Below are 65,234 nucleotides of genomic sequence, written 5' to 3'. Positions count from 1 at the left end.
GCTAAAGATCCAGATTTTTCCCTACTGAATTGGTGGAGGCCATAAACAGAGCTGAAAAACAGAGTGAACACTGGATTTACACTCATCAGATGGACACGAACACTGATATGTGAATGATAGTGTTGCTCTTTACCTACTGGATGTGTAAATATGCAACTGTTTGCTAACAAGTTCACCGTAACAGCTTGAGAGGTGGTGATGTCGGAGGTTCCTTCCTGTTAAAGGGGAGTTTTTCCTCACCAGTGTCTCCTGGTTCTTACTCACGTGGGGATTAGGAAAACCTACATTTTGAACTTTTGAATCGCTGAGTCTCTCTTGAATTGTTTGGTCTTGAATTGATTGATTGATTGATTGATATCTCAATGTCAGGTTCACAGCTTGATTCTGCTGCCTCCAGGTGGCCAAAAAAAATCAGATCTTGTAGGTCCCAGCAAAGGGTCTGAATGCTTCTCAGTTAATGTTGTATACAACATTGTGAGTGTTATGTGTTGTATACTGTATCATAGAGTAAAGGCCTATAGTACTCCATTTTAATGCAGTGTTTTATTTCTGCTACTGGGGTTTCACCTAGCCATGCCATTATTGTTTCTGTTTTTTGTACATTGTTTTTGTATTTTATGTTGGAGTCTATGGTAAAATGTTACTCAGGGGCTGTTCCATTTCATAGCATCATACCAGCTGCTCTTAGTTTTGGTTGAGGATGCTACTAGAAATTGAGCCCTGGATTTCTCGCTAGCCTTATCCTCTGACATTTAAGCTGGGATAGTGACAATGCATTTCAATAGCCCATTGTTCTCAACCACTATCATCAGAAAAGCCCAGGACCTGGGAGCTGTGCTTTTTCACCAAAAAGCAGAAAATGATCACCCATAATCAGACATCATACACCAAGATATCTTGAACAGGAGCATTTCCAGCCATTAGGTGTAATTACACTCCTGTATCTGCCTTTATATACCACTGTATTCATATCAAATAAGCCTCTCTGCACATGCTAAGACCATAGTCCTGTCTGTCCTTTATGCAGGACAACAGTAGTTGTAGCAGCATTTAAGAAAAACACCCACAAAAAGATAAGCTTGGCAGAACCGACACTGAGGATAAGTAGTTTACGTCTATTAGAGGTTTTGTAGCTGATATGCGTTTGTTATTGATTTGTGCTAAGGCCTCTGAACAGGAGACTCTATCAAATGTTATCTCCGTTCACCACTTTTATCACTATCACTCTTTCTGCATTTGAACATGCAGATTCATGGTTTGTAATTTTCTTCTTTTCTGGAATTGAATTTATTCTACTGTTGAGATTAGACGCCAAAATTCTTTACAATCTTTCAAAGTCATATGCCTTTATTCTAAACATATACCATACTTTCTGCAGGAGTCATTCCTTCTGATTTCTTTTTTGTATCATACTGTGGATCCAACTATTTTTTGCCAGGTGGCAGAAACTCGATGGTGCGCTGATTCTTTTTGACGGCAGGACATAGAGCCTTGTTCTAAAAGCATGCATTTGTGTGATATGACAAAATCCTCTGCCTTCGATACAATCTGCATGCACATCTGGTTATAATCACATTTTAAACATTGGTTATGCAATAATCTGTCTTTAATGTCTGTGTCCTGCTGGCACAACCTTCTATTGAATAGACAACTGAGCCGCCACAGAGATAAGGAGATTTGTAGGCAACTAGCAGGTACACAAACTGTTTAAAACTGTGATAAAAACACCCACATGGGTGCGGGGGATATATCAAAACATTTGAAACTGTGTTTGTGAGGATTTTGGTGGAACTTATATTATCATATAAAGTACTTTTCATCCTCCACATGTACTACTGCACAGTCAGTAGAGTATGTCATGTGTGAGTGTAGCAGCAACTGGACTTGTCACATTTGAGCTTCACTCCATTTTTTGTGAAGTGAACAGATGTTTTTTTCACCCTGAACCCTGTATGAAATGAAATGTATTTAGACTATTTTAAATGATTTGATTACTAATATCTGGGTCAAGAATATGTCATTCGATGAATTGCAATAAAATGCAGTGTTTTGTTACCTCACAGTCAGCTCTGCACTGATGAAATACTGACTGGCTGTACTGACCCAACCACTACTGTACATTTCTGCACAACACATCATGCCGCAGTTATTTTCATTCATTAGGACTATTGATAGTCAACTACAGACCCACCTGCTATTTAATGGAGCCCTGCTTAATGACCAGAGTGGTCAGCACCTGGTTCCCTTGCAGACATTTATTATATATATTACATAAAATAACCCACCACGGGCAGGATAGTGATGGTATCGGTCTGAAAGCATGGCTCCCTGCCAGCAGCGTGCTTTGTGCCTGTTAAGCACATGTTTGCTCCAATCCTGTCCATTACTCTTCGCTTTGATTTGAAGGTTATCATTTTGTCCGTATTAGGGCCGTGAAGGAATGGTCACTTAATATTTCCAGAGTTGACTGGTTAGGAGGTGGTGCATGTTTTGATCTGATCCTCGTAACCTGGTACAAGTGCAGCGTAGGTTGCCATGGTGACCAACGTGAAGCAGCAAATAAACTGAGACCAGGACATTGCCATTTCAATATAGTTGATAGAAAAAATACAAAAACCTCACATAAGATTCAGTAACCACTGTGGGACACAAAACAAGTGATAAAAATATTAATAATGCTGATAATGATTATAAATGTTTCCGCATGGGGATATTATCAATACCACAAATCCTGTATGATGAATAGCATTTTATACATACTGTGACAGTGTGTTATAGACAGGAATAATAACAACAAATTAATGATCCTGTCCTTTTTTCTGTAGTCTAATGATGTAGCAGGGGAGGGCAGCTCCTGACCTATGACTTTTGATGCAGTTTGTCCCATTTTGTCCACAAGTTTCCTGTCTTTGGCTGAGCTGTTTCCAGACCGCACAGTTAATATTATCTGAAGGTGAGTATGTCCTCAATACCAGCATGAAAAATTGCATCACACCGTCCTGGGATGTAGATAATTTTTTTCAGATGACACAAAAAGTAAGTCTTTGCTGTGGTGACCTCCAAGAATTGGAGAATTTGTCGTTCTCCACTTTTTGAATTTCCTAACCATTTATGACCAGGGGTAGATGACCGCTTTGGCAGCAAAAAGCACCTCTGTGGGATCTCAGTGTTAATAACCAGAGACTTTGGGAACGTTGAAGAAGTCTGTAGGACTGTGTTAAACACTGAGCTATAGTCGACAAACAGAAGCCCTGCGTAAATGCTAGATGCTGCAAGGTGTTGAAAAACTGAATGCAAACATAATGGCACTGCCCTATATGCAAACTGTTATGGTTCAATAGCAACATGGTGAAAGTGAAAACTAGAAGCTCTAAGACCTTCATTATAAACTGTTATGTTGACAAGTTGTAACAAAGGTTTTATTTTTTTAGGCAAAGAAACAATATCAGCAGACTTAAAAGATGCTGGGATCCTCTTCTCTGAAAGAGATTCCTTAAAGATCTGAGTTGAAATAGAGGTGAGCCCAACTGGACAGCATTTATTTCAGAATCATGTCTCAGATTATGTCAGGGCCTGTCATTCTCGTCATCGAATATAAAAAAAAACAAACTAAAATGTATGAGTGAAATATTTCTCTCACAGATAGAATATGTGGAGCAACTTAAAGAAAAATGTGACAATATGTCATATTGTATATGATCATGTAAAACCCATTTTGAAAACAAATAATATTTCCATTTTTGTTTTGAAGGGTATGAATATATTTAGAACATAAAGAATGTACTGCTTCAGTAAAGGAAAATAGATCCAATGAGCTGTTTCGCATCATTTGGTCACAAACTAAAAACTTTGGTTTAGTCTGGCTCTTTTGCTCATATCAAATATATTTAAGAAAGAACGAACAAACACATGCACTTAAACACAAATACAATGCATGAAATAATCAGGAGCTCTGCAGATTGGGCTGTGGGCTCCCCCACTCCTATTCATTTAACCAGTAAGTGGTCCTCACTATTCCCTCTCTTATCTCTGAATAAAGCGAATCAGTGTGGCTGGCTGAGCAGTCAAAGCAGAGAGCCAGGGAAGCACCTGGCCTTACACGGCTATCTGATTAGAGGAGGTTGCAGGCCAGGCTGAACCAGACCAGGCCAAACAGTGGCAGCAGCAGGGCAGATCTGGAGTAAAATGAACTAAACCAGGCTAATTCTATTGCACCATGACCTCCCTTAGAGGCTTAGAGCAGCAGGTTCAAATCAAAGCAATGCTATAGCACAGACCAACCTTATCAAAACGGGGGTGAGGAATGAGGACTGCAGTAGAAAAACTATAGCTTCACTGGCTCAGAACAGCTGATTGGTGTTCTCTGAAGCATGCATTTAATGATTAAGCTGTTATTATCTATGTCCCCAAGCTCCCAAATTGGCTTACAAAAGAGTCCTCTGACATATTTTATCTCAGTTGAAAATAGCATGAATGTTGAGAGGGACACAGTAGAGTGAAGGCATTAGTGAAAGGGTTCTGCACGCACAAAAAAAATAAAGATTATAAAAGTATGTGAATTTGTTCGGCTTTTATCTGCTTACATTTTTTTGGAAAAAGATGCAGATGGCAATATCCAAACAGGAAGTACATATGCATATATACATATACTGCACGTACAGCTTAACATTGCTCCTCCATGACAGTGAAAATGCATAAATTCAGGCTGAAATTTAGGTGTCTATGTTCAGATGCATGATGCATTTTGATGCACATATTGTTTAATGCTCAGGTCTTTGCTAAGGTCGATATGCTTTGATGCCGACGCGCTTGGAAGCAGCAACTGAACCGAGGTGAAGATTGTATCCCAGCGCACCAGGAAAAATAGATAGAATATGAAAATCAAATCAGAGGATAAACATTTGCAGCGTGAAGTTAAGAGACTGGAAAATACTATATTATAATACTTCATACTGTATTGGTTGTCACTGGAAAGCATCCCATGTCTTGACCTGTTGTTGGGCGCATCATTAGCTACTGAAAGTAAGAGATAATATCAAATTGGTACAGAGGCTCCTGAAAACTGCGGCTTGTTGTATAGACAGAAAGTGTTGCTGCGAGGTTGTTTCACGACAGGGTCAGTTCCATTAGCCCAATTTTTGTCCAGTTTTGGGGGGGGGGGAAGACCATTTGTGGTCAAAGTGTATACACAGTGCAGTGAAAGTGCAGTAGGGTTCACTTTAACATCAGTGGGAGAGAGGGGGGCATGACAGTAACCAAGATGATGTCTGCAACCACATCTTATTTACCATTTACCATGCATATACAGCTATTTTTATTTTTTATTTAATTTGTTCCCTTCTTTTCTAATTGTTAACAAGGTATTACTGGGAAATGTCTTACATCACATGTTGCTGTCTGGATAACATTCAGTGGATGTTTGGCCTTTACGTTCTGTGTAAGATACAGCCTACATCAATAAAGGTCCTTTGGTCAGTCCTTCCAAGCTCAGATTACCATCTAGACAAAGTGGGTGGGCCATCTTTTTATAATTTTATTTTACTTTTTTAAAAACATGCATTACTAGAGCACAGTATCAGCTGACACGATAAAGGCTTTAAATTAGGCTAAATTGTTCACCTGATCTTGAGGTCCTATTTCAAAGGAGCCCCTGTGTGAAAATCTAGTTTCAAGGTTAGGTAGTTTATTACGGTTACAAAGGTTAATTGGGCCATAAATCTTTCAAATCCAACCCCTGAACTGTGACACAGTGAGGTTATCCACCCAACTGTGTGCTCTATGGTGTGCTCAATACCCTAAAACAGGAAAAGATTAATTACCCAACATGAATTTTACTGTTGTTCGATGTCATCATCAAACTAATTTGCATACAAATATGCTTGCAGTTCAAAATAACTGGTTCACTCACAGTTAATGAATGCTTCCTACAAAAAAAAAGCTCAACAGTAGATGCTTGACTCATACAAAATGATCTTAAAATGAAAACATGAAGACAAGACTGAGGCAAAACTTCTTTTCTTCTTCTTTCAGGTGACACAGTGTCTGTTTAGTTGAAGTGCTGACGTAAAAAGGGGTTACAGGGGTGTGTGTATTTACAGAGGTGTGGACCTTAACCAGCTGTCTCTAATAAGTGGAACATGCATTTGAACATGTGACTCTCACTCTGTCTCATTCACTTGCTCATTCCCTGCTGACACATTTATCTGTCTTGTCTCATTTGTCACCTATACAGCTTATACCGCTGCGCTGCTCATGTGGCCACACCCTGTTACACAACAGCTGTGCGGTAACGGTGTCGTCGCAGGGTGGGCTTGGAGGGTTTTGACGTACACAGTTTGGTGGTTTTCCTCCTCCGCCACAGGTATGATGAAATACAACTACAGCACAGAGAACGAAGGGATAAAAACAACAGGAATTCATATATCCATAATCTAACTAATCATTTGGCTCAGTAACCTACAAAATGCAGTCTTCACTGGGCCCGCTGACACTGAAGACTTCTCATATGGAAGTGTTTTCTGAATTATAACACAAGTGATGAGAGATCTCAGGATTGTTTTTAACGTGTAGCTCTCAAACACTGTTGGCTGATGTTAGATCTAAGCTCCCGGAGTTACATATTGCTGCATTTATATTTTGGGAAAAAAAAAAAAACACGGGTTTCTCATCACAAATGTCCCAGATACTGCTGCCTTTTGACGACTGATAATTAGTTATTGAGGGAACAGCCAACACCGAGGTCAATAGAGAAAGTGATATGAGGCCACTGCTGTAGTTCATTTTCAACAGGCAGTAAAAAATGCATTAAAAGACAGTCCTCTATAGAGAACATTTAAATCATACTCCTCCCCGTGTTTCTCTCTCGGCTAAACGTGCACAGACAGGTGTTAAAAGGTGTTGATGGATGTGCTCAGAGGGGCAGTCGTTCATCTTTATAGATCCTTTTCTTTTGAAGGATTGGTGTCAAAACACCGGCTTCTAATGGATGGCTTGTTCAGACAGGACCGCGACCGTGTCTTTGACTGGGTCTATAACTGTTTGAACTCGCACTTGTAAATGTCTCCAACTCAGCCTTTATGAAAATCCAATCACAAAGCAGGCCTGTGAACATAGTGTCTCTTATACCTTTTTGCAATGGTTTGTAACAATATGTATAGCAATGTATATATACATAAGTTTGATGAGTGTAACTTCCTTTTGTTTAAAGTAACACATAAACTAGAATTAGTTAGCCATTAATTCATATCATGGTACTTGGTAAATGTGTTGACGAGGGAAAAATACATAAAATAATACATTGCAAAGAATTTAAAATCTGTTTATGCTGTTTGACTGCAAATACCCAGTTGGAGGCCATAGTAGGATTTGGCTGATGATTGCAGCTTCACAAAGTTTCTTCACACCCGACCTGCATGAAGGCAACATCCCCCCTCCTCTCTCCTGTTTGAATTTGGCCTGTCTTGTGAAGTCAGCTGCTGCCTTTAAGTCCTGTAGGAAATATCACAGCCTTGAACTAAGCAAAAATGAACATAGAGAGTGCGACTTGAGGACACCACAGTGTTTGATGTATTTTGTGAATTATCATGCTATGTTCTCATTTTAGCGATATGAAAAAACACAGAGATTTAAACATCAGTCACACACCACCAGGTGTCTAATCTAACTATGCTGTGTTCAAGTCATATATATATATTTTTAAGTGATGATTATGGCTGAGGATCAAATAATCTCACTTCACTGTATATGTCAGAGTTGGCATGACATAAAAAAACAAGAGTGTCTGTGTAGCAAACAAACATGAATACCCCGTGTCAGTCCGCCATTCAATTAAAGTTAAAAGGACACAGTTTTTCATACAACTGTAGCTTTACGGTAGCTCACTTGTGAAATCATGGAAATATTTCCGGTCACAACCACCATCTTGTACAATGCAAATGTGTGAATACATTCATAAATTCATAATTTTATGAATTTGAAAATATGATCATGACATTTTCGTGGTCTGCTGCCAATAAGGTCATATTCTCTGTCCTCTTTGTCTGTTTGTTGCAAGAAAAACACGTGAAATTCATGTAGATGTCAAGTCAAAAACGTTGTGTCTATATGTGAATTCATCACATACAATAAAACGTACAATGAACATGTTATTCCAGACATTACTTTATAAATCTTAGCATATTCATATGTACCCCTCACTGTTTGTTCTGTTTATTGTACAAGCTCATCACTTTACTGCTTTTTGAGCCTCTGGTTTATTGTTAAACTGCAATTCAGAGGTCTTGCAATTTGTGCAATGACATACATTCATTGTCTATGCCGCTCATCCTTAAGAGTCGAGGGGGGGAATCTGGAATCTGGCTGGAGCCAATCCCAGCTGACGTTGGGTGAAAGGCTGAGTACGCCAGTCAGTCACAGACAACAATTCACATTCACATTCAGAAAATAACCTAACCTGCATGTCTTTGGATTGTAGGAGGAAGCTGGAGTACCTGGAATGGACCAACGCAAGCATGACGACAACATGCAAACTCCATACAGAAACACCCCAGTCAGTTTGAACCTGAAACCTGTAAGGGAACAGTGCTAACCACCACCGTGATGCCCTTTGCAATTTATTTCATTTCATTTGATTATGTGATAGGAACAATGCATGTTAATGAACGCCTGTATAAAAGCACTAGATGTCAACATGCCAGAGTTAGCAAGAATGTTAATTTACATCTGTAGTCTCTTGGCAGGTAACAAAAGACAGAAATATTACAAGTGACACTATATATTAATGTAAAGATACATTACAAAAAGGATGTAAGTATGTAAGGTTAAGAGTGCTCGCAGGTCTGACGTGCCTTAAGCCATAGTTTAAGATGGGTCTTAAAATATGTGTGACACTCCCTCATTGAAATAGGTCATTCCAATATTTGCTTCCCTTTACTGACAGCACAGTTTGCCAAAATGTGGTGCACCTTAGTGGCAGCTCACAGCCCTCTCTAGTGATTACCCTGGTGTCACTGTCAGCTTTCTGTTTAATAAAATCATTTAAAGGTGGAACAAGACCACGTCAAACCTTGTACAGAAAACAGGCATATTTGAATTCATTTCAAGTTCTGAAAGCTCAATAGATCACATCTATTATTAAATGTCACACTGGTGAAATGGAAGTTTTTTTTTTCAAAAACTTTTCTGGCTTTCTTGAAAGGTAGTTCTATTAGTTTAAGGTGTTGTCGCATCTGTAAGTGACCAGCTCATAACACAGCGCTCAATATTTGCACATTAATGTTGAAATTAATCTAATTAAGTAAATTAATCACATTTCACATGTGAAAATGTGTTTTTTTGTTAGGGGTAGTTTGCAGGATATCTCAAAATCTGACAATCACAGACTCCACAATAAAACTTGGAGGAATGTTGGGTGAGTAGCTTTGAAACAAATAGATCCAGCTGTGACATTTTTTTTTATTATTATTATCTAATTTATCATTATCTTTATATCTATATTTAAAACACTGGCGCTAGGCTAGTGTTTGGTATCCATGCGGGTTGACTTGCTCTGCGTTGATGAGTGCTGGGTCGGCGCTCGGAGCTGTAAAGTCCGAGTCTGTCCGCGTCCGTGAAGGCGCCGTTTCCCGGGATGTTTTGTACCCTCCCTGCCCCCTCCGCTGCTGCCGCTGCTGCCCCCTCCGTTGCTGCTGCTGCTGCTGCTGCTGCCCCCTCCGCTGCCTGCTGCCTGCTGCCCAGGCTGGCTGCCGGGGCTCGGGATGACGCCACCTCTCGCTCCGCCCCGGCGCAAACTCGCTCTTTGCGTTCATTTCATTCCTCCTCTCATTCCGAGCATTCTTCGCATCTCTGTCAGTGTGCGAAGCGATTCACCTACACCTTCCTGGCTGGCCCAGAAACACCAGCATAACTTGACATAGTATTAAAAATACCCCGTAACATCCCATTACCAAAAGAAAGGGACATTTTTATATGAGATATCAATAACAAGGTAAGTTTCAATGGTAGTTGCAGGTATCCAAACTGGTTGTAGACTTCTGCTCGCGGGGTTTTAGTTGACGTCTTTCGAAATTATTGGGTAATTTATTAAAAATGTAAGCTTATTGGGGTGTTTTCTGTTTTATCCCATGGCGTGAAGTGGCGTTAGGTCGTCTGTTTGCACCGCTGAGATAGTCAGATAGACAGATAGAGAGATAGATGGCCGATTCTGGTCGCTGTTGCAACAGGGTGCTTCACTTTGAGCACTCACTGTTGTAGCCGATGGCTTTGACATAGCAGCGAAAACCTTTGACATTTTTCACATTTTTTGAAAAGAAGCCCGACTATACGCCCCTGCTAAAGCCCCAGATGGTGCCCCCCCCCTCCACCTCATCCTCTGTGTTAGCTCCTCAGAAAGTCCCTGAAGGATTTTTTGGGGGGGTGAAATGAAAATATACCGCACGAATAACAATTTTTTGGACAAGATGACGGCTGAAAAACGCTGCTGTTTTCTTCTCCGTAGTTGGCTCAGCCGGGAGTTGTTGGAGATTTCACCGGAGCATTTTCGGACCACCTCGAAGAAAACACAAGAGGGGAGAGTTGCTGCTTCAACACGTTTTGACGGTGTTTTTTTTAATCGCCATCGAAGTTTTGTGTAAGTAAACGTGTGTGTGTGTGTGTGTGTGTGTTTTAATGCTTGTTGCTTCCCTGCCCAGTGTGTGCTGCTCTCCATGTTGTTACTGTAACTCTAACGAAAGGGAAAGCACAAACTCCCTCATTGTTTCATGTTGCGATGTGGATGAAAGCTCCTCTCTGTCCCCCTTTTATGTGCAAGAAAACACCAGTTTGACGAAAATAATGTAGTTAAATGCATTATTTCTGGGCTCTTGTCCTACTTTGGTGGTTTATAGTGTTATTAAAAGGGCCGAGTGGGACTATCTAAGGTGAAGTCTATGGTAAAGTTAGCTGATTTTTGATGTTTATGTGGCTCTTATTTGGGGTTTCCTTCATTGTTTTCCTTTTCCTTCCTCTACTTTGGGAAATGCCTGCTCAGCTAAAACTGCCCCCTCCTCCCCAAACTGCAGGCCAGCTGTGTGTATGTGTGTCCCAAAGCTTTGCTCCTCACCATGATTTCATCTCCATAACTTTTTTTTTGTGGACTCTGAGAAAATGACACAGGCTGTTATGCAAAAGGGAGGGATGAGAATAAGGCCAGCAGCTCTCATTAGCAACAGTGAAGTTGGCTTAAAAAGTGGGTGTTCACCAAACAACTAGAGATCCCCCATTTGTGCCAGACTTTGGTCAGTCTCCACTCCACTCCCCCCCCACCCCGCCTGACACTTAACCGAATATATGCTGCTTTAAATGGTCAGATCTGGTTTGCTTTAAAAAGGAAAAAGAAGAAATAAAGAGCTCAGCCAGGCCATAGTTTACACAGCTCAGATATGCTGCTGTGATTCAATCAACGTGCCTTTATACGTCATTAATTTAGCAGAGGATTATAAGATAAATCTTGATGTAACCTCATTCATTCTCTCGTGAGATCTCCGGTTGTGCTTTTTAGTGTCTCAGTCAGCTGTCTAGTCACACTGATCTTGACACCTCATTGACTCGTTTGGGTTTTATAATCCGTTTGAGGACAAATAACTAATTGCCTCCCTCAAAAAAAGCTAATTTTGTAAAAGATGCTGTTTTGTAATGTAATAAGTTTAGTAGAAGAATTGACAAAATTGAGCAATGGGGTGAAAAAAATGCCTGCACAAGCTTCAAAAGAGAAATATGTTTTCATTCCTCGCTGTCACTGCTACAAGTTTTTGTCTACAACACCTTCAGCCACCCACCTTAACTTTTCTTTTTAACATGAAAACAGCTGCTTATGTGAACAAGTTTTCTGCTTTGATAATCTAAAAGATGCTTTTTGTTCTTACAGTTAACTGCCGTTAAACATTTGATGTAATGCCTTTAATGTAAAGTTTTAGAAAGTAAAGAGGCAGAAACAATAAAACATGGAAGACAAGCAGCATTTTTCATTTAATTAATGTGAAAGTGCTTCCAGGAAACAGTTTGAAAGCAGTCAGGCGTAACACCAGACAAGTCACAGTGTAAATCTGTGTGCTTGGAGGAAAAAAAAAAAAATTAGGGGTAGAAATAGATGCTTTGTTTTCAGCTTATGCAACCAGTGGACCTGTTGGACAGAAGCCTGCATAACATTTGTGCAAGAATAGGATGTTGTCTTTGACTGAATGAGACTTTACCTCCGAAACAAGGAGTTTACAAACTCCCTCCGCTTTGTTTTATGATGCATAATGCAGCACATTAAGCAGTTTGTTAAAGAGACTGAAACACTGACATGTTCACAGCTTTGATGACACCTTCTTTGACTGGTCTGTATTGTAAAATAATTTGGAATTGGTCATGAGCAACACAAGTTTTTACGTGAATAGACGATGACGTTAGTTTTTCAAATTATGTCACAGTGTTATGATCTACACGAGTGAGATTAAAACAGATGCCGATAAATGTCTGAATGAGAAAAAGGCTTGATCCTGTTGCGGATGCGTTGCTTCAAAGGCTACGTGAGCGATGTGTAACTTTGGTGCATTGTTCGTTCAGGTTTTGTTCCGTTACGCGTCCTTGTTGAGGTCTGAGAGCAGGACCACGGAGAGTGTAGTCTATCTGTTGTGAAGTGTGGGCAGAATAATGTGCTTTTGTGAGGCACAGAATGGACTGTGTTGCTTGTTGGAGCAAAATTAGACTCTTATTTTGTCTTCGCATGTCCATACTAAATATTGTTCAGAGGTTTCCTGCTTCCGGAAAAGCCATTTTTTGGTTTGTCAAATGTCATCTTGTGCTTTATGATGAATCGTAAATCATCATCTCACGTCTTTCTTTTGTTTTTACAAAACGTAGATTTAATTTCTCCTTCAAGTGACTGGGTCTTGTGAGCCTGACTCATATCAGCCTGATGTATATCAGTCTCCTTACCATATGAATTTCCACGTATTAAAATTCCTTAACGCCCTTGTTGTGTTTGTGCAGTGACATAGAGTCATACAAGTATTTTGTCATACAATAATGACAAAACATGACCATGTTTGCTCCTGACTCTTGGAGATATCCTTAATATAGTGTATGGATGAAGCCTGAAGGTTTACACCGAGACTCTCAGTGAGGCTCTAATCTCAGAATGACGACTCTTTTTAGCAAACTGTCCCTTTAGCCACTCTTATTTTCATCATTGGCTTAAATTTGAGAGTAACCACGAATGGTTCTTGACCGTTTTGATTAACACACAAGGGATACAGTCTGTGTATGAGAGTCATATCTGACTGCTGGAGAGAAGCTCCTGTGTGGTCGGCTCCATGCAACAGGTGCCATCATGGAGCAGCAATTTATTTTCTCAGGATTGCATTTTAATTCCACTAGTATTGGTTTAGGATTGATTCCTTTGGGTCCCGCTGGAGTTCAGATGTAAACAGATCAAATCATACATTTGGACAAAAGGTTTAGGTTAATATAGATTTTATCCAAAAATCTTAAAATTGTCATTTGAGGGGATGGCTGTTGGGTAAATTAAAGATATCAATGAACTTGAGACACTATAGTGTTCAGCTGCCTAAATTCTTCACCTGAAAGTAGGTATGACTTGTAGCAATTGTTTGTGTTTACTAAGGTTTATGTGCACAGATGAAGAGATGTTGTATGCAGATTTAAAAGGGAAAAATATGTCTTTATTTCTCTGTCTTTGTTTGTGGTTTTTGTGATGCAATTTTGTGAGCAGTTAGATTAGTTGTGAGGTCTTTGATGTGGCGTTTTCATGGCTCGGATTATATTATTGTGTAAAAAAACACAATAATATAGAACGCCGCATACCGTCAAGAGTTTAAAGCTACCAGTTTTAACATTGTTTTTGGACAGCGATCCTTACCATAGCGGTATAAACAGGAATTTCATGTGAAAGTAAAGGCTTTACAATTGTACGTGCAGCAAGGCGTGTTTTCTATTTGTAGCAAGACCCTGTGAAATTCCTCATGGGAATGCGAACACATTACGTGTCCCACATTTTAATTGAAATGATAATACACAATATTATTTTTTGTAATGAAAATCCCAGCTAGAAAAAGATCTGTGATCTGTAATTGAATGTGGACACGGAGTCATTAATTGTGTAATTAGATGTGATGTGTGGCAGGAGGAGAATCACATCAAAACATCAGTGTTCCCTCGGTCCACGCTTTTAAAAAGAGGACACTCCTGCAGGCTTCCAGACTGTGTGTGCCCTGAGGTAAACCCTCGTCTAGAAAGGGAATTTTAGAGTATGCGCTGCTGCTCAGCAGTTTGAGCAGGGCCCACTGAGGCCAGCGGAGAGTGCCACCAAAAAGGAAAAGCTGGCTCAAAGCCACTGACGTCATCTAAGTAAATCTGCTTCAGTACTGCAGCCATAAAATGACTGCCAGCTACTGAATGCACTTTGGCCCTGTCAACCACCTTAGTAAGTGCAACGCTGTTTTTTTCTTCTTGTGCATACTTATGGAAGACAGGCTGTGTTCAAGTCTACTCCCATTTCACTCGAGTAGTAGCAGCAGACTTTTCCTGCTCATTCAAGAGCAACAAGTCACGTTTGAGACTTTCTAGTTTTATATAAAGCACCAAATGATTGAACTGCTGTGACCCTTTGAAGTCACACCACTTGAATATTACAGCCTTATAATATTTACCATATGGCGCTCTCAGTCATTTGTGCTGGAAAAAAGGCATTTAATGCCTCAACCACTCTTTATTAACATGCAGTGCCACAGAAGTTATTAAGGCACTGGGACATGCACTTTTTCCTCTTGTTCTTATTTGAATAAAAGGACATATAAATGAGCTGCCTCATGATCACACACAAATGAAAAGTAATATGTACTTCATGAATCATTAGATGAGTCAGTTTCTGAAACCACTATAAACATTTTGAGTTCTCAACCACAATGAAAGCAGGAAATCTTGGCTTCAACAACTTCCTTTCTCAGAGCTGGCTATAGTAGCGTTAGTGAAAGGAAACCCACAGAACAAAGGCACACAGTCACTTCATTTACTGAAACTGTGTATAATTTGTGGCCTGTATTCAAATGTTGGTTATTCAGTCTCTCTGGCACCGTATTCGTTGCTTGTAATAAATTCCCACAAGACCTTTCATCAATGGTCGCTGTATTGTTATCATGGCTGACACAGATCAGGCAGGCTCTCTCTGCCCTGAAGGTGCCCTGGATTCAGTGGAGGCACAGATAGACTGGAGGGTAAGCTCCCAACATTAATATGCAGGCTGTGCCCGGTAAATTAGTTTGGAATCTGAGCCGGGACACAGCAACCGAGAGCTGTATTGTCCAAACTGTTTTTTTTTCTCTGTTTAGGCGGTTTAATAGACCCAAATAGTGACATTTTCAACACAGGTCTTGTTGGCCATGCTGTCAAAAAACATAATCCTCCATAATCCTAACATAATCTTTTCATAATCCCATTTTTACAGCGTATTTAGTAGGAATGTAATGATACTAAAAACTCACAGTACAATATTACTACAATAAAAAGGCCATGATATGATATTTATCATTTTATTAAAAAGAAACTGAACCAGAAAAGTGCCCTCAGTAGAGCTCCGATTTCCGCCAGGCGATTTCTACTACAACTAACCATAAACTAACATAAACCTATAATTACTGTATGTATACGTTTATTTAACTTTTTTTTAGTACAACCTTTGTTCCTCGTGATGCATTTGTAATTGTAGATTTAAGTTGTACGCACTTCATGAGATAACTGTTTTGGTAAAGTTGTTTTTAAAAGATAACAGAAACGGGGATATATGAGCACTGACAAAACTTTTCCAGGTGAAACTTGTGCGGTGGATTTACTATCCCATGTAATATGACATATTACGGTTGTTTTCACTGTCCTGTGACGACATCCAGACATTTTTTAATTGCAATCTTGGAAACTTCAGTATGTCGTTACATCCTAGTATTTAGTTTCTGTCAAAGTTTGCTCATATTCTATATTTTTCTTATTGCTAACAAAAAGTGTGAAAGGACCAAACCAATGGTGTGTTTCTGTCAGAGTTTTTGACCTCCCGTCTGTGGCACTTAGCTCCAAGTCCTTTTGCTGCTACCAAAGATGTAAATCCTTTTTTTCCGCTAACGTTGCTTTAGCAGAAGTAAGAAAAGCATTTCTTGGGAACTATTTTCAGCTGCGGTATTAATACACATTACGTGATACAAAATCACAGTGCCTGTGTTGATAGTAATACTGGAACCAGTGCAACAGTGTATTTTTTTCTTCTAACAGCAGTGGAGGTCTATGGCACAGAGGAGTTTGATATATCAGGCTATGGCTATACAGTCAATACTCACCAGTATCATTAATGGTGTCTTCATTTTACAGTTTTAAGCTAGATTTTTTTTTAACAAATCAAGGTGATTGACATTATTTTTTTAGCAGTTCTTGATTCCCGATTAACAAAAAAAAAAAAAAAAAAGAAAACCTGGATTAAGTTCGGTTTTCAGGGTTGGCTACACTGAAGGCTGCACATAGCATCTTTATAGTCTCTTACTTAATAACGACCTGCTCAGTGTATTACAAAAAATGTCAGCCTTAAATCCTTATTTCTCATGACTCTCCAAATGCCTCAATGATTCCAGTAACACTAGGCTATATTGGTAAGATGACTTTACTTTTTAAGTTCACTGATCGCAAAATTTATTCAGTGTAGAAGAGAACATAAAAATAACCATTGGTGTGTTTTTGCTGTTGTTGAATCCTTGAATCCTCTTATCTGTGTGTCCTGCTCACACATGTAGAGCCTGCGTCGTCACACTGCCGTTGGATCATGTCAAATAAGAATTTGGCATGATGTCTTTTTTTTTTCAATGTTAAACAAATATTTTTGTTCTTTGTAATCATGCTAATACCTTAGCGTGGTGTAGTGTAGCAGCTTTAATTTGAGTAAACCGCAGGGTTTTGATTATCTCTTACATGGCTGACATGATCGTCTTTCAATGCCCAACTATTGACAGAAAAATCCAACTATTTAAAAACTCTGCATGGCCGATAATATAAAAAGCCAAAAATACCATAATTATAGTGTTTTAGTACAGAATTGTGACACTGTGTGCAGACTTTTTCTTAATTTCCTCAGGATTTTGTGTTCTCTTTATCAGTTATTAGTAATATTTCCCATGGCTATTCTAAATCAATACTGTTGTTAAAAAGTTAAGATGGTCCATTTAGGAGGATTTATGATGTTTATTATGTGTTGTGACTTAAGCTCTACTGTCTTCACTAGATCACTGAAGAATGTTCAACTTTCCAACAACTTTATAACTTTCTTGTCCAGTCTGCCCTTTAGGTACAAGTAAATGACGAACATAAACTGCTAGACAATATATTGATATCTCATCAAATGAACAGAAAAACGCCTTTAGCTGACGTTTATGATATCTACACTATTAATGATGGTATCTTAAAAAATACCTTATGTCTAAATATATTCCTAACGCATCCACAAAATAAAGTCACATTATACATGAATGACAAGTTGTTAAAAAAAAAAAAAAAATCACATTTGATTTTCACCTGGCTGCGCAGCACCTCTCAGCAGGCTGTTTTATTTATAACAGAGGGGCGATATGCAGGAGTTGCCGAGAGAAAAAAGAAAGTAGGGGAAAAGATGAATGCGGGGAGACAAGAAAAAGAGAAGTATATAAGGGGATAAATGATGGCTAGAGAGGAAGAAAAAAAAGAGATGAAAGTCAGAGTGAATTGGCAGAGCCAAATGCAAATGGTGGCCTTCATGCTCATCACTGTGATTTGTTTTTTCATGCCCATCCGCACGCGTCCTGAATGAGCCAGCGGCTAGCCCTCGGCCTGCTGTGCTCTCATAACTGTCAGGAGATCCTTTATCTGACGGACCTTTATTTACAGCTTTAATTTCCTGAGCTTTATGTGTTCCGCTCGTACTCCACGCCACTGTGACATGGGCGTATGCTGTCTGGAATGCACTACAAATTTTTGATAGGCAAATGTCTTCTGAGCTTTCATTACATTTCATGTTTGACTGGTAAATTGTATTTTTTTATATATTTTGGTATTACTGGCAGGGCCGAGATGTGCCCTCGGAGGGAGAAATTTCTCTCTCTTATATTCACAGTCAATTTTCCCTCTGTTGTTCAGAGGGGCAAACCTTTTGCTTTGCCTCTTTCTTGGGCTGCCAACACATCTAATGTTGTCCAGGTCATGTTGTTGCTACCTGTTTCTCAGTCTGAGGCAGGTAGAGAGGGCTGCTTTGACAGAACCTGTAAATCAATCCCGTTCTCTGGCAAACAAAGATTGATCCCGCAGTGGCCTGATGGTTGCTGGGCGGTGGGATCCAGGCCTCAGATTTGAGTGGGATGATATCAGACAGATTCACGGCACCTAAGCCTGCCGGTTCAAAGAGGCATGAAATATACACGAGGCCATTGCCAATAACAGAGGCAGCATAAGTAAGCTTTCTAGCCTCACCAGTGGACCTTCGGAAATTGGTATTGAAAACCTTGTTTATTCATTCATCTGTACTCCAGATCTGTAGATTTATTCATGAAACCTAAAGGAAAATCCAATACAGAATCAATAGTTTTGTCCTGACATTCTTAAGTAGTTTAGTGACGTATTGCATGTAGTCTGTTTAGGAAATGTTTTCAACATGACTGTGGTACTTAAACATTTCCCTGTCATCCACACCCTTTTTTCTTTTCTGTAAATAAAATTGCTGTAGCATAAGTGTGTGCTCGAAAGAATTTTAATTAAAGGTTGGGACAAAGTAGCCACATGCCCGAGCTTTACCTTGAGTGGTATAACTTTCTAAATAAATTCAATTCAAAGACTATTTCCATAGATTTTTGGTTAATTGTATTTTCAGAGTAACTGCATCTCAAGGTCCTCCAAGACCTGCTTTTCCAAGGCAATTAATTTATTTTAATGACAGAAACTAAATGGAATTTTAGTAGCATCTGTTATTGTAAATGTTCATAGTTGGTTACGTGTTGCTTAAAATGGAATTTTGACAGTTGTCGCAATTATGCAAAGGCCAGGATACGTCTTTACAACATGCTGAAAATGTTGAATTTTGAAATCACATGGTAATTATAGTTTTACACACTGTGGCCTTAACTACTGCGGGCCATTATGGGGTGCACAAAAGTCATTCACAGAATCATTATTGCACCCTCTGAGATAACGGCACAAAAGAACTCCACATGGAAAATTACATTTGAGACCTCTCATCTGCTATTTCATTACCTTGCTCTGTTTGATGGGTGAAATGGGTTCTCTTAATTTAAGGAGCTGGATTCCAGCTTGGTGAGTGGTTTATGTAATCTCACGGTAAGTGTAATTTCCCATAATGCCATGTCACAGCTACTACCCTGCTTAGCTACCACATTCACTTATTGCATTGGAGGCCATCTTCACCCCACATCTCACAAATAAGACCATTTCTATGGTGTTCACCCTGCAAAGACAGAAGTATGCAATTATCTGTAAGCCACAAGTGTTTCTTTGGGTAACATTCATACCTTCTTTTGACAGACATAATTAGTCTGCAGATTCTACGGCACTAAGAGACCGTCTTCATGGACAACTGTGTTTGGTTGTTCACATGCTGCACACAGCAAAAGCATCCAATTGATGCCACTGGATGCAAATAAACTATTTAGGATGGGGATGACTTTCATCCTGTATTATTTCAGTGTTCACTTGACAAACCCCATCTTCATTTAGCACGAGATGATAAAGATTGCAGGATTGTCAGTTTGCTAGTATTAGATCAGTATATGTAAAGATTTTTTTGTTTACTGATACTGGTATGGCAAAGAAAAAGTATGCACTCACTCTTAACTGTGCACACTTCAGTTAGCATACCCCACATCCTTTTCCTCTTTCAGTGCAAACACTCATTTCCTCCTTCATTATTCCACCACATCCCACATCATATTGGTAATAATTTTACATTTTATTAACAACATTGAAGTTTTGAAAGTGCAGCATTTGGGAACAACAGATGGATAAAATTGATGAAAAGGGGTGAGGTAATAATTCCAGAGATCATCCAAACAATGAAATATCTTGGAATCACATAAACCAAATAAGAACTGATTATGTTGCACAAAATGTAATGGGTCAGTTGTCAGTTCCTAATGAAGAAAGAGCATTAATTTGAACATAATGTTAACACATGTAGCTTCACCTACTCATTACATTCTTATCATGTCAACACTGTAGTATTTGTTAACAAGTAATGCGTAAATCCCTCATTAAATTATTTATGGATGTTGAATTGTTGCATTAGTCTGCACCCATGTTTTATTGATGTTCATATAAAGGATTAGTTTGTACATTCTCCAAACATCCGTTGACTGCAGCCACCGAGCCAAGGTTGAATTCAGTTTTTCAGTTCAAACAGTGTTGGCACTCTAAGAATTTCTTGAAAATATAAAGTGTTTAAGAAGGGATCAGGATGAGGACACTGCAGAATTGTGAGACGACAGCAGACAATTTGTTCAATTCCCAATTCCATCAAATTTAGATTCAAGACCGGAAACATTACTCAGATGACAAAGAAGCAGGTGGAAAAAGGTCAAATTAACCATTTTGTTAGCAAACTTTTGAAATATTTCTAAGGCTTTGTGCTGCTTTGATAAAAAGCCAAAAGACCCATTTGCAAATGTAGTTTTCCAGAAATTTCATAAAACCTTTTTAAGAATTGCAGGAAATCTATGTTGGCGGAAATGTGCTTGAAACCTGCAGTTGTGGATGACCTGAAGGAATAAGTACATGAAAGGTCATGTGCAACCCACAGCCAGGTAGTTGCAGGTTGGCTTATAAGTATAACTTTTGCCCGGGGTCTTGGGGATTGTCGCCCTGCCTTTCTCTGATATTTTATCAGGAGTACTTGAACCACTTGGATGCCAGAGATTGTTATTATTACACATTGGGAAATCATATGATGCCACTCATACAGTCATTGATTTAACGAGAGTGTGTTGGCAGCTGAAAGTCAGTTTACCCAGTGTTGTCAGGTCTGTTGTGTTATTTGTTTTGGTTGACTTGTTTCATTTTCCCTCAAATAATGATCAGCATCCCGAAGACACATTTGATCTCATATTAGAGAAAAGCCCTCTGGAGAAACATTGTTTATGGGGTAATTTTCGCAGAAGGAAGGTATTAATCTTTGTCTGTTGCAGAGTGATTTTGAGACATGCTCAGTGATCAAGCTTCCTCAAGATTCCTGGCTTTTTTCTTCCCATTTTAGATGCTCTCTAACACACCTGCATGTAGTGGTGGCAAATAATCACTATATTGCAATATATGGAGTTATGTTTTTGATTGATCAAAAAGCTCATGGGTCTCCATCCGAATTTGCAGCAGCACTAAATGTATAAAGTAGCACAGCATAGAAATAATCCTGCAAGTATTTAAGTACCCAAGTGCCTCAAAACTAGACTTTGTTGAGTACTTGAAAAAATGTACTTTCCATCTCCGGTAATGATGGCTTTAGACAGTCTTTCCTTGACTCAGAGAAATGTACATTTTGTGTGATATGTCAACAAAGATAAACTGCAGAGGAAGGCAAAGATGTGTAGTAGTAAAGAAGTGTGGTAAAGACGGTAACACTTTATCCTTCACATCTTTGCAGGTGTCAAATGAAATGAACTTGATTCTCTCTGAAAGAGATTTTGGTTTTGTCAGGATGATTAGAATGAGGTAGTGCATAGCCTGTACAGCTTTACATTGAATAGGCATTGCAGTCATCAGTAGTTATTTGCTAATGATGTAGTTCCTACATGATCGACTTGTTTTCAGCTAGGATAGTAGGTGGAGTTGAGGTTTAATAATTCATTGCATGTTATTGTAACATTGTTCGTTTCCTGGTGTGATGTTGGAGGAAAGCAGCTGGTGTGAAAGAATTAACTGTGTGTCATGGACAGAGCCACTCCTCAAGACTCCTCAAAGAACCACTTTATCAACTTTAACATGTCGTAACACAAAGTGCTCTTAAGAAAAATGAGGGATACACAAAAATGTCTATTAATAATTTAGCTGTAATATTTGTTTTCCCTTGGATTGTTTTGATAAACGTTTGGGAACGAGTTTGTGTTTCCAAAATGTTTTTAAGGGATGTTTGAATATACCAGATATTGTAAAGCGTTATTGAAACATACTGGCAGCAACACTTGAGAAAAATATCATAGTAATGTCATGGCATTTTTAACAGTACTAAAGCTTTTACAAACTTTAGATTTGATGAGGATATAAAGGAATATTTCCTCCAGACCCTCATCTTGCTATGAAAGTGTACGCTGGAAGTAATTAAGAACAGTTCATCATTTGGTTGGGATGAGAAGAGCACGTCTAGAAAGAGTCCCAGCCTTTTAGTGGTTGAAATGGGATTTTTTTCCCCTCCCTCATCAGTTTGTGAGTTAGTTCTGCAGTGTCAGCAGTCAGCACACAAAAACGGAATTCAGTAAAAGCTCTCTCTGCTCTCTGGGAGTTTTTTTCCCCCAACAGCTTGCTCCCATCCCCCTTTCCCCCTCATGAACTGACATGCTGGAAGAAACATATGCTACTATTCCCACTTCCTGACAGCTTGTGCTGCTTGAATAGGATCTTGCTCAGGGAGGAAGCAGTTGTCTGGAAAGGGAGAGATTAAGAAAAGAGAGAAACCTCAGTGAATTCTTATTAAAGGAAGTAAAACCTATTTAAGTATTTTTGATCGTGAATTATGGGTAAACAGAGATTTTCCTTATATTAAAAGTCCAGTCTGTTTCTGTGTTTGGTCTGTCAGACTGTAGATAAAATGTGGCTCTGACATACTGTAGACATGTTGCTCAGTGTTACTGTGGCTTTGCTTGCATGTGTTACATTAGACGTCTGGAGCGCTCACCCAACACATTGTCCCCCATCAGTGTGTACAGTGCACTGACAGCATTCATAGTCCAATATAGAGTAATTTACCTTAGGTGTTTAGATGAAAAAATAGACAAATAATACTTGAGGTTGCACAGTGTGGGTGAAGCAGGAGCAGTTATAGTATAGACAGCTGAAAAACGCAGCTGAAATGAGCCTAGTACATAGAGCCTGTCAGAGATAATCCTCTTTAGCAAGTGTTCAAATGAAAACCATACCAACTCATGGGCATGTTATCCACTTGTTGCTTTACCTACTCCCTCTGGAAACTGGTCAGAGAACGTGCCTTTCACAAGGCGTGCCTTCGTTGTATTTTTCCACGCATTTGTGTTCAGCTTTATTTAACATCTGCTCACCTGTGTACATCATTTATTTAGCCATAATTAAGACAGTTTTGCCTTACATGCTTTGGGTTTGCCAGTTTGCTTGAGCTTTTCCTTGCCTACACAAATTCAAGGTGTTAACTTGCTCATTAGTACTCGCAAGAAAACCCATTTGTCAAACGGATGAAGAAGTTCGGAGAGAAAACATTTAAATTCTTTCTGATTTTGAACACTATGATAGCGCTTGTTCCCTCGTAAATTCCAAGTTAGAGTTTCCGTGTCTTCATAGCAGTGTGATGTAAATTTCATCATCTATCCATGCCTGTCAGGGTCCGTGCTGACTGTATGTGAAGAACGTACACACCGACAAACATGTGCACCTATGCGCATACCCAGTAAACTATAAACAGAGCCACATGCACGCCTGCTCATAGTGTCCGATTTTGGGCCGTATCCATCTCTTAAACCAGCATACCTCTGCCATACAATTCATATATTATAAACTCAGCCTTTATATCTGAAATCAAATCCTGATGTCTCTTTCTTATGTAATTTAACAACCATAATAAACTTGCCTTGTGTCCGAGGTCGGACTCTGTGGCTGTTAATGCCACTATGTGCAGAATGCTTTCCCATTCATGACGGCCACACAGTGTATGCCGACTGCAACACCGCTGATTCTCATTTAACCACACACACGCTTCTCTGGTGCCTAGTAAAAGGCCCTGATTAAGTCACATCTGTACATTCATGAAGTTGCAGTGTGTTATAGTAATTGTCCATAATATGCGGGATAGTGTGCTGTTTTGTGTTATTGGACAGCAATGCTTTCTGCTCCAGATGCTGTCACCGCATAATGATGCAGCTCTCAGTTTATTAGCTGCAGATTCACCCAGGAGCTTGTTGCTCTTGTCAATAGCCACTGGTGAGATGGGACTTTCTCCAGCTGTGTGAGCGGCTTGGTAAGATGCACAAAAGGGGCTGGTTCTTGGATCTAGCTGTAGTCTGTAAACGGTAGTTTTCTTGTGATGCCTGCAGATCTGCAGCCTTTTTTTCTAATAAAAATCCTGTGGCTTCTCTGTGTGGCTTGAATATCCGCTCACTAGCTCTCTATATGCTGTCATAGTGTAATGGCTGGTGACGTGAGCTCTACAGTGGCCACAATGTTTTTTTCCCCTGTATTCTCATTTATGCTGCATATGCTTGCTGAACATGAATACTTTTTTCTTAAGAAGAAGAGAAGCCTAACCTGGAAGTTTCCAATTAAACCACAGCCTTACCTACTGGCCATAGAAGACTTAGAGACTAAGTGCCTTGAGGCAGTTCAGCTGTGGTGTTAATGAGGAAGTGTCGTACTGCTCTCTCATCCAGATTTATCACTTCAGGAGTCAAACTAGCAACCTAAGTTCTGATGGGGTACTTGTTGCAGCCTGTAAAAATGAATTAAGCTAAAAGCAACTGCACAGGTGCTGAATGAGGGTACAGAAATGAATCTCACAGTAGGCTACATACAAATTTTAATGGCAGTCGCCTGATAAGCTTTAAACTATAGTGTACTGTGGACTCATGGTGTACATTTCTCATCATATTCTGATGCATTTTAAGTTTTGTAAGCATTTACTCTGTGTGCCACAAGTCCATGAGAGAAAATGTTTAGTTGTTTAAACCCGTAACATCCTTTTGTAAATCAAGTCAACAACATTCTTGGCGAAATCTAAGCTTGTTTGGCTGCTTCTGCTCCATATTGTGCTCTCAACCAACAGTGTTTACTGTGTTATTATTATCATCTTTTTCTGGAAGCAGATGTCCGCTGCTCTGTTGTGGAGAGTGACCATTGGGTTGTGTTTGTTTATTTGGGAATTCCAGGTCTCTCCCTAGTCTGCTCCAGGCTTCAGCTTGGAGAGCCCAACCGCCACGATTGATCCCAGCAGCTGGAGCGGCAGCGAGAGCCCTGCCGAGGACATGGAGAGGATGAGCGACTCGGCAGACAAGCCTGTAGACAATGATGCCGAGGGGGTGTGGAGCCCTGACATTGAACAGAGCTTCCAGGAGGCCCTGGCCATCTATCCTCCTTGTGGACGCAGGAAGATCATCCTCTCGGATGAGGGAAAGATGTATGGTGAGTACAGATGTGTGTGCAAATGAGTTGTTACCCAAGACGTAATCTGTGTCGCTGCATACTTTTCTAAGCAGAGAATATCGATACTACTTTCACGTCCTTAAACATGAAGCTAGTGCTAGCACCTGGTTAGCTTAGCTTAGTGTAAAGATAGGAAGTGTCTGGCTCTGTCCAAAGCTAACAAAATCTGCTCACCGACACCTCTGATAAATGCATACAAAAACTGAAGTGTAAAAACTTATGGTTTTTGGGGGGGTCGTGTGCGGGACTGTTTCTTAGCCTCCAGGAAGTAACTGCACCTGGCGAAGAAATAGACTTGCACATAACTCCCCCTTAAATCCACAACCTGCATGGTTTGTATGGAGCCACTGTATCTATTTAACCGACAGGCAGGTGAGTGGCAACGATCTTGTCATCTAAATTGTGGCATAAACAGTGAATATGTGTATTTTCCAAAATATCAAACTATTTCTATTAAAAAGAAAAAAGATGGCTGAGTAATGTAATATAATACTGTCTGTCTCAAATTTATCAGTGAGATGTGATGGTGACCAAACAGCCACTGCTCCGTTCACAGAAGTGCAAGTTTATAAGTAAAGCAGCATGAACTATTAGTCAGTAGCAGATGGTACTGCGGCTGCCACCAGCTGTGCCCCCTCTCCTCCCTCCATTTCCCCCATTCCTGGCTGGGTGATGTCATGGAAAGAGGGAATATTTTCTCTCTGTGGTGTTGGACCGTCTCACAGCCTGTCAGTGTCAAGTGAAAGCAGAAAGCCCCTCAGAGCATTCGCTTGCAGCTGTCATGTGACCCCTTCGGCCAAACAAAATGTAAATTCTAGGAGTTGCAGTGAAACCTCTCAGCTGCCACTACAAAGATGTGGGCTCAGACAACACGGCCTTCCCTACTGTCTCTTCCTCCAATTCTCTCGTCCCCATACACAGCAAAGCTGCCAGAGGAGCAGTCCCTCTGCTGTGGATTAAAGCATGACAATTTGGTTTTTCTAGAGTTATAAATGAACAATGCTAAGTGCTCAGTATTATCCAAATGTTCAGCTTTCTTGGTAGAGTGTGATATTAGAAATGTTAAATATTCTTTTACATGAATTGTTTTTGACCAGTTGTGGAGCAAGTAAAGTATAAATTCAGTGTGACTCATACTTGCTGATTCACATTCATTGCATCAGATACCAAATGTTAGATACCTTAAATGTAAATTATTGGTGCCTCTTAAAAATCTTACAGAAAAATTTGATCAACATATAAGAATTATTGTAATTGGCACAGACATAAACTGAGCCCAAAGACAACTCACTGAAATGTACCTCCATGAAAATGGCTTACAGACAAAAAACAACTGAATAATGTTCAAGTTTTCCTTCTCTATCTTTAACAAGAAGGTTTATAAAGTCCAGACTCAACACCCCAATAACAAACCCAAAGAAGGGTTTTGTTTAAGCAGTGTTGACTCTACCTTAAAATCTGCTGAGGAGACAACTGTAGTGTTGAATTCAACCTGCCAGATGTGGTCTGTACCAGTTTACACATTGTCTTACCAGTAGTGCAATCATCAGGCTGTCTCTCTTACCATTACTGAGTCAGAAATGTTTGCCACAATAGTAAAATGGATTTCTTTCATCTTTCAGTGTGCAAACTGAAAAGACACAGTCGGGAAACCTAATGAATGATACCATGTTACAAAAATCATGACAATTCTGCCGACTACTTGTTTTCAGCTGTTGTCTGTGGAAAGAGCTGTAGAGGGACGGGGGAGGTGCATTTTTTTGACGCTTTCTTTTAGATTAAAGGTAGAAGTACTATGAAGATATCAGAGTTTGCTTGGACTTTGTAATAGAACAAAGATTGGTATCAGTGTGACGTTTTGGTGCTTTTTCTGGAGACAGGGCTTGGTGTTCAGCCTTGCAACTGTTGCTGCATCCCAATGCCAATCCCATCATGCCATGAACTGTGACAATCCCCCAAAGCTAGGAAGGCATTAAAGGAGGCATGGGTCTCTCCTGAAGAAAAAAGCAGCCACATTGTATTTTGAATAGATTAAGATTAGATATTATGACAAGCACAATATTAGATCGGTCATTTTAGCGCCAGAAATGGTGACGTTTAGATACATTCACTCTAAAGTTAGACATGTTTGGTAGCCATATTCCATAAATCACAGACAGTAAGGCCTTAGCTGTAGGGAGTGGCCAGTTTGTCTCAGTGTTAAAAATGAACTCACTGTTGCAAATATTTTGAGGAATGCTTGGTATGTGACTGAATTCCCTTTTCTCTAATTCCTCTGACATATTTGCAGTTTTTGTCAGCAAATCTTCCCAAATGCTTTCGGATGTGGCTTTTGACTCAGCTGTCCACTCCCTTACTCCTTTTTGTGTCAATGAGCAACAAGCAAACAACCTGCTATCTGCAGTACAGTTTTACGTGAACGTTGTCTGGGTGAAAAATGAATGCTGCCACTGCAGTATGTGATTGATCAATTGTGTGAAAATATAGTAAATAGTAAAAATCAGTAATTAGTATTTATTTGCAAAATGAATTTTGACATACAAGGCGTATTGAAAAAAGGAATTGTTGTAGATTTAGGTGTCTTGATTCATCTGAGCCATTGTGTCTGACAGGTGAACCAATTAAAAAGTGACAACAATCCTGTTCACTATGGCTTGCAGGATTATAAGGTGTATTGTTGTAAGAATTGGATAAAAACAGTCAAACAGATAAAGGCGGTTTTACTATTTAGAGAACTCAATAGGAAAAATGTTAAATGAAAATCTTTGCCCCTGGAAAAACAAGGATGTTTGATTTGACGTGTGAATGTGCTCCTCGCTAACAGTGCACTTCTTGAAATGCCATCAGAGATCATAAGTAACCAACAAGTAAACCTCCATGCTGCTACAAGGCATTGATTTGTCTAAAACATGCAGCGATTTGTCTTCTAAGAGGAGAAAGGTTCAGCTAAGCATGGTGAGGCTGGTATTGCGCCGTATTCCAGGTCTGTAAGGTTTACAACAGCCACAGACAAACAACACACAAGACCTCTTGTGGCATCTGCGATGAAAGTTGGCTACAAGGAGACAGGTATTTTGTAGTTGAGAGACCCTGGGGATGGCATAGTGTTCCATACGCAGAGCTCATCACAAGAGGAGCCACCCTGAGTGCCCTTAAGCCCTTTGTTATCCTGGGGTAGAGTGCAGTTAATTAGCAACAGTCTCTATAGCAACTGTGATGCGCTACAAAACAATTTCTAATTTCTGCTTCTTAGCTTATTGTGGTGTTTACCTGAAGTGCTTTGGATGTGCTGAGACCAGTGTTGGCTGGCGCTGTGCCTGTTCTCTGAGGCAATGGAAGACACCACATCTGCACAGAGTGTATCACCCAGCACTTGCCACAGCCCCGTAGTTTACTTAGGAGAATATTTCAAAAAGTAAAGGGAAATAGAGGGCACTGGCCCCTAGCCAAAGGCCTAAGACTCTGCACTTGCATAATTCACCTGCTGTGCTAGGCTGCATTCATTTATCCCAGAAATAGAGTTGATAAATGAAACAACACGCTTCACTCAAATTGTATGTTTATTCATTGAGTTATGTATTTGCACTTGCCCCGCAAGCTAAATGACATTGGTGATTTTTTTTTTCTAGCAGTTACTGTTAAAAAAAAACAACAGAAAAACTGATATTTATTCCATCTACTCAGAAATAAATATGTAAATAGGTACTCTGCTTGTAGGCTATACCACACCCACATAATGTTTTCCTTGTTTTTGCTGCTGAACAGGCGAGGCCACCAGTTGTATTTGAAAGTATTTTCATACGCTTATCGTGGAGATTTAATCACCTTACATGGGAGTTTAAGGTACTTTTTATACCTGTCTGGTAGAAATCTGCTTCTGATAAACATTACCAGCAGTCATACTATTAATTGCACGTGCTTATCTTAGAAATAAGAAATGCCATTACCAAATGGGTGAAATATCCCTATATGTAGTAATATTCAGCTTGTAGGTTGACTGCTGGACACTATACCTCTGTCCACATGTTTCTTTTGATGCAAATCTTTTCCCATTACCACTCTGCGGTTTGCTCTGCCATCTCGTCAGTGATCCAGCCCAGACCCCTCCTGTGGGAACTAAGTGGCACTTGGTTTGCAGAGATGCCAAGGATGAGTTAGATATAATGAGCAGACCTGGCTTGCCCCCGATGGCCCAGCACTGTGCTCCTCTGGGGCTCGCCTCACCGGGCCGAGCATGCTCTGAGACAGAGCGAGCGGACCTGATCCTCCCTGCTGGGCAGATAATGAGGAATTCTGGGATCAGCTCAGGCTCCCCGAGTCACCTACATTCACTCAGAATAGAGTGTGAGGAACTTCATTGCAGGAGAGGCATCACACACCTTCAGAATAATCCCTCATTTGTTCCCCTGCCATTGTCAGTGTAAGACTACCGTGTTTTCACACACATGGTAGTGAAAAAAGTCCAATTATTTAATCTCTTCCTCAAAAGGAGTAACTGTCAAATGTGTAAATAGTATTGATGCAGGTATGATGAGTGAAAGAAGAAGTCATTTTGAATTAGGATTCGAGACTTCAGGGTTGTGACAAACTGGTTATTTATTCATCATGGGTCGCTATGGAGATGTCTTATACTTCTTTCAACATGACACAATGACAAGGATCAAACATGTGCCTATGGCAGATTCGAATGGGTCAACGAGCACAAATCAACCTGGTTTTGTGACTCTTCTTCTGAACAAGGTGGAACATAAATGAGGTGTTCTGGTTAATGGTGTTGAGTATTTACGTAACTACCTGACTAATCTAAGTATGAGACGTGAGCGATGTGTGCGTAACAGAGCATGTGATAGATGACACTAACCAGATACTGAGACTCAGTTTTATTTTGTCTGATTTTATACATCAATTGATGTACCCCTGCCATTCAGCAGTGATGTGTATGTACAGTGTACAGTTGCTTCTTGAGAGTAAAAGGTGAAAGGCTTGTCTTTCTGCGTCTCCAGTGGTGTGAAACACTCTTTAATTCGGACTGTTGCATCAGGCACACATAACAGCTGACCTGTGGAATTCAAATAGTATGTTTTTATGTGATCTTTTCGTGTCTCTTTAAAGAAACATTTTTGCTGACGGTCATTCTGTACCTGTTGTTTTGCACTGCAAATGAGTTGCACACATGGGTTTAATATGCCCTGTAGACACTAGTCAGAATGTTTGGACAACAGCCGATAGAAACATCCAGATAATATTTATGATTTGAGATCTAGTTATTTGATTTAATTCCTATCTATCTTTAGCTTATGACCCATGTGTGTTTTTGTGCCTCTGAGAATGTGCAATTAATGCAACTCTGCCCCCAAAATGGATCTACGTTTAGAGCTCCCCTGTTGCTGAGCAGCAGAATTGATTTTGAAGTGCATATTATTTCATGGCGGTCTGTTCAGGGGGTAGATTTCAGCTCTAACTCATGTCCATGTTGTAGTGACCAAACATAACATGTCGTGACTCGTGTGAGATTCCAGTCTCCTGCCCACAGGCTCATGTTGTCAGGGGTTCACGCCTCACAGGGCTGCTTACCATTAACAGTGATAATAGTGGGGCTCAAGGTGTAAACAGCACTGATGCTGGCCAGACTGTGATGAGATGTAACTGGGAAAAGGATTCAATACTACAAAAGATTCAACTTTCTGAGGCAGACATTTTGTATTTCGCTTTTCTTTGGATACCGGTAGGAAACCCAATAATGGAAATTTCTTTCTTAATCAAATTGTGTACTGTAATACCCTAAAAATGATTGTGAATGCAAATGTGTTGCCCAAATTAACAATTTCTTGTTAGTTTTAAGATTTTAGGTTTTTTTACTGCATATATTTTCTAAAACTTCATTGGAAAGAGACTTGCCCAAATGATCAGTGTGTCTGTGTTTGTGATTTCCTGACAGTCTGTGTGGAAGTGTTTGCACTGAATGGTTGGATAGCAGGCTGTGGCTCTCTGCCTGCCTGTCTGAATCAGGAGTACACGGGGTGTGTCCCCGCTCTGAGGTCTGTGTGAGGCCCTCTGAGGCGGGCTTCTGGTTTCAGGTTGCACGTTCCCAATTGGCTGCTTTTTGTTTGACTAAAACACAGTGAGACTCTGGACTTCTTAAAGATGCAGTGTCACTTTCATGCTCTCTTCAAGAAATCATTTGTTTGATGCTGATTACATCATATTCCATTGATGAGACACTATTATTCTGATGAGATCATCTCATACTGATGGGACCATTTTGTGTAATCAACATATGAATGGAATCTGAATGCCAGTGTTCGGTGCTCATCCAGAGTACAGGGACTACACTCTACTGCTAACAGAGACAGTCATCTCTTCCTTTGCTTTTGGTGGAGTAGAGAAAAGACTCAACACAGCCCTGCATCCCTGGAAACAAAGGGAGGCTGTAGCCACATCCATAAAATTATCATACACAATGCTGTGCTATGGTCTGACCCTAATATATTATAAATATATATGACCAATCAAAGTATTATCCTTGTAATGTAATTGGAACCATTTAGTGTTTGAGACCGTACCTCTTTCCAAACTTGGATTCAGTAACAACTCTGAGTTGAGACTCCCTCAGCTTGTGCTCATGATTACAAAAGAACACGAGACAGAGGAGCCCATCATGACCACAAAGTTTGACTTTTCATTTATACATATTGGTCACAGCCATCATGTGTTTCTTTGTGCTCAGATGCTGAATTGATCCTGAGAGATTGAAAATATTGATTTGACTCAGTGTCTTACTTTGTTGTGGAGAGGGGGGGCAGTGCACCTTCCTGACTGTTAGCGCCATGTTCACACATTGGACTTGCCACACAGCCAGTTCCTCGGGAGACTCGTAATTACAGCCGTCCTTTCAGATTAGTCCAGCAGCCTGTCCAACTGTGGCTTCACTCCCATGTCATTTATTTCATCCCTTTCCCTCTCCTGAGAGGCACACCTCAACACAATGACCAGGCCAGCCTCTACAATAATGTATGTGATGATAAACACAGTGGCTCCTAATTGATAGAGTGATTCAGACAAGGGCTGCCTGTGCAAATTGGTCCCCTGTGAGTATATTGCACAGAGTTGGGACTAGTGGGCTTCAGCTCTAGCCTTGTTTGAGAGGCGTAGAGCACAGAGAGAGAGAGAGAGAGCAAATAGAATGGGCTGGACCCGCTGAGTGATAAAGAGGCTGTCTTTGCCTCCTCAGCCCCGTCTGAATACAGGCACAGTTCAGCAGAGGTTGGCTGCTGTAATCCTCTCAGTGTCTCCAGGAAGGCTCAGGTTAGTGACCTGCTGCTTTGTGATGTCTTGTAAGATTTTGAGAGAACACCTCACCTTTAATCCCCCACTGTTCAACTAACACATTAGCTCAACGGCTCCTGACCCAGCCCCTGCAATAAAGCCTTTTATCCAGCTCAATAAGGTCATTTGAAGTTAAGTATTGATTTCTTTTGGTGTCCAGAGAAAAAATGGATTTTAAAGAGCTGTTAATTACAGTTACACACTGCATTATATAGAGAACTCAATTAGGTCACAGTAAGTATTTCCATCTAGCTGTTTTCATTCGCATTTTCAATTTGGATTTTTTTAAAAACCTCACTAGAAATTTGGGAGGAAAAAAAAGTCAAAATTTTGCAGAGATTTTTAGCCTTAGCTGAGATGGTTAAGTTGGTGTATCAATAAAATCAATGTGTGATAAAGTGCAATGGAAACATACTTAATAAAGGAGTGTGCCTTAAATGTCAACTGAAGCGTACTCTCCACTGTAGAGACAAAACATTGCAGCAGATGAAAACATCAGTTCCAGTATTTTGGGGGGGAATTCCATTTAAAATCTGCACAAAATCTGGATGGAAACGAGGTAATTTGATAAATGTATTTGCAGATATTACAGCTGATCTGATTTGTGCTCCGTGGTCCTGGTTTGTATTTGAGTACTGATAAAAGCTGATGCAACTGAAAAAGCTGTCTGTTCACCAGTTCAGAGCTGTGAGGCCAAAGGACAGTGGCCTTCTATACAAATAAAAGCACATATGACAAAGAACAAAAACTCTCAGCAGAGCTGTCATGGTCATGAAATAGAATAGGCTTTAATATCACTTTGTGTGGCAAGTTGTATTGTGAAAGTTAACTTTGAGTCCCGCTCAGTTTCTTGCCTCTTCCCATCTTCAGTTCAGAAATTGTCAGGCTTTAAAATAAATCATCTGCTCTTAATTGTAGGCTGTCTTGTTTCCATGTCCCCGTTTTTATTGTCTAAATGAGGACTGAATAGAGTTGTTTCCTGTGGATATGGGAGGAACACCCATGTACATGTGGTGCCAGAACTGAAAGTGGCTGTGAGAATTTTATGAGACATTAAAAAGACTACTGTGTGCAAATTAGAGTGTGCTAAAAGATTACCATAATAATCATTGTCCACTGAATTAAAAAAGTGTGAAATTCTAGTAAGTTAAAAGCCAAATACTTCACATTACATCACCACACATACTGCAACTATGAAAAGTTATATTTATGTATGTACATTATGCCTCCTGGTTATTATATCCATATAATTAGGGATCAAGTAGATGATATATACATGCAGAGTTAGTTTAATGAGAAGATATATGGGCTTGAACTTTTCCATTTTAGCCCGAAGGCACTGTGTGTGTGTGTGTGTGTGTGTGTGCGCGCGCGCGCGCGTGTGAGTGTGTAGGAGGAGGGATTTCTATTGTATCTCAGAGAATAGCTTTAGTGTTTGTGATCATCGTGTCGTCACGCACGCATGTCTGGCCTTGAAGTCTTTCTTATGGACCCACGCTTCCAGTGTGAGGCTCCGACAATACAGGAGGTTAAACCACTTTTAACAAGCAGATTGCGAACTGAAGTCCGCAAGGTTGTGATCAGCGTATCGTCTGACTTCCAGAGAAGATGTCACTACTGAGCTGGCCTGAGTGCTGAGTAGCTCTGACCTGTGTCCTGGAAAGGATGCAGCAAAAACAGAAATACTGGTACTACACCCTGGGAAACACCTGCAGGAACCAGCCAGCTGCAAAGCTTTTTATATTTAGTTGTGATTGTTCAAGCTTACATAACTGTTTGTTTGTTCTCTAAAAGTGTGTTCTCACCACGTTACACATATGATTTATTCCCTTGAAATAATTAATCATAAAGGAACCTAGTCGACTGCATAGTCTTTGGCCTCTCAGCCAGGACTAACATAATGCTGAACTGATAGCATGGCGTTTTCCCTCCAAAAAGGGCACTGTCAGTTTTCTTTCAAGCCACAGGTTCTCCTCCACTTGGCGAGCAGTGGTTTCCCATTGATACTGCAAGTAAAAGGCTTCCTGCCCCTGCCTGCAATTCCCAAAACCTGGGACGAATGCCTTCATATTGTTGGTTTAGCCTATTGTGATGCTAATGTCTGCCTGAGACCCTTGAGTCATCTATCACGGATGACAGGAAAGCGGGGGCTATTGTGTTGGCGCACTACACACACATGCACACACATACACACTCACACACCATGGGGGGTGAAAAGGGTCACAGAGGACGAGACACACGTACAATTGTGTGATTATTTAGTAGTAAAGTCTCCCATGTGTGTGTGTCTGTGTGTCATTACTACAACTTGGTCACGCACATGCACGTGTGTGCGCACATATGACTCTGAACGGTCAAGCTTGAGCTGCCAGAAAAAAGCGAACACTGTTATCACAGAGGTGGGAGAGAACCAGCTGTTAATCTAAAATTCAGATCCGAGTATGATTCATTGTTTTTGTTTTAACTGTTTTAGTCATTCATGTGACTATTTCAATGATTAACACAACAATTAAAACAGGTAGTGAAGATGAAGGAGCTACTGGTCGCTGCATCTCCATCTGCTATTGTTTCCATGGAAATGAATAAAAAAACTTGATTAAAAAATAAAACAAAAAAAAGTCAACTAACATACTTTGAAGGAATTACGTCCTTTTGCAGCATGATGGAAAAAGCCAGTGGTGATTCTGAAGTTGAAGAAAATAAGCTTGAGGCTGCCAACGTTATGTTCTATAAATTTGCACACTACATAGACGTAAGCATGGATGTATAGCGATGGCCAAGCTGTACTAATGGCACACAAACGCACGTACATACAGTACACACTTGTTTAAAGTAATCACAATAGAGTATGTACTTATGACCCCCCCCCTCCCCCACACACACAGACACACACGCAGGTTCATATACAGGTTTGCACTAACAGATTAAATCAAATGTTTATTTCTTGCAGAAAGAGTCCTTGAGTTATTATGAACAGTTGGACTGAAACTATTTTTTAATTTGTTGTGTGCATTTTTTTTTTTTTTTATGAATTTATGAATTATTTGTCTTGTAAATTACTGTGGAATATAGAGAAAAGCACCTGTCATTAGTTTTGAGAGCTCAAGGTAACATCGTTAAAAAGCTTCTTTTTATGAACCAACAGTCCAAAACTCAAAAATACTAAAAAAAAATATACTCACTAAAGTATACCCAGCAAATATCTAGTATGTCCTCGTCAAAACTGTTGACACAATTTTCTGTCAATTGACAGAATTGTATATTAGATATTAGTTTATAATAATTAGATTAATCAGCATAATTAGTTGGAAATTGGTATTGTTCAGGATTTGCTGACACATAGTCGGGCTGCAAATAATGATTATTTTCATAATAGTTTAAACTGCCAGTGATTTCCTCGATTAATGGCTTGGTTTATAAGATGTCCGAAAAAATGTCAATCAGCTATTGTTGAAACTCTAACGTGTAGAGTCAAATTATGTAAAGAACTTCTTTACTTTCTTTTTCCAAAATGGCTATAGAGCATCTTAAACTGTAAAACTATACATCTAGCAAGGAAAAAATGATTTACATTACAAGATATACAGACGCCGTAGCAAAGCATGTTATTGATTCTAGATCATACATATTTTACTCTTTGACAATCTTTCCTCCAGCACTTTTTAATCATACTGCAGCAATTGCTGATTAAAAAATGAAGTATAGAATGAAGGGTTAACGATAGATCTGTCCTTTCAGTGCGGGCAGCGTCACATACGTACTCTCTGTTCTGTGAAGCTGCCCTCTCAGGCCCAGAGAGAGACAGCCGAGTGCTAGAAGCCACACACATGTAGGCAATCTGCCGACTGATTCTCAGCCAGGCGCAGCGCCGTCTCATGGCAGAGTGCTGGGCCAGATGTGACTGTGGTTGTGCCTACATGAGAAAAAAAAAAGTGCTGTTACAGGAAATGGATGCTTTTAAAAAGAGGAAAAGAAAAAAAAAACTGGAGTGGAGCAGTAAAGTATTGTTCTTGCCACTGAAAGGAAGTAACCAAGCCAGTTAAACTGTTTAATATGCCATTACTTAGATTAGCTTCAGTGTTTGTCGCACAGGTGCATAAAGGCTTGGCTAGTGATTTCTTCGCCAAGCCTTTGTGTTTGACTGCAATGATCCTTTTACTTATGATTCCCACTGTACATTTATCATGGACATTAGAAAAATGAATAGAACGAGCCATGTGAAATTGATCTGTAGTATGGATTTGCCAGGAAATTCCCTGTTTATTTTATTTTATATTGATTTTTTTGTATCCTGTTTAAATGCACTGATTAAATTGTTTATTTTTACATCCACCCTCTTGGATTGAGCAGTTTCTGTAGGTATTTTTCATTTAAAAGTTTAACACTCAAAGGCCATTTGATTCAAACTCTGACTGGTGCACAGAAGTTTCTGACATTTTTCAAACAGATGTCCGCCCACATCAAACCAGTGAGAAAAGCACAGATAAAAACACAAATACAGAAGACTCATGAAAGATGTTTGTTCACGAAGGACATGCTGTCCAGAGGAAGATCTAAGTAGGATCGAAACGTTGTCAATAATAAAAACTTTTTTTGTTGCTTGAAGTGAGTGTGCAGGCGTTACCTCGTTTTCATTGGCTTTGTTCATGAAGGACCACATTGGTGATAGTAAGAGGCTGATTGACCTTTTTAAATATTTCCAGCGCAGCTAAAATAGAGTTTGATAACAGAGCGTTTCTCAGCCATCTAAATCATCAGCAGTAAAGGTCAGGTTAAGGTAAAGGCTTCTGTCTACACTCACCATTTAAAATGATGTTCAAAAATCCTACAGGGTGAATGTCAGAATAAACCGGTTTCTTTCCTGGAAGAAACTTAGAAAAATACAATGTGATGTGAACCTCAAATATGTTGTAGTTAAAGTAAACGCCAAGACTCTCACTTTTCCATTATTGGAAAATCTCATTCTTTTGTACATTTCCTTTCTACTGCGAGGCTTTTAACATCAACAGGATGATTGAGGACATTTGCTGTGAAACAACAAAATAATATAACATGAAGCCATGTTGTGGCTCTAATGGCTTGAACAGCTGAACTGACTAATGCTTGAACACACTTGTTCCAGAGTTTGAGGGTGTAAATGTGTTTTACATATAACTACAGTGAATCACACCTTTTATCAGTGGAGAAGATGATTGCTCTCTTTTTCTATCTGGCTTCGGCTGAAGGTGGCAGTGAAGAAGGAACAAAGTCAAGGGCGAGAACCTCAATTTGTTTGTGTTTTAGATGGCTGTCTTCATCGTGGGACCAATAACATAAATGTTTCATTAAAAGATTATTGAAGTGGGCCCACAATTGTGAATGATGGACATGACATGTTTCTAAATTGTACAAAGACAAATGAAAGAAAAAAAACAGTGATTTCCACATGGTGGTGGTTTGCATGTTGTAATAACTCTTTACCTCTTTCATGATGTAGACATTTTACACGTTGTACAAAAACAAAACTTTCAATTAATGAAATTAATTTGATTGCCAGGCCCTGTGCTGAGTTTTGTTAGTCGGACAAAACAAGCCAAGTTTCTTCCCGTTAAAGGGGAGTTTTTCTTTGCTGCTGTTGCCTAATAGAATATCTGATGCTGCTCGTGTGGAGATTCTTGAATGGAGATTCTTGAATGCTCTTAATGGAAAGCGTCTTGAGATAACATTTGTTATGAATTGGTGAAATATGAATAAAGATTGATCAATCGATTGATTGATGTGAAGACATCATCTTTGGCTTTAAGAAATTGTAATTGGCTTTCTTTTTTTTTTCTTTTGCCATTTTCAGGCTTTTACACCAAACTGACTGATAAAGAAAATAAGGGTTAATTGATCATGAAAATGATCGTTAGTTGCAGCTCAACTGCAATATTCCTTTTTAAATGGTTCTTTGTGCAGGTTGGAAGAGGAGCTGTATCTTTGGGTGGCTTAGGAGAGGCAGACGTCTGATGTCTATGGACTTTTTTACTCAACTCTTTATGTGTTGTTGTAGAAGTAAAGTTCAGCTTATAAAAAGTTGATGTAGACTCCGAAGGTCTTTTGGGAGGTTGTGGGACGTTATCTCTGTGTGTTCTGTTGTCGTATCTCTGAGGTTGGTCCACAGTGGACCGTGACAGTACACTCCATTGTTTTCACAACAGACGAAGCCTGTCCAAGGTTCTTTGGAGGAAGGATGCTGATGGCCAAATTGGATTTCTGACTGAATGAAGACTCTACTTGGGGACGGTCAAGAGAAAGTTGAGCCGCCATCTCTTTGTGGGGCTGCTGCTGGGGTGCCATTCATATGTTGCAGATTCCTCAGAACCATTGAGATTCAGAGGAGAGTTCGCTCTGGCCAGGTGGAGGGTTCCTCCAGCCGTTTAACAGCACAAATCTGCTCAGGGGTCACACTATAAATATTTAATCCTTTCCCTGCGGCTTTGAGTGACAGGAACACCCCAGAAAGAGTTAATTTTCTCAACCCTCTCCAGCCTTCTCTTCAACTGCAGGACTTTACTACAACTGAGTATCTGAATGTTCGGTAGTGTAAAAAAAAACACACATTTCCACTGTCATTGTTAGACAGATTGACCCTAAAATTATTATATCTTATAAGTCCATATAAAAAGTTTGAGAAATAATAGTTTTATCCCCTAATGTCAATTTAGTTGAGGCTGAGGTAATGAAAACTAATCTTTACAATGTAATCTCATTTTAGTCAATGAAAATGCAGTAAAATTATTTTTTTTTGTGAATCTGACATTAAATGAATTTAATGTGTTACAATGTCCAGCTGTCAAAAATTAAGTCTTTTATAGTCACTGCAGATGGATGCAAAGTTTTTATGATGTGTTTTTATGAAATTTATAGATCTCACACTAACATCTGTATTTAAAAGCAGCACTTTTCAACCTGTAAATGCACAACTACCTTTATGTTGATATTATTGTTATTGTTTCACTGAATTCTTAAATACATACATTTTTAGAGACACTAACACATTCTTGAACTTTTGCTGTTTTGGTCAAACATCAGAGGATTATATCTTGGTTGCGTCATGCTCAGCAGTGTTGCACAAAATTACCTCTAATATCACAGACGTGTACAGTCCCTCTCTACGGCGCTAAGCATCACTGGTGGTGTTTGTGGCTCCATTTGACTGTAGGTGCAGGATCCCATCTAGGAAAGTAATGCTGATACTTGTTGTTGGGTAGATGCTGACATCGCCTGCCGATGAACAGCCAAACAAACAAATTGTAAGATGTGACATGAATTTCCAATGTCAGCAGTGTTGTTGACACTTCACATGAAGACGTGTCCACAGCCACTGTGTGTGCGACTGATGCCGCAGAATCAAGGAGGCATCTTCACCGCTTGTGATATTACTGCAAATGGAATTAATGTCAGAGGAATGCAATGAAACGAAAATGTCAGAATCTGAAACGCTTGTGTATCGTAAAACTGTGAACCAAACACGAATAATAACCATTTATTTTCACGATTTGTTTAATTACTAATTTTGAAAAGCAGAAAAAAACCCTCCAGGAGTTAGCATCATACATGATAAAATGAGTATATCCTCAGCCACAAAGACACAAAACTCTCCCCTATATTTTATTAAAAAAAGACAATTTCTTTATTAGTATGCAAGAAAATGTTGCACCTTTATGAATTTCAGGTGGGAGAAGCAGAGTTGTGTAGTCCTGAATGTGGACGGTCACATTTTTGTCAGCAATTGTTGTTCTGCAGTGCGAACACAGGCAAGAAAAAAAGAATGTAGGCTAGCCAGCCCAGGACCCATTCAGCTTTTTTCCAGCCTGGTGTAAAGAATGAATTATTCAACAGTAAGCAAGCTTTCAGCTGGCCATTTGTGTGCTTTGATCTAGGAATCAGGAGTTTGCATGAATGCCTGTATTGTCATGTTATGCTTCCACACAGTGTGAATTATTGAAAACAGTGCAGGCCCCCACTTCATGTGGTAAAGTTTACACTGCAGGCACAGTGGACGGGCAGGCTGCAATCGTAAATGCCCAGATGTTGTTTATTTGTCCTGTGAGATCACGTGACTGGGTTCACTCGGGATGGCCTCGTCTAAATGTTCAGTGTGAAAAGAGCTCCGGGGTCAACCTTTGGCAAACTACAGCTCTGCGTCAGAGAACACCCTCTCCCCTCCCCTCCCCTCCCCTCCCCTCCCCTCCCCTCCCCTCCCCTCCCCTCCCCTCCCCTCAGTAAAACAACAAAATGGGTGGGTGTGGCACACAGACAGGTGCACAGGTATCAAAGATCTCATTTTGTTGACAGTGTTTTTCTCTCACAGATCTTTGATGTAAAGATTTTACCTTTTTAGTCTCATGCTCAGGGGCCTATAAAATGCTCTGTATTACCAATTACTAATTTTCCTTTGACTAAAATCAGAATCTTTCTGAAACAAATTAATTTGTTAACTTTTTTTTGCATCCGCTGACCTTTAGATTAAAAAAAAAAACAGAATGCACGAAGAAAACCAATTGAGTAGTCGATAAACTAAAATATTAACAATACAGGAAACTGCAACAACTTTGATAATTGATAATCCTTGGTTTCACCTTTTTAGGAAAAAAAGATTCCCATTTATTTTCTGCTTTTCTTCGGTGATAGAAGGCTGAATATCTGTGGGGTTTTCTTCTCTCTGAGAAGTTCTCATTTTTCAATGTTTGCTGTCATTTTATGGACCAAACATTTAAAAGGAGGTTAATAGTTAGTTGCATCCCTCCTATATGGACATACCGGGCTTTGTAATTTGAGCTGCTATACCCAGATGAACCATCTTTTCTGTAGCACAGCTGAGCAGGAGATCACAGCATGAGACTTGGCTGGTTAAACGTATGTTACCATTATACAAACAACAAGCAGATAGAACCACATCTATCAGTGTTGGCCATAGACAACAGGTCTCCTATATGTCACTCTTTTTTTACATTTAGATGTGCTCTGTCACATTCTGTGATCCCTGATGTTAAAAGAAAATACTTCTCTACTGATTACCTAAGATACGGCTTATTAGCACATGTGCGGTGCGTTGTGGTCCCATTGTGTCATAACAAAAGTAAGGCCTTTAATTGATAATGAAGTAAATGTGGAAAAATGTTTCATTGTGTTTAAGGCTTAGTGCATTTCATAGAGGAGCAGAGCAGATCCATGGCATTGGTTGTCTACAGCTGGACACATAATTAGAGTGCCTCCTTACCTATAATTTGTGTAATAGTGTTGGTTAGCGGCATGTTATTACCATATGAAAGGGCTAAGCAGGGGTCATGTGCATTGCTACAGCAATTAGAGCAGAGCTGAGGGCAGAAGAATGTTTGGAGCCGTTGTTAATTGGAAATCTCTACAAAGCTATGCTTTAATTATAATTTAGTCAGAGCTGGACTGTTTTAAACCCAATATATTCAGTTGCCATTATTTTCTGTAATAGTATGAACAGCAAGGCCTGTTTCCTTTCAAAGCGTCGGGCTTTGAAGAGAATGAGATTGAATTAGATTAATGTGAAAGGCTGTGCTGCTGCAAGTTTTTTTTTCATGCTAATGTCACATGGTGTTTTCACGGGGAAACTGGATCTGGTTTGGTTATGAGATGTACACCTTCTGATTAGCATGAAACACTGGAAATATGATTCCGATTATTAAGCCAGGTGGAGTTTTCAGCTTCGTGTATGATTCCTCGACTACTTAATTGAAAAGTATGAATATATAAGATGTTCAAAGGTATTTGCAGGCTTAAAAATAAACAGAAAATGTCTAACTTATGTTTTTTTAACTGTAGCACACATTCTGCATCCCACGTTGTAGTCAGAGCTTTCACAGGAGACTTAACCAACTGTGAAAATGATAAATATCTTACAAACCCACCAAGGAAGGACAAAGCAGCACTACTAAAGTGGCTGTTTTTACAAACAGCTGCTTTTTTTTTGTTGTTGTTGGTGGAAGTGATTTGTTTGCTGTTAAGCCTAAACTCAAATGTACTGCTCAACATGTTTTGTGTTTTGGTGTTAAAAACAGCTTTATCCATGAGCAACTAAACTCTACAACACAGACACTTTCACACACTCACACACTGATTCTGCATACCTGATGCTTACATGAGGTTTTTCTGTACCTTTTCTAAATTTCTTGAAAACAAACGTGCACTTCTCTCTTAATATTCTGAGTTTTTTTTTATTTGATATTCTTAACACATTTTTCTTTTTCCTGTTCACGCAGGTCGTAATGAGCTGATAGCCAGATACATCAAACTTCGGACCGGGAAGACGAGGACTCGGAAGCAGGTAAGACGAGACAGGAGACGTCTGCATGAGCGTCGGACGGCTTTCAAATCTAAATGCGTGCAGACTCTTGCCTTTGTTTCTGCAGGAGACAAACGCAGCCAGACAGAGAATAACACAGTGCTTAGCCGTGAAGTCCCCTCTCACTGCTGTGCTGTATGAACAGATGTCCCTGGATTATGACGTTCCCAGAATTGTCATTCTTAACTCAGACTTAATAGCACACACATATGTAGTTGTTGTAGGTTTGTGAAGAAGAAACTGATACTTCAATTTTACCTTTTTTAAAATAGCTTTTAGATACAATATTTCAACATTTTATGTAAAAGGTAGCCTTTCATTTTTTACAATGAACCCCCGTGTGACCACTGACTTGAATGACAATGACAAACAAGCCTGTGACTACAGTGACATTCGATCACTGTGTGTGAATTGATCAGTCGGGACCAGAGAGGCCGTTTGGTTTCTCTGTCTGTGACTCTTCTCTTCGACACACAGTCAGGGTGAGAAAGAGAGTTGTTTACTCACAGCTACACCAACAAACACATTTCTGTTGTCGGCTTAAATACATGATGTGTGTGCAGTTGCTGTGGTATTTATGGCAGCTAAGGAGTATTGTCATTGTTGCAGAAATGGTGAATTGATATATTGAATAATTGTTTAAGCCCTTTTTAAGCTTATTTGTTTGTAAACCAGCAAGAGTTGTTCATGGTAGCACACTCAGAACCTTTGGATTTGGGACTGTTGGACAAAACAAGCTGTTTAAGTTTGTCAATTGGAGCTTTTGGAAAATTATGGTTGACATCATTCAGTGTTTTCTGACATTAATAGCCTAAACTAGTAATCAATTAATTGAAAACTGTTGACTGTTTTGTCTAAAGAAAATGGCAGAAAATAGTGATAAAATGCCCAGTACAGTCTCTCTGAGCCCACGGTGATGTCTTTAAATGTTTTGGCGAACCAATAGTCCAAAATCCAAAGATGTTGGAGTTGCAATGACATAAATTATCAAAAGTCCTCACATTGGAGCTAAGAACATACAATGTTACACAGTTTTGGTTGAAAAATGATGGACATTGATTAATAAAATGGTATTTTCTGCTGATCAATTAGCTGACTAATTGTTTCAGCTCTAGTTAACTAACATCTTAGAAGATGGTGTCCGTGGAGAACATAAATCCACCCCTCAAACTTATTATCAACACACAGTACTTCTCTTTCAAACTGCTACTTGCACCACTGAATGTTTCATGTGAGAATATTAAATAATTTTGAACTGTGTGGACAGTCAGGGGTAAACTTGGCTGGTGAAATGCTTTGCCCAGCTCCCGTAAGAATACTAGACTAGCCAATTCTCATTCAGCACACAGCAGATCACATCTGGGTGCTCTTAATCTGTGCTAAAGGGGCCTGCATCCTCCTTAATCAGTTCACTTAAGTGACAACAACACACAGCATAACGCTTTATTAGCTGTTAGCTTGGTGTGTGGTTTGGAGATGCTTCTGTTGTGCATCTTATCTTCTTCAAGTGTTCTTTAAACAAAGAAATGTATAATCCACTTTTTATTTTCCATTTTCTCTTTTTTTTTTTTTTCAAAATGGAGGTGTCTAGTCACATACAGGTCTTAGCAAGAAAGAAAGTTCGAGAAATCCAAGCTGCCATTAAGGTACGTCTGGCTTTGCCCAGTTGCAGGGGGCTTTTCATTGCCATGGTTACAGGCTCTTCCTTTGTTTTCCTCCCCTCCCCTACCCCGCAGGTGTCTAGTCACATTCAGGTTCTTGCCAGAAGGAAATCTCGTGAGTTTCATTCCAAGCTAAAGGTATGCGCTTCTCTGCTTTTGGGCTTGTTGGTTGCTGTGCGTCTTAACTTCCTGTTTCCCGTGGTGACAGAGTGAATGCCTGGTGCTCTGATTCTCCCTAACCCAAATCCTCCGCTGACTGTAGTCTCTTCAGATTTTCTAACCCCCCTCCACCTTCTCAGTCCATCTCTCACCCACACTCAGACATGCTGTCGCTGTCCTGTCTACCTGGTTTCATCTGCCTTTATTCACTTTTCATTACGGGCTTTTGCTTTGAAAGAGGCTGTTTATTGTATCCATGACATAAGTGTTAAAATAGTGAAGACACTTCGTTTTTTATTTCCATTAAAACAAATTATAAAATGGATGAATACCAAGCATGCCACCGTAAATGCTACTGTTTATGAATTATACAAACAAGAGCCTGTAGAGCCTGACGGATGCTGGATTATTGAGGCAGATACTGATATTGAGAGTTAAGAAATCTAAACTATATATTGGCAAATAACATACAAAAAATGCTTAAACAGCCCTTAAATTTGTTTTTTAAAGAACTGCAGGCAAGATACGGTTCTGAGCGAGACCTTTTACAGTTAAACAATAGCAAGAGTCTACAGCCATGCTAGCGGCTGTGCAGGGCTGTGAGCCAGATTTCATGACAATCTATCCAATGTTTTTTGGAGATATTTCACTCAAAACTGTAAATTAGCACAAGAAAAGGTCAGGAGTCAGGAGATCGCAAATCATCGCAGTCTAAGATATTATTGTACATTCAATTTAATCAGCCTGGTTTATTTACTTGCCAGGCTTTAATTTGTACTCAATGCATATTTGTAATAATTTAGGAAAACTAGAATCACAGTGTGTAAATGTTGGGAAGCATGCTGCCGTTGGCTGTTGGTGAGTGGCTGAGAGCTGAAGGTCCGAGGAAATCGGTCTGATGGCGGCTGGCTGTCTCTGAAATGCCCTCTCTGCTCTCTTGTTCTCCCTTCAATCTGTTGATAACTCCAGGCTGTCACAATGCCATGGCTGACAGTCGCTTTCCTTCCTCCCAGTTCAGATGTTGTCATTTCAGAGCGTTAAAATCACTGAAGAAAGCTTTTCAGAACGGCAGATTAAAACAGAAGAAAAGCATTGTGAAAGAAGTTATCTTGAATAATACTGACCTGTAATTGAAGGTATTTTATGAAGTAATGCTTGTGTATCAAAAGGATACTCCACCCATGTGCCGTTTTCTTTTTTTCTTGGGGACCCGACTACATTTTGACTTTCACACTTTCCTCCACTCCCAGTACTCAACACAAATTAATGACCCCTCATTAATCTGTGTGTGTGTGTGTGTGTGTGTGTGTGTGTCTATGTTGAGAAACAGAGTCAGATAGGCAGCTAGCCACATGAATGCCTGGTCTTTCAAGGGCACAGGCGGCTGTCTGACGAAAAACAGACAGCTTTTGTATGAATCCCTGTCTTTTCTCATTTAAAGTAAATTAGAGTTCAGGGGCAAAGAGAAATACAAGAGTGCCCTTCATTTAAGGGGGCATCAATGAAAACCTGCTGTTTCTTGTCTCGTCGATGGTATTTTAGTGAAAGAACAGTCATTACGTTCCTGCTCAGTTGTTTTGTCTCGAGTGATGACTTCTGATCAGATAGTGAAAATTATAGAGAGCAAGACCCCCACCAAAGATAATTTGAAAATACAAATTTCATAATTGTTTGTCATTGAGTTTCCATTGCACATATGTTGTACTGTGTGAAGAAGGCTGCTTGTTTTCAAATGAAAGTAGAATGGGTTTTATTGATGTGTGGAGCTGTAACAGAAAGTTTTTTCTTCCATATCTCGTACTTTTAGCAGTTTAAAGAATTACTTGTAGTAAATTCATTAGAAATTTACAATAAAACCATGTTTGTTTGCATTTAGGTTACAAGTATGGTAAGTATTTTTTTTGTTGTCTCTGCTTTTAATAGGAGCTGCCTTGTCCTTCAGCTGCTCGTTTTGTATTTGCGCTCCTGCCATAGCGACACATTAGCTGCTGCCCAGTGTTTTTCTCAGTTTATTGGTGTGTCTTTGTGTCATCAAAACTATTATCATACTATAGTTTCTGCTCCACCAGCATTTGTTGCCAGCATGTGTGCCTTTAGCTTCTGCCTCCTGTGAGTCTGCATGGGTTTGCTAGTGTGTATTGGTTGCCCAAGAATGACTTTAGCAGGTTCCGTATGAATTTAGATAACTTGAATGCACATTAACAAACATGCAATGTGTAGTGCGCTTCTGCTGGCTTTTGTTATTCTCTGTGGATTACTGTTCCAATGATTAAGCATGGCCATTTACTACTGATGTAGATACATCCAGATCATTTCAAAACTTCTTGTTCAAAGATTAAAGAAAACAAACTGACTGGATCTGTGAAAGACTCTTAACCAAGTGGGATTGTTGTCCTTCAGTTTTTACCAGAGAAATTCTTCACAATGTTTAGATGTGTTTTGATGTGCAGACTAATGCAGCCTTGGTAGAAGTGCTACAGAATTAGTTTTTTGAAAGTATTTTAGTGGTAGATTAGTCAACAAGCAAACTTTCGTCTAAGTGCATACCACTGCTCACCATTGTATATTGGAATTCAGTTGTCATTGTTTGACACATTCCTTTTAAAAAAGCCTACGCATATACAGCAATGTAGATACGTAATCTTTTAACCTGCTTGCTGTTTACTGTTGTGAGAGAGGTCATTGGTGCTGTCAGTGTGTTTTTTGGAGTGTGTTGTTGCTACCTCTGCAGCACACTCCACCTCCCCCTTCTGTGTGAGTGCTAAGCTCTTTGTGACTGCTGTTAAAGGACCAAGCAGTGAAGGACAAAGCGCTCCAGAGCATGGCCTCCATGTCCTCGGCTCAGATCGTCTCCGCCACGGCTATTCACAACAAGCTTGGACTGCCAGGCATCCCGCGCCCAGCCTTCCCTGGAGCAGGGGTAAGACCCTTGTCAGCACCCCACTATTGATCCGTCCTGTCCAGCTTCACCCAGGGCAGCCATGAGGCCAACCACACAGACACCGGGGCCAAATCTCATTACACACCACAGCTTTGCACAACTGCCCCTATCAGATAAGCACATGATCAAAAGGAGTGGTAGTCAAGATAACTACATCCACTAAACATGGAGCGAAGCATTTTGATCTTGTTGCTTACAGCTGCTCACAATTGGATGTTGTTTATTCTTTGTTGTCTATTTATACATCTGATTCTCTAGTTGTGGCAGGGTATGATATCGACTGGTCAGCCAGGATCCTCACAAGAGTAAGTGTCATATTTAATGAGAATAATAAATTCATTATATTGTGCCATTGAAATGTTTTTTATTATGAGTCTGTCATTCTCTTTTCTAGTATAAAGCCTTTCACCCAGCAAGCCTATCCCATCCAGCCAGCAGTCACCACAGCCATTTCAAGTGAGAATTTACCTGAATTAAAAACTTTCAAGGAAAAATGACCAAAAATGGGCATCACACTTTCTACAATTGTTTGCTGAATCTGATTTTGTTTTTTAAAGGCAACTTCTCATCTCCACACTAATCTTTTGTCTAGTAATATGAAAATGTAAAATGTTGTTCACTGTGGTGTATTCAAGCTCACTCTATCTCCACATGTATATTTGCTTGGTATAAAGCTGTTTGTAACCTCCGATGAGGAGTTGTAAAATCTGTTCTTTTAATCTTAACTGTGAAAATTGGCAGATCATCTTGCTGTGAAACAAATATGTTGACAAAGAGAGGTTAAAATGCTTGAGAGATAGCAGCAACAATAAAAGCCGTTTTTGATACTTTGAACCCACCTACATTTCCCCCAGAGCACCTTATCTACAGCGGAGCTCAGGAGGGAGGAGTAAAGTTAATGTTGGGATTTGAAGATCTGTTGAAGATTGTAAGAATTTTATGTTTTTCAGATATTATCAACCAGAAGGTAGTAATCAATGCGGTTCTTTTTTCTCTTAAAACTCATAAAAATTGGATGAATGATTGGATGAATTATTCTTACTCATGTAAAGTTTATTTTTTTAAATTTAGGATGGATTTTAAATCAGATGAGCGCTCCTGTGTCAAAGTAAAAATAGAATTGTTTTAAAATCAAAAAACAATGTTATTTTACACTGTGTAAGAGTGATGGCATCTTATATCAAATAAATCACAAGGCTATTCTTTGTTATTAGTAGAACGCCGATGTGATGTGATTAAAAATTGTTGGAATTTTTTGTAGTCTTTTTTTTTTTTTTTTTTTTTTCCTGCTTCTTGCCTAGAACTTGCCACAAACAATAGAAGTATGTCTGTGTATTGGTTTGAGATCCGACCAGTTGTGTACTTTGCTCTTAATAACAAATAACTTCAAAATAAGAAAATAATGCTGAATCCCACAAATGTACAAGTTAGGAGCAAATCAGTGCAAATGTTTGGTAAAGAGTGGCCTAAAAAAACTTGTCTCAAGGCCAGGTACAGTTGCAATTTACACATAAATTGTGTGCTGTTTTTTTTTATTTATTTTTTTTATTGTGAGGCAAGGAGTAATGAGTCTTATAGTCAGTAACAAATCAGGACAAACCTGAACCTAAACCTGACTCCCACCAGAAGTCCCTAAAACCTCTCAGACAATGTCACCAATATGACACAAGGGATTTATTTGTTAAAGTACCTTAAACTGAGCACATTCGTGGCATACTGTGGATGAATCTTTTATGATTGTGGTGTTACTGCAGGTTATGAGCAAACAGCAGCTCCGGCTCCCACGGCGCCAGCATGGCAGGGCCGCTCCATCGGTACATCTAAACTCCGACTGGTGGAGTTCTCCGCCTTCCTAGAGCAACAGAGAGACCCAGACTCGGTGAATGGAGCATAATTCTAAAGCATGAAATATCACTATCTGGTGGTGTTCATTCCCACCTCTTATCATTCAGTCCTTTCCTCTATGAATACACTGGGACATTTTCCCAGGCAGAGAGTCAGCTGAGGGGAGGCCAAAACAAGCTGAGAGGGGAGAAGCCTGGCCTGTAGGGACACAGCATGAAAACCTGCAGAAATAATGGATTGTATATTAATCAGTTCCTTAAAAGGCATGCCAAAACTATATTTAAGCTGCAGACTTGATGATCCACAGACTCACTCAGTGTGAGTTGACAAATCAGCAGCTTCAAGTCTCTCCCTCACATTTCTTGTTTGCTTTAGCATTTTTTAAAATCTTGGGCACTCTCTCTTGTTTTTTATACCGTATGACAACAGCCATTAGTCTTACATTCAGCTTAATGCCTGAAATTGTTGCATTTGCCCTGAAGGCGATATGCTGGAGAGGCTGCTCTGTGAGCTTTTAAACTGAAGTGCAGCGCCACATGACTGGGTCTCATAGAGTCACGACGAGGGCACAAAACCTCTGAAAATCAAATGTTTTTCTCTTATTTGCTGCTTCTCTTTCTGCTTTTCTCTGTGCATCACGGGTTTGAGGTTTAACAGACCACAAACAAATCAAAATATTCTCAGCTGAAAAGGTTGAGGACTAGAATAAACTTTTTTTCTTTTATTAACAGTGCACTTAACTTTCACACCATATTATCAGTTTAGGTTGGTTGTAGTTGCCTTGGATACAGAAATATTGCTTCACACCTGAGTGAAGACTGAATTATGCTCATCTGCCATTAGCTTTAGAGAAAATGAATTACAGTGTGGTTTTGCCTAATTTAAGACTTAGTTTGGTCAGAATTTGTGGTTTCACAGCTTTGTCTCCTATAATAAAGTCACATCTTAAGCTGTTTGAAATTTGGGTGAAGCAGTCTGGCATTCCTGGCTTGGCTTACTTAATAAAAATGAGGGGATCAGTTTGGTTTTTGGCTTTAGTGAAGCAGAATGATATTACCAGATCTATGCATCATGAAATAAAAACCTGCTGCAGGCAGCAATGTGGCATAGAGTTATTTCCCCTCATCAGAGTGTGTTGTTCACTAATTCTAGCTACCACTTGCTTAGTATGGTTGTTATTTGTCAGAATTGGCTCAGTTTATTTCAGCTTCTCTATGTCTGGATATTGTTATGCAACACTTAAAGTTCATGTTTATGTAATTTCATGCAAGGGTCTAATGTTAAAATTCAGACTGGATGGACTTTAAAATTTTAGGTTGTGTCATTTTGATTTTAGCCAAAAGAAGTAAAAACTAAAGTATGTTTCTAATACTGTTTTATTCTTTCAGTACAACAAGCACCTATTTGTACATATCGGACAGACAAATCATTCCTACAGCGATGCCCTGCTGGAGTCAGTGGACATTCGTCAGATTTATGACAAATTTCCAGAAAAGAAAGGCGGACTGAAGGAGCTGTATGGAAAAGGTCCCCAGAATTCATTCTTCCTCATAAAATTCTGGGTGAGTACAATTTATCAGCTACATTGATGAGCTTGATGTTATTGGCAGTGTTAATTATGTTTTCCACACAGTATCAGTATTAATATCATTGTAACCTTGTGCAAGTTGTGAAATGTTTTATGGCAGAATCCTGTTTTGTTACAGTCTGTTCAGGTTCATCTTCAGTGATTGGCTGTAATCAGTCTACACAGAGAAGATTGCTCTCTTAATGTTTGCAGAATGCACTCTTCTGTATTTGGACTTGCATAGCAGGAGAGCTTTTGATCAAAGCACTCACTAATTCAGTGTAATATCTCCAAACAATGGAGTGACCTGGTTGCACTCCTAATGGCTGTTTAAACATTGCATGTATTTCCTCCCTGATGCAAAATGCTAACTAGCGGCAGCCAACAAAGTAGGGCCGTATGCACTTGGACCAAGTCCCCTCAAATTCCTTTTGAAGTGACCGGCCAATCTAAATTTCAAATGAAAGACAGAATCTGCACAATAATGAATGTATAACTGCTTTGCTTAATGAAGGAGGAGAATGTTGTAGGAGGATGTCTCCTCTTTTTGTATCCATAATGAACAGAATGTTCAGGGCATAGAAAGGCTGTCCTCCAGACGCAGACCCGCTCAACCTTGTAAATCAGTCTTTTAACGTAACTTCATTTAATCCTCTTTAGAATCTGGTTTCCAGTATGGTCGCATTAATATGCTTATTAGGGCTGAGATCTAATCTGATGTGCGTTGTACATGTGATGTACATGTTTAAAACTTGACAAAGAAATTCTTAGCCCAGTTTAAGAAAAGACCATCTATGCAGCAGTGAAAAATTTGTATGTCTGTTCAGTAAAAGGTGCAAATACTTGTAAAACTGGTGCCACATGACCAGTGAAATCAGAGAAATGAGGCCATGGTATCTCCTTTTGCTCAAAAGGTAGCAGGCCTACAACAACCAGGATGCACTGTGCTGCTATCCTCATCAGCAGGTTGTTAGTGATTCTCAGCGTGGTGACCTCTTCGTCTGCACTGTACTCTGGCTCATAAAAGAAGCTTTGAACGTCCGATTTCAGCATTAATCTCTTGAAATCGTTTTCTTACTGCAGACATACAAAAAATGCAGAAGCACAATCTATAGTTTGAACAAGAGCAAGAGCAAATTCCACTTAAAATGCCTATAATCAGTACTTTAGTAACAGCGCATCAAATATAACCTTTATTTAATCAGGTCAAAAAGTACCATGTATGAGTTATTAAATGACAATGTGAAAACAATGCGACACTGTGAAAGCAGCCGATCGCAGTGATAAAACTACAGGGAATTATCACCTGAATCTGCAGCTCCCCTCTGCTTTCCAGAGCTTGTTGTTCAGTTTCAGCTTTGGTTCGCTGTCCGACCCCAACTTTACTGTTTTGGTTCGCTCTCAGTGTACATTAAATATTCAGCACCAAACAGCAGACAGATATTTCTTGGTAGAGACCAATAACTAGAAAGAGCATTCGTCTCCATGACGGTTTGTCCACCAGAGAGCACTGAAAAGTTTAGTTTTCAGCTTTTAAGAAAAATAAATATAAGTGATTCTTTTGAGCTGACTGTGTTTTGTGGGAATTCTTTGCACTGTTGTGGGTAAAATAAAGCAAAAAAACTTTATTTTGTGTTTTTATGGATGTTTAATGTTAAGGATACTCATCAAATTATGTTCTTGTTTTGGGGTTAATTGACGTTGCCCACAGATTAACTAAATGGTTTCTTTGGGTATGTTATAGATAATTCACATGAATGGGCCGTAAAACTATTTTCCAGGTGTTCTTTGTGATCCTTAGGATTATTGATTGCTTTGTACTTGGTGGTAATCCTTTCTAGGAATGCATATACACATATTGTTGCTTATATGAACCACCTGACGAGCACTTTAGTTTAAGTGTTGCTTCAACACTTATTTTCTTGCGCACCTGTCTGTTTACAGACAGAGCTCAAGCGTATGTTTCCTACAGGAAACGAGAGAAGAAGAAGAATCTTTGACACGTGCCATTGTTATGACAAGTAGTCCAACAAGTATTACATTTCTGTTGTTTAATACACTGCATTCACCTCTTTTTACCCCAGTTGTGCGTTTAGTTTTTTCCTGTAAATCAAACCCTAAATCAAAACATCAATTGCCACTGAATGCTCTTGTTTTTCTCTGGCTCACAGGCCGACTTGAACTGCAACATTCAAGATGATACTGGATCTTTCTATGGAGTCACTAGTCAGTATGAGAGCTCAGAGAACATGACCATCACGTGTTCAACAAAGGTCTGCTCCTTTGGCAAGCAGGTGGTCGAGAAAGTTGAGGTATGACCACAAGTCTTTCCTATGGATCAGAACGGCCAAAAGCTGTGAATAACTACACTATACAGTACATATGTATTTGTAAGTTATTATTATGTATTGCCTCTTGTCCCATACCACTTTTATTAATTTACTTATTTTCTCTTTTGTCCTCAGACGGAATACGCACGGTTTGAGAACGGACGCTTCGTCTACCGGATAAGCCGGTCTCCCATGTGTGAATACATGATCAACTTCATCCATAAGCTAAAACATCTGCCAGAGAAATATATGATGAACAGCGTGCTGGAGAATTTCACCATCTTATTGGTAAATACCTCACTGACCTCTGTGGGCGAATTCCCTCTCCAGGACTCCCATTCTTCTTCCTGTCTTTGCTTTCAGGGTGTGTTGGTGGCTCCAGCTGGCTTAAAAAAAAAAAAAAGGGGGTTGTGGGGGGTTGACTGGGCCTTGAGATGAGCTCCTCTCACTGGTCTTACATTGCTCTCATTCCACAGGGGATGAAACACAGTGTGAGAAGGCTCATTATCTGCAGGGGAAGAGGGAGGATAAGAGGGGGCAGGAACCCCTGTTATTAGCCATCACATGGGGTCTTTAAGTGTCATCCACCACTACTGAGAGCAGAAAGTAAATAAAAAGACACACATAGACCTATATGTGGGGGTCTGCGCGCAATATAGCAACCAGGACCCAAAAGCATCTTAAGGCCAAGATGATCATAAAATCCATCTTATGAAACTGTTGAAGCTCAAGAGGTGTTTTTATTTATTTATTTATTTATATTTTATATATTTTATGTCTGTGTATGTGCACTTCTTATCACGGCCACTAATGCTCTCTGCTGAGTGACATTTGAAATAAAATGGTAAAGAAAAAAGGAAATAAAAAAAATTGAACAATTATTGATTTGCAGGTAAAACAGCAAGTTGAACGCCGTTGGCTCCGCATTAAGTTACATTTTCATATTGAAGGATTCCATGCTTTGTGATTTATAAATTTTTTCTATACTTTGCATGACCTTATAGACAGTCAAATATGCCAAGTTACTTACCACTTAAGTGTATTCAGTGTTCTCTTAAGAGCCACAGAAAAACTCAAATGGCATGTGTGCACTCACCGTCGAGTACTGCTTTGGAAAACATCTAAAAATTCAAGAACATTTGAAGAAAAGCACTTAAGAAATGCTGTTAACTTCTAAGGTTGATTGCTTTGAGGGAAACGGGACTCCTGTCTTTTTATTCTGTATTTGTGTTTGCCGTCTTGAAAATATGGCATCCTTTTTATTCATGCACTGCTCTGCTAGAAAGTAACAGTCTGTTCTCTCATAGGTGGTGACAAATAGGGACACCCAGGAGACGCTGCTATGTATGGCGTGTGTGTTTGAAGTTTCAAACAGTGAGCACGGCGCCCAGCATCATATCTACAGACTGGTAAAGGAATGAGAGGCTCCGAGTCCCCTCCGCCTCTTTTCATAGACTTACCAACCTCAAAACAAGTGGCAGTGCCTCTACCTGAAAGTCACACCTACAATGCTTTTTGGTCATGGTATTGGGTGAAGTAAGTTGTTATAAATTTGTTTTAATATAAAGTGTTTGTTATTTGACTGCAGCTGTGAATTGCGGTACAGTTGTTTTATGTTTAAATATGGGAATTCTCGTTTAAAATATGTTGAGTTGGTCTCTGCTGGGTATAAATGTGGCCGTTCTTAACGAATTTACTAGATTAATTTGGTAAATGGAAATGTGCGTGTCGTCGTCTTCTTCTGCTTTGTTATGTAGACTAAGAAAAAAAGGATGCTGGCCTTTTCTATCAGCGGACTGATGTGGTCTGTGTAATATGTTTGAGTGTGTTTTGTATGTCTGTAGTTTATAATTTGTGAGCATACATATTGTTGATATACAGACCCACAGCCAATAGATTTTCCAAAGAAACAAAACTAACACTACATAGTCGGTAGTTGGAAGCAAGTGGTCATAAATATTGCAAAATTACTGCCATTTTTTTTTTTTTTTTAAAAAGAAAGAAAACTCAGCTTTCAGTCATATATTTATCCCTGTTGAAGCACTCCAAGTCTTAGACACTAACAGAATGAATGCACTGTGAAAATGCTACAAACATTTTGCCTGCATTTGCTCCATAAATGTAGTAATTGATACCACCTGCTAAGCATTTCTGTGCTGCATACGAGTCTTTTCTCTGTGACAACTGATGGAAGAATAATGAGGTTTTAGACGGGTTAAAGTACAGCTTAAAATGACTCTAATATCCGGACGACTCTCAACTTGTCCGAAAGCACTTTGTTCCCCTTCCTGGACTTGCCTTAGTGATGCTTTTTTTTCTGTTAGATCTGTGGTTTTAGAACATCGGTTTAAATAATCACAACACTATCAATCACTTGTAGACAGCAGGCCTTGTTCAGTATGCTGTGGCTTTGCCCCCCTGAAAGACTCTCAGAATATCGTCCCCCTCTGGGATCGCGGTGTAATGACTCCCAAGCCAGAGTGTTGCTGCCTTTGTGTTCACACTATGTTCACATGTTTCTGTGGCCTACACCGATCCCCAGCCTTAAACATGTTATTAGCTGTGTGAACTCCAAAAGATGCCACTAAAACTGTGATCTCTACACGGGAAAGACTCTTTATACGTTTGCGTTGTGTAAGAAATTCACAATACTATCTGCCAAAGTGTAGATGTACAGTGCCTTAGAATATAATGTAACATTACCCTTTGCTTTGTTTTAAGTCTAAAAATCAGTTTTCTGGATGAAAAAGGCAAAAACAAAAAAAACAACTCACCTGTATAATACTTGGTACATCTTCACATCTGAGAAATCATGTTTCTTACAATTGGTACACTCCTAGAAATTCAGTGGTGTTCTGTTTTTTTTTTTGTTGTTTAGAGGCAATACACTTATGTTGAATTAAGTTTGCAGATTTAAGCTCAGAAAAGGTTATAATACAGGTTATATTTTTCTCTAACGCTGTAATGTGTTCCTAAAACAGCCTTTTTCAAAGAGTGTACTATAAACACAGACTGACTGCCTTTCCTGTTGTAAAAGACCAAAAATACAGAGATACAGTCAATCTTTTGTCCTGTCCTGCATGGTAGCAAGGAAGTGCCTTTGGTTTAAAAATTCCAGCTTCAAAAAGATCAAACAGAAATTAAGAATTCAATGTTGCTAGACCAAAAATGAGATGTAAGTGAAACCAATCACCACATTGCCTTTTTAAAAGGATTGTAATGACAGCAGGGGAAAGCTGGAAACTGGTAAAACAATGATATATTCATTTTTATTACATTGGAAATTAATTTCACTGATGATGTATTTAAAGAATTTCTTTGCTTGAGGTCAAAGATTGAAAGACCTGCTGATAACGTACAGCCGCCGACTGCATGCAGGATGTCAACTCGTACAAACACTGCAGCTGTCTGCTTCGTGCACACTTGCAGGTTCAAGTGTACTTTAAAAAAAGAAACATTGTGCTTTCCTCTTTCCTGCGAGCGCACGATGTGAAAACCACATAAAACATCACGCTGCAGACTCAGCTGTGATGTCGACGAGGCAGGGACCGACAAGCTTTTAGCATCTATTATCCTTGAGAATGAAAAAGTGGGAGTTTATCTAATAGTAATTTTAACAGTACAAAGTCAAATTTGTAGCCGTTTTTAATGGGGCTGAATCTGAAATTTGAGATGCTCTTTTACGAAACTGATTTTCACAACTGCCAGTGTGGACGAGGCCGTCGAGGTTAATACTTTTCACCTAAAAAAGGACCATAGCTCAAATATTTACTGTTTCTTACAAAAAAAATAATTATAATCATCTTAAGTATTTTAATCGAAGAAGCTCTAAATAATTGCAGACAATGTCTCTGGTGGATGCAGATAAAGTTCAATCGTTCAGTATTTTTGCCACAGTCCTGTGGACAGTGTGGAGTTTAACAGGCTTTTTCTTATGTTTACCCTGTGTATCTGTTCACATTTATTGATTACTTAGCGAGATGTTCCCGTTTTCTTATTGTACTTGTATACAGTTGTACTTGGTTTTGTGATGACATTGTCTGTATATTGCAAGCCCAATAAGATGGTAATGATGTTGCTGCTGCACTGCTGGTACATTTTGACATGTTGTTTCAACACTAAAAACAGCGGGACTGATGTCTTCGATGGCATGAATGTCTGGTGGACCATTTGTAGAGAAAATGGACACGTTAAAAAAAAAAAAAAAAAAAACAATAGTCAAGTTGAGAAATCATGCTACAAACATATCAGCAGTTTAGCTCTTGTTATTTGTAATTCTGTCGAAGAGTAGGTACTGGTACCTTTTTGTTTTATGACCATTTTCAGATGGTGGCTTTAAAGTGATTTTTCACACAGCTCACATATCGTTATCATACACACATTTGGGTTTTGTGTGCAGACTTGTTTTTGTAAAAAGGTGCTTTGTACAAAATTATATCTTAGCTTTTCTTGGTACAGATGTGTGATATCTTTTCGTATCCATGACAGTTAAGTGTTGGAGCAAAGGAGAGAAAAGAAGCTCTGCTATGTTTCTGTGTTCTGCATATGGTCTTGTCTTTGCTCCGTAACATTATGATGCCTTCTTGATAATAGTAGATATTTTGTAGCTTTCTAGATACTTTGTATGTATGCAATATTGAAGTTAAATAAATCTGAAAAATACTAGTCCGTTTTGTTGTCACTTCACTTAAACATCATGTAGTTATTGTGCAGAAGCAATCGACACAGTTTGGGTTTTCCCTCAGAAAGCAGCATTACAGACAGGACGATGTGGTATGGACCTCATGAGGCACCATCCATGTAACTCTTTCACTGCAAAAGCCGCACATCAACAGCAGATGGAGCCGGTCACTTGCTTCATATTCAACTGCCTCTGTTTCACATGTAAGGGAGCATATTTAAATGTATATCGCTGTAGTAACAGAAACCATCACTAGAGGGAGACATTGTTATGTTAAAAGCAAACGCATTATGATTCCCTCATATGCATGTACAGTATATGAAGTGCCGTCACATACAACATTAGGAAAGCAAACCTTCGGCACCCAATATTTTACTGAAAGCATAAAAAGTTAGGAGATCAAATACTGAAAAAGGCCTAGCCAATAATTATTCCTGACCATTTGAACTACACTTATCAGAATATTGTGTTCGTAAACTAAAAAACCTCTGAAAATATTTGCCAGTTTTCTTGAAAATAAACATCAGTAACTTAGATTTGCTTGCTGTTGCTTTATTTTTGGCAGTGATGCTGGCCGCTTCCCGTGGTGAAGTAACCCTCTGGAGGCAGTAAACGCACCATTCAGATGGGAGTTCAAACAGGCAACTGTTGGACAGAAAACTGTGATTGTTGAAGTGATTATTACGTCACGGTTAAGGGCTCTCAAACCCAACTGCTGACACAAAGTGTTAAATTAAGAGTCTTTCTGCGGGATATCTGAACAAGACCTCTTTTTATAGAATTTGGATTGCAGAGCACCACTATGTCGTCACTAATAAAGCACTTTACGCCTCTGATAATGAGTCCTCGGCTGTGATGGGATGCCAGCAAACTATCGATCCTGGATTCTGTGGTTCCAGGCCGTCTTTCCTGTGCGCACACGTGCCAAGTGATCCTACACATTTTTTATGGCGTTTTACCTTCAGGTGGCACTGCATGAAACAAATATTCATTCAGTTGGCCATGACACAATGGTCATGAGTCAGACTTAATAGAAATTTTGTAGTTTATCCCAATGCAAAGCCATAACAGACCCAGAAGATTAGTATTTTTCAAACATAATGATCGCCAACGTCCATGTTTACTTAAATCAGATGAAGACATTTAACTTTAGTGAAATACCAAAGTTAAAGGACTGTGCACACTGATAGAGGTGTGTGCTCGCTGGCTCCAAATGCGTTTTATTTGCCCCAGTCTGAAGAGTAATGTGGTTAAAGCAAAGTACCACAACAACTATAGTCTCTCTCTGTCACACACACACACACAAATCCATCAAAGGCTTAAAAACGCAGGGTGAGATGCATGTGCGAAAACCGCCACATCTCTTATCAACACAAGTTGTGTTTAAAGTAATAGGTACCATTATATCATATCGTCAGGCCTCCAGTGGGGACACATACAGCTGCACCGACAACCCAACACGACTCCAGGTAAAGTCGGCCCATCAGATCATTTCTGCAAGACGCAAGTGAGCAGCGGTTTGCTCTTGTGCTTTGCAATCAAAGCTCATGAGTTCAAGACGCACCAAGGCTGAAATCTGAGAGCAGTCAATGAGAAGAAAGAAAAGATAACCAATTAAAAAAGGCAGCTGGGTCAACGCGATGAGTTTTAGTACTCCTCTACACAGCGTTGCAAAAAGACATCACTTGCCTTTAAGTATCAAGGACAGACCAATCAAAGCAGCTCAGTCTTAGCTCACACTTTTAAAACATTCAATTAATACTCCGCTGCTTTTTTTCAGTACTTAAGCACCATGTTTCTTCTTCCATATCCTCAATATGAACCTTTATGAACTGCTGACCCCTTGTGTAGCTGAAGGCGCCATTCACACGATCCAATACCTGTGCCCACTCACTCAGATCAGCAGAGGCAAACCGACCCTGAATATTCACATCACTGAACACTGAGTGCTATCCAGCGGAAATAAAGTGCAAAGTATCCGCACAGACTGCTCTGCAATAAACCAAATGTGTGGTTTTCTCCTTCCATCTGAATTTATATGAAGGGGTTTTTCATTATTTGAAAATGTTTCACTGTTGATATTTCACAATGTGGAGAATCACAACCAGCGGCTGCATCAGACGAGAAGATCAGAAAGACGGCTGCATGATTCGCCAGTTACGCGGATTTTTCACAGCACATCTCGTGTCATCCTCTGTCAGCTCTTTCACAGGTGACGCGTCTGCACTTTAAGCCAGCAGAAAGACAAGAGCGGACGCAAACAGACATCTGCTCCAGGTGAAGCGTGCTGCCTGCTTTACTCTGAGCTTCTGGAGCTGCATGAATCCACCTCATGAACACAGAGAGACCAGAAGAAAACAGAAGAGGAGTCTGGAGACTGAGCTGTCACACAAACACATGTAGTCAGTGAGTTAAACCACTTCTTAGAATGCATCTCTCTCATTTTATTGTATTTTGGGTTCATTTAATTTGGATTTTTTTTTTTTTTGGACTGTATTTTACCAAGAATACACCATAATGTTCTGTACTTAAATATCTGTTTCTCTCAGGTGGACAAACTACAGCTGTAATGTAAATTAAAATCAAATAAATGACTTTAATACAGCTTTTTTTTTTTTTTAATCTTAATCTCTTGTTATCTCCTATTTTAGACAATATTACTCAGCATTACTAGCAGATTTTTCTTTATTATTTACTTTAATTTATCTTCAAACGTCTAATTGTGTTTTGTATCATCCACTCAGTAAATCTGAATGAATCGTCACGGTGCTGTAAACTGGGTGGCCGTCATAAGACGTTTACTGTATAATCCCTTCTCATTTCATCAGACTAGTTGGACACAATGACCATCACCAAGCCCTCTTGCTAGTGGCAGTCATGTGATCAAACAAGTCTCGTGAGGGCGCAGCATAAACGCACCCAAAGTGTTTCCTTGACTTTGTCCTCAGGAGAGTGCACAGACACACATGGACCTCCAGACCTGCAGCAAACTTCTCACACGTGTCTGGGCCGAGAGAGTGTGGACACAGCTGCGCTTCTCTCTCTCTCTCTCTCTCCACTGACGCTTCTCTGAGGATGACTCTTTTCTGATTTTCAGTTATTAGAAGTACACTTTTGCAGAACTTCGTGATGGAGTCGGGGGAAAGTAAGGTGTCAGTGTGGGTCTGCCAGGAGGAGAAGCTCGTCTCCGGCTTGTCAAAGCGCACAACCTGCGCCGATGTAGTCAAAGTGCTCCTGGAGGAGCGCAGCTCGCAGCGCGGCCTCTCCGCGGCTTCGCCCTCTGGACGCTCACAGCCTCACTGCATCGTGGAGAAGTGGAGGGGGTTCGAGAGGATCTTACCGAACAAAACCAAGATCTTACGGCTGTGGGTGGCGTGGGGAGAGGAGCAGAGGAACGTCAAGTTCGTGCTGGTGAAGAGCGAGGCGTCTCTGACGAACCACGGAGCCCGGAGCGCGGAGGCGCGCGTGGTGCTCAGCAAACACAGCCCCTGTGTCACCAAGGGGACCGCGCGGGCTCCCGTGGGTGGCATCTCACCTGGGAAACAGCGTCGGATTGTCAGGAAAGCGTTCAGAAAGTTGGAGAAGCTCAATAAGAAGAGGGCGCAGGTGGCGCACAGGGACGCGTCCTCTGCGGAAAAGATGGAAACTTTGGCGCACCTTGTGATTTCTCAGGATCATACAATCCGCCAGCAGGTTCAGAGGATTACAGAGCTGGACGCAGAGATCGAGAAGTGCGAGGCAAAGGTGCATTTTGAAAGAATGAAAAGACACGGGATTAATTATGTGCAGGACACGTACTTAGTGGATACTGCTGCAGCCCGAGAGGGAGACAAAGTGCGCTCTGCTGACGCACTTGCCAAGTTTGAAGAGCATGTCCGACAGTGTGAAGAGGTCGTTCGACTACAAGAGGAGCTGTGGGAGCACGAAGCCCTTATAGAAATTCTCTCCATGCAGATGCAGGAGGAGCTGAACCACCGCTGGATGCAGCGCAGGAGAGGGGAGCTGCAGAGCAAAGACGCGGAGGCTGGAGAGGGCGCGCCGTCCGCGTCCGGCACCGAGGCAGACACGGCGTCAGAACACGAGCCGCTTTTGGAAGGAGAGAGGATCAGAACGCAGCTAGATGCGAGTTTATACATCGGTCTGCGCCTCAACACGGATTTAGAAGCTATTAGGAACGATTTAGAGCTGACCCAGGAGATTTGCGGGGCGAGGGAGAAGGAGATGAGGGATTTGCTGGAGAAAGTGAACACTTTGGGCATGGAGGAGGAGGAGGAGGAGACAGCCAGTGAGGAGAGACGCGGCCACGGGACAGATGATAAAACAGGGATGATGAGCACTTTGGAGGGGAAAAGCGAGTGGGTGGAGCAGGCCAGGGGTCTGTCAAAAGCTCACAGCGGGAACGACGACGACTCAGACACTGGCTTAAGTTCTCTGCACAGCCAGGACTCAGATGGCCACCCTGTGTGGGAGTCACTGGTTTAGGATCTTACAAGGAAAACTGTTTATGAACTAGAAAAATAATGACTTTCTACAATCTCAGGGATTATAATTACTCTAGCACAAGATGTTCCTATATTTTTATAGAGCCCTTCACACACTGGTTTAAGAACTGCCACAGGTCTTTTTTGATGGGGTGACAAGTGTTGTGCTCAGCAAGAAAGCTGTTTTGGCACAGAAATAAATTCTTTTTGTGAAGATTGAGTGCATTTGTTCCTCTTTTCTCTTTGATTGACCCAAAAAACTGACATAACAAACAAGGTAAAAAAAAAATAAAACAAACCCTTGTGGATATGAAACATGCCAAAGATGTGAAAGGTGAAGGCAGATCATTTCCACAACCTCTGCCATGCTGATACACACCAGCAGCCACAACACAAAGTCAGAGCTCTTTGGGATTATTCTGCAGATTGTGAACAGCATCTCAGCTTTCACTGTGACCCAGACACTGAGTGATAAAGACAACCTCTGTGCTGTGAATAATGAAGTCACAATAATATGTGAAGTTAAAACCACCACCCCCCCTCTCCCTCTGAGATGATGAGTGACAAACCATACACACACTGAGTGCTGTATTCCCCAGATGATTATGTGTGTTAATGCACAATGTTTACTGCTGCTGACATCATTTGACAACATCAAGCGAAAAATCACCAGAGAAGCTGAACCTTGTCCGGGTCCGGTCACAACATTCAAAGTTTTAAAAAGACTGCAGCAAATTGCATTTGCTCGTTGCTAAAAAAAAAGACTAGGTTTCATCCTGAATTTCCCCCAAATGAAAATATAATAAAAGTCCAGTGCAGATCTTTGATGTCTGATGAATACATGTGCAGTACGGCCGCCTCTTCCTGTGTTTGACACTCCTGCAACAGGAAGGAACAGATTTTCTGGTGGGGTGAAAACAAAATCTTCAAATCCACAAAGCCCCAGGGCTCTTATGTAAAGACAATTTTTATGTCAGCTTAGCAATTATGTGTTTGGAGGCTTTGGTCAGACCACTTTATAGCTTCACAATAATACCGCTGGGACAATACTTTGCATTTGATGACTCACAGCGATGCAATCTGCAGACTGTGATTTTGTGTGAGGTCAAGAAGAAATGTTTTTTTTCCCTCTCCTTTCACAGCCTCTTAACTCCTGAGATCCAATGAGCTCCGTGTCACATAATGTTTGTAGTTGATTAGAAGCTGTGCTGACGTACCTCCGTTCACCCCATCTTAGTGTGCAATTAACTGTCAATCTTATTTCTGCAAGATTGATGATCCTGTTAAACTGCCAAGTAAATAAAAAAATCTCCTTTTACCGCTGTCCATATCAATAAACCAGACCCCCCCCCCCCCCCTTAAGGCTTCAGCATTCTGCTCATTATGGAGATGAGATTGCCGCCAATGAATATCATTGCCCTCCAAAGACACCCCTGACTACTGATGCACCCGTCTGATATGGTTGATATGATATTGGTACCGACACCGATCGTAGTGAATGGTGAGACTGATCCACGTTATATTTCTTTCACAATAGCATTAGTATTCACTATTTCCACCATCAGTTACATTCAGGCACAACGGGCCTCCAGGTCAATAGTTTGTATATTGTTTACTAATATTATATAATATATAATATTATATAATATTTCAATGGGCGCCGTGCAGTGAGGTATGCAGGTTTTTAGATGCAAGGGGGGGGGGGGGGGAGCACTGCTGTAGGATATCCTAACTTAATGTATCAGGAGAGAAAAAGTTCCTCCCTACATCCATATTAAATATTTCAAATCCTGGCCATGCTTTAGCAATAATTGCTGATACATATATGCTGCGATGTAATGATGGCTGTCAAAGATATCGAGCAGTATTGTGTATCCATGAGTCTACACTTACTTTAGGCTCTAGTTTTGCTGTGTACCCGACATTTGCCTTGTTTCCAACATTGTGGCCAACAGATGACAAAGTTGAGTTTGATATGTGGCCCTAAAACGTTGTCCAAAGCTTTTTACATAAACAGAAAGGCTCTATTTATACACAGTACAGTATGTTATATCCCTGCTTTCTTCTGCAGCCACTGAGAAACATCATCTGGAGTGAAGACAGAAAATATGATACTACTTATTCCTGAGTTCATTTACAGTCAGAAAAAGTTTCTAGGCTTAGCATTAAAGGAAAAAAAAAAAAAAAAAAAGGCATAAGAAACAGTATTGAATTCCAGCCTTGATAAACCGCCCATGTGCAGCTTTGAATACAAAGAGAGATGTAAGACAACACAAAAGTATACATTACTGCCCGTGTCCCAGAGTTGTACGCCTACTTAATGGATGTATTGAATTATTCAAACCCAGAGAAGGAATAAAAGATGAGAAAAGCGGTTTCTCAGCATATACAGTAACCAAGTCACACAGCAGCAAAGGAAATGTTATGTAACTCTCATATGTGTGAGAATATTGGAGGATCATTTTGGGTAAAGTCTTTGTTCCTA

At 39.9% G+C, this 65,234-nt stretch overlaps 2 protein-coding genes across 6 annotated transcripts; both read left to right on the top strand.

Annotated features, from left to right (window-relative positions):
- Nucleotides 1-9,849: 9,849 nt before the first annotated feature.
- tead1b (TEA domain family member 1b) lies at nucleotides 9,850-55,113 on the top strand. Of its 5 annotated transcripts, XM_070841614.1 has the most exons (15): nucleotides 9,850-9,985; nucleotides 10,496-10,627; nucleotides 25,146-25,398; nucleotides 43,002-43,066; nucleotides 44,668-44,730; nucleotides 44,821-44,883; nucleotides 46,781-46,792; nucleotides 47,693-47,824; nucleotides 48,104-48,150; nucleotides 48,240-48,301; nucleotides 49,600-49,724; nucleotides 51,079-51,252; nucleotides 53,429-53,569; nucleotides 53,723-53,875; nucleotides 54,895-55,113. In XM_070841614.1, the coding sequence occupies exons 3-15, from the start codon at nucleotides 25,242-25,244 to the stop codon at nucleotides 55,006-55,008; spliced, it is 1,308 nt and encodes a 435-aa protein (XP_070697715.1). In that variant the 5' UTR covers nucleotides 9,850-9,985; nucleotides 10,496-10,627; nucleotides 25,146-25,241; the 3' UTR covers nucleotides 55,009-55,113. The 5 variants fall into 5 exon arrangements, with proteins under 5 accessions (XP_070697715.1, XP_070697786.1, XP_070697761.1 ...); XM_070841685.1 differs by lacking the exon at nucleotides 44,668-44,730; XM_070841660.1 differs by lacking the exon at nucleotides 46,781-46,792.
- Nucleotides 55,114-61,283: 6,170 nt separating this feature from the next.
- Nucleotides 61,284-62,892, top strand: rassf10b (Ras association domain family member 10b). Its single transcript, XM_070834741.1, has one exon. The coding sequence runs from the start codon at nucleotides 61,398-61,400 to the stop codon at nucleotides 62,748-62,750; it is 1,353 nt and encodes a 450-aa protein (XP_070690842.1). The 5' UTR covers nucleotides 61,284-61,397; the 3' UTR covers nucleotides 62,751-62,892.
- Nucleotides 62,893-65,234: the final 2,342 nt, after the last annotated feature.

The sequence above is a fragment of the Pempheris klunzingeri genome, chromosome 1, assembly GCF_042242105.1.
Source record: "Pempheris klunzingeri isolate RE-2024b chromosome 1, fPemKlu1.hap1, whole genome shotgun sequence".
NCBI classification, from domain to species: domain Eukaryota; kingdom Metazoa; phylum Chordata; class Actinopteri; order Acropomatiformes; family Pempheridae; genus Pempheris; species Pempheris klunzingeri.
The sequence above is the reverse complement of the archived record's forward strand: the minus strand, read 5'-3'. Positions and strand labels throughout refer to the sequence as shown.

Coding starts and splice junctions, on each gene's coding strand:
- rassf10b (XM_070834741.1), top strand. CDS start 61,398: ATGGAGTCGGGGGAAAGTAAGGTGTCAGTGTGGGTCTGCCAGGAGGAG.
- tead1b (XM_070841543.1), top strand. CDS start 25,242: ATGGAGAGGATGAGCGACTCGGCAGACAAGCCTGTAGACAATGATGCC. Junction 43,067..44,667: donor AGACGAGGACTCGGAAGCAG/GTAAGACGAGAC, acceptor TTCAAAATGGAG/GTGTCTAGTCACATACAGGT. Junction 53,876..54,894: donor AGAATTTCACCATCTTATTG/GTAAATACCTCA, acceptor GTTCTCTCATAG/GTGGTGACAAATAGGGACAC.